Here is a 72,089-nt window from a genome sequence, read left to right on the forward strand (position 1 = left end):
GATGTGCTGGCAGCTATCACCTTGGAATGAAGTGGAGATGGAGGGGCTAGAGCCAGAGCCAGGTGTGAGCTGCCGTTTCTCCTCTGCTCAATGGAAGTCACTGCCCTATTGGGGGTAGAGGCAGGGCCCAAGGGGATGGAGCATATGCCCTGGGGGAGCTGGGTTTCTCAAGGGTGTGAAAGCAGTCTCTGCCTTGGTTGGGGGTTTGGCTAGGATCCAAGGGCTTGGTGTTGCACTTCATGCTGCTTTTGCTTTTTCCTCCATGTGCGTGCCTTGGTTAGAGGTTTGGCTGGGGCTGGAGGGGTTGAAGCTGCACCACTGAGCTAGTTTTGTTCTCTCCCAAGTGTATGCATGCATTGGCAATGGTTGCCTCCACCCTGGTCAGGGGCAGGGCTGGGGTCTGAGTTGGCTCAGTTTCCTCCAAGTGTGCACCCTCTTGTTGGCAATAGCAGCCTCCGCCGTGGTGGAGAGCAGCATTAGAGCAAGAGGGGCTGGCGGGGGACCCCAGTGTGGGCTGAGGTGTGTGTGCTGGGGTGATCCTGGCAAGCCAGCTAGAGCCCCAGCCAGTTTGCACTCTGCTTCCTCAGCGCTGGGACTGAGAGTGAACAAGCATGTGCCTACAGTCTTCATGAGTGGAATCTTAGTTTCCTACAGCCCTCTGGTAAGCCTCACTGGTTTTCAAAACAGCCAAGGGGGCTCGTCTTCCTGGTTTTGGACCCCAGATCTGGGGTTCCTAATATGTGGCTCGAACACCTCACTTCCCAGGGAGGATCCCTGAGCCTGTGACATCCCCCTCCTGCTAGGGGTGCAGGTTCTGCCCAAATCACTTCTCTTCCCCTCCTACCAGACTCTGTGAGGATCTTTCTTTACAGCTTTGGTTGTAGAAGAGCCATCCTGCTAATCTCCAGGTCAATTTCAGAGAGAGTTTTTCTACATGTAGTTGATGTTTTAATGTGTTTATGAGAGGAGGTGATCTCAGCATCCTCCTACTCTGTCATCTTGATCCCACCTCAACTGTCACCATTTTCTAGGCAACAGAAAGGGGAGCAGACAGAGTAAGTATCTGTGAGATGACCCGGAAATGGCCTGACTCAGATTCTTTCCTATCCCATTGGCTTGAACACAGTCAGACAGCCTCACATGACTGTAAAACTGCCTGGGAGAATACAATAAGTCCCCTACATGTGAACGAGTTTCATTCCAAAAGTGTGTTGGTAAGTCCAATTTGTTCGTAAGTCCAACAAAGTTAGCCTAGGTACTCAACTAACACAGTCGGCTATACAGTACTGTACTGTAATAGGTTTATAATACTTTTCACACAAATAATACATAAAAAACAAACAAACACAAAAAATAGAAAACATTTTTAATCTTACAGTACAGTACTTTGAAAAGTACAGTAGTGCAGTACAACAGCTGGCATACAGGGGCTGGCATCGAGTGAACAGACAAGAAGAGTTACTGACTGGAGGAGGGAGAGGAGGTGGGAGATGGTAGAGCTGAAGGATTGTCAGCAATAGGAGACGGAGGGCAAGCTGCCATTTCACTCATGCCTGACGCTGACAGCACAGGTTCTGGTTCCTTGCTGGATTCAGTTCTATCTACCCTCTTGAAAAAACGATCCAGTGATATCTGGGTAGTACTGTACCAGCTATATCAGTGCTGCTTTTATGCTTGCTTGGACATCCTGGGCTCGAAATAAAGATATTGTACTACTATATTCTATATAGTACTACACAGTAAAGTACACAGAAGCACAACCACTTGTAGAGGATGCACACGTGTGACAATGTACGCCAGACACGTGAACTAACTTATGTGATTGGACATGTGAACGCACGTTTGCATCTCTGAAAGTTCTAAACTTGAAGGTTTGTATGTAGGGAATTTACTGTAGTGTGTATTTTGCAGTTGTGAAGGGATCTGTGTACCCAAGTAAAGACTGGGGGACACTATTATTAAACATAAAAAGGAGAGAAGGCTACTGGGAGACTGGCCGTCAGTCTGCCCCTCTGTAAGTCCCTCCTCCCCTAGATTCCACATACTTTTTTCTTTCTATTAATACAACTCTCCCTCTCCCCACAAAAGACAAGTCAAATCTCATCCTGTTTCTTCATTCAGCTCACAGTTAGGATTTCTGGGTGATATTCTGTCTTCTCCATCAGATCTGGCTATGGCCCGCCTAGTCTGGCAGACATCAAACAGGAAGATAGCAAAACATGCAGATGCTGAGACCCTGGTGGCTCTGGACAGCTCACCTCTGGCTATTATGTGATAGAGGAATAAATGATCTTTTACTTTAACCCACTGTATTTTTCTCCTTCTGTCACAGCAGCTTAGTTTTTACCCAAACCAATAGAGGATCTATTACAAAATCACTTGAATTTCCTATATTTATTTCAGTTTTATACTTCCCAATGACTTCTCAAACAAGACTATGTATTTTAGCAACTTAAGATTCAGTGAAGTGGAATCTATTTTGCTTAATCTCAGTTATCTTGTTCAATGATCCCAGCAGACTCTATCATACAGAGCACAAAGAGAAGAGCAGATGGCCTGGAAAATGAATCAAAGGGAATTTGGCTCTCACTGTCACTGTCATTGCCACTTCTTTTGCTTTTAAATGAGAAAAATCATTACAGTTTTTGAAAACTTCCCTACAGACTCAGTGAAACCTGGGGATGTTCTGAGGTAAGGATTAGAGGGAAATCCTCTCATCCTTGCCCACTTCTTGTCCAATCCAGTGATGAGGTCACCTGAATATTGGGTGTGGAATAATTAGGTGAGGACTGTGTATGCCTCCGTTGACTTCTGCAGCTCCCACTCAACCCCTGACTCTCTAGGGACAGTTCAGACATGGGAAGTACATGATTTGTGTTGAAATAACTTTCTAGGCCCAAGATGCAGCCATCTCCACCCTGGGTGCCTCATTAGCAAACTGAAACTTAGGTGACTTTCATTTCCCTTTAGATGCTCTTCTTGACCAGAAACACAGTACATCCAGTCAGCAAATCCCCGAATGCCAAGCCAACTGTGAGTTCTATAGTTATTTCCTTGTTTCCTGTTCTTTACCCTATAAAAAGCTCCTGTCTTCTGCCCCTGCAGTGATCTGGATGCCTGGGGATGGAGACAGTCTGCTTCATGAAGTGTTAAGTAAAGTTTGTTTGTATCACCTGCCTTGTCTCCTTTAATCATTCTTAGCAAAAGTTATGTTTATTATTTTTTTTTTTTTTTTTGCTGTACGCGGGCCTCTCACTATTGTGGCCTCTCCCGCTGCGGAGAACAGGCTCCGGACGCGCAGGCTCAGCGGCCATGGCTCATAGGCCCAGCCGCTCCGCGGCATGTGGGATCCTCCCAAACCGGGGCACGAACCCGTGTCCCCTGCATTGGCAGGCGGACTCTCAACCACTGCGCCACCAGGGAAGCCCAGTTATGTTTATTTTTTAGAAGAGTTTGTGTTTCTTGTTTCTTTGAAAGCCCTCAAATGTCTATTTTAAAATTCAGAGATCAAAATGATACAGTGAAAATTCAGTTCATCAGATTGCCTGCCTAAGGAATAGTCTTGTAACTAGAGTTTGATAAAATAAAACGTTATTTTTCATTTCAAAAATTGTCACAGAAAAAATGTTTATAAATTTATTAGTGAACCAGCATTTCCATCAGAATCTAGCTCCCATGACCCTCGCATTATGGAGGGAGCGTCTATCCAGAGTCTAGTTAGAAAGCACCAAGATTCCTCTCCACGAGCAAGAAAAATCCCAAGAGAAAAAGGCCATCAAGAGCATGGACCAAAGTCTGAGAAGAATACTGAATACTGTTCTCAGAATCTCCTTTAGTTCAATCTCCATGAACCCACACCTCAGTCCTACATCAAGGGAGTTGCAATAAAAATAGACGAAAAAGAAAAAAAAAAGATCTGGGAAATAAATATCAAGCAAGTGTTTGGGCTTCAAATATGAGATAGGGCCAGTAGCATAGACATTGGCACCCTTCCCACCGGGCAGTGGCACCTGCTGACTGGACATCAGTGGACGTTAGTGACAATGAGGGCTGCCTTAAGATTTCTAGAGGGCCTGAGACTCAAAAGATTATGATAATTCTCCCACATAGACATGAAATAATAATAACTCCGAACTGTTAAGTAAATGTAAGAAAATTTAAATAAATTATGATTTTGCTCTGAAAACTAAATCAATGAATTTTTGAATACCCAATGATTTACAAAAGTTTTCCTGATGCCTATATTTTGTTAGTGCTCTAAGCATGTGCTTGCCCGGCCCATTGGGTAAACCAGGCTGGCTTCAATAGCAGTCTCTCTGGAGGGAGAGGGCTGGACATTAGTACTCTTGGCACAGATACCATGTTGTTCAACACAAAGACCCATAAAACACAGAAGGCATCAGTGGAGACAGAGGCACAGCCAGGGCAAGCTGGGCAAGAGAGGAGAAGCCTGGCAGGTACCTCCGGTGGTCAAGAGTACTAGTTTACCCAGCACACTTGGGAACCTGCCTGAGGTCTCCCAAAACTATTCGGGAGGAATTTGTGAGGAGTCTAGAGTTTCTGCAGAGCAGTTAAAAGAAGAGAGGAAAATGGGTTTATAACAATTGTGATTCTATCTTTTACCTCCAGGTTGATGGGATTTGGGTTGCATTCATATTTATACATACATATATACACACACACACACACACACGATATGTATGTGTGATAGAAGATAAAGTATATTGCAATAATTGAATCTTGGTGATACAAAGTCTTGAGGTACCATAATCAGACATCTTTGAGCATTGCTTGTATTACAAATTAGCACAGATGTATAAAAAGAATACGGAGACAATTAGCTTTAATGTGCAAAGTGCCGTAACATGCCCTGAATGTTATTTTCTGTTATATTCAATTTTCTATCATCTCACTTTTGTTCTTATTGCTCAGGGTAGCCAACAATATTTCTGTTCATTGTTAATCACAATTTTAGGGCATGTGCTAAAATTTCAGTTCAATTCAACAATCATATATTGAGCACTTACCACGTGCCAGGTTCAAGGTGCCAGGATCCAGAGATGACGAACACATAAGTCTCTGTCTTCCTCAGCCTCACACTAAGAAGATACACCAAAAACACACGATGATTAGAGACAGTGTGGTTAAATCTCATCACATATAAATGAGGTAAATAGAAGTGCAGCAGTAAAGTAGCCGCACATGGAGAGAATACTTAATTTAGTTGGGGGATATGGAGTTTTGCTAAGAAAATGTTTCTAAAAGGAGGTAGTAATTGATCTGTTCTGGAGGAAGAACAGAAGTCACCAGGCAGTTAAGCAGGAGCTGGGAACCACAGGGTTATAACAAAATCACAGAACGTTTGGCCTGGTGAGAAACTGAATGTGCTTTGGTGAAATTGAAGCGGAAGCTTCAACGTTTGGACATTTAGGGAGGTAAGCCTGGAAGAGTATCAGACATTTGAACTAATTCTGTAGGTCTGAGGAGCAAGCTAGGAAATGAAGGGAATGAATAGCATAATGGGATCTGCATGTGAGGAACTTCACCTAGAAGCTGTTTGGAAGGTACTAGGAACGGACTAAGATGCTAATCAACACATGGCAAGGTTTCGAGGAAGGCTTTGACACTGAGGTAAGAAGATAGGAAAGACGGGGCTTCCGGGAAGATGGCGGAAGAGTAAGACGCGGAGATCACCTTCCTCCCACAGATACACCAGAAATATATCTACACGTGGAACAACTCCTACAGAACACCTACTGAACGCTGACAGAAGACCTCAGACCTACCAAAAGGCAAGAAAGTCCCCACGTACCTGGGTAGAGCAAAAGAAAAAAGAATAAACAGAGACAAAAGAATAGGGACGGGGCCTGCACCAGTGGGAGGGAGCCGTGAAGGAGGAAAGGTTTCCCACACACTAGGAAGCCCCTTCGCAGGCGGAGACTGCGGGAGGCAGAGCGGGGAAGCTTCGGAGCCGAGGAAGAGACCGCAGCCACAGGGGTGCGGAGGGCAAAGCGGAGAGATTCCCGCATAGAGCATCAGGGCCGACCGGCACTCACCAGCCCAAGAGGCTTGTCTGCTCACCCGCCGGAGCGGGCGGGGCTGGAAGCTGAGGCTCGGGCTTCGGTCGGAGCGCAGGGAGAGGACTGGGGTTGGCGGCGTGAACACAGCCTGCAGGGGTTTAGTGCACCACAGCTAGCCAGGAGGGAGTCCGGGGAAAAGTCTGCACCTGCCGAAGAGGCAAGAGACTTTTCCTTCCCTCTTTGTTTCCTGGTGCGAGAGGAGAGGGGATTAAGACCGCCTCTTAAAGGAGCTCCAGAGACGGGTGCGAGCCGCAGCTAAAAGCGCAGACCCCAGAGACGGGCATGAGACGCTAAGGCTGCTGCTGCCGCCACCAAGAAGCCTGTGTGCGAGCACAGGTCACTCTCCACAACCCCCTTCCGGGGAGCCTGTGCAGCCCGCCACTGCCAAGGTCCCGGGATCCAGGGACAACTTTTCCGGGAGAACACACGGCGCGCCTCAGGCTGCGGCAACGAAACGCCGGCCTCTGCCGCCGCAGCCCCGCCCCACACGCCGTGCCCCTCCCTCCTCCCGGCCTGAGTGAGCCAGAGCCCCCGCCTCAGCGGCTCCTTTAACCCCGTCCTGTCTGAGCGAAGAACAGACGCCCTCAGGCGACCTACACGCAGAGGCGGAGCCCAATCCAAAGCTGAGCCCTGGGAGCTGTGCAAACAAAGAAGAGAAAGGGAAATCTCTCCCAGCAGCCTCAGGAGCAGCGGATTAAATCTCCACAATCAACTTGATGCACCTGCATCTGTGGAATACCTGAGTAGACAACGAATCAAATCAAATTGAGGAGGTGGACTTTGAGACCAAGATTTATGATTTTTTCCCCTTTCCCTCTTTTTGTGAGTGTGTATGTGTATGCTTCTGTGTGAGATTTTGTCTGTATAGCTTTGCTTCCACCATTTGTCCTAGGGTTCTATCCGTCCGTTTTTGTTTTTTCTTAATAATTCTTTTTATATTTTAATAACTTTATTATATTTTATCTTATTTTATCTTATCTTCTTTCTTTCTTCTTTTCCTTCCTTCCCTCCTTCCTTCCTTTCTTCCTACTTCCCTCCCTCCCTCCCCCCTTTCTTTCTTTCTACTTCTACTAATTCTTTCTTTCTACTTTTTCTCCCTTTTATTCTGAGCCGTGTGGATGAACGGCTCTTGGTGCTGCAGTCAGGAGTCAGTGCTGTGCCTCTGAGGTGGGAGAGCCAACTTCAGGACACTGGTCCACAAGAGTCCTCCCAGCTCCACATAATATCAAATGGCGAAAATCTCCCAGAGATCTCCATCTCAACACCAGCACCCAGCTTCACTCAACGACCAGCAAGCTACATTGCTGGACACCCTATGCCAAACAACTAGCAAGACAGGAACACAACCCCACCCATTAGCAGAGAGGCTGCCTAAAATCATAATAAGTCCACAGACACCCCAAAACACACCACCAGACGTGGACCTGCCCACCAGAAAGACAAGATCCAGCCTCATCCACCAGAACACAGGCACTAGTCCCCTCCACCAAGAAGCCTACACAACACACTGAACCAACATTAGCCACTGGGGAAAGACACCAAAAACAACAGAACTATGAACCTGCAGCCTGCAAAAAGGAGACCCCAAACACAGTAAGATAAGCAAAATGAGAAGACAGAAAAACACACAGCAGATGAAGGAGCAGGATAAAAACCCACCAGACCTAATAAATGAAGGGGAAATAGGCAGTCTACCTGAAAAAGAATTCAGAATAATGATAGTAAAGATGATCCAAAATCTTGGAAATAGAATGGACAAAATGCAAGAAACATTTAACAAGGACCTAGAAGAACTAAAGATGAAACAAACAACGATGAACAACACAATAAATGAAATGAAAAATACTCTAGATGGGATCAATAGCAGAATAACTGAGGCAGAGGAATGGATAAGTGACCTGGAAGATAAAATAGTGGAAATAACTACTGCAGAGCAGAATAAAGAAAAAAGAATGAAAAGGACTGAGGACAGTCTCAGAGACCTCTGGGACAACATTAAACGCACCAACATTCGAATTATAGGGGTTCCAGAAGAAGAAGAGAAAAAGAAAGGGACTGAGAAAATATTTGAAGAGATTATAGTTGAAAACTTCCCTAATATGGGAAAGGAAATAGTTAATCAAGTCCAGGAAGCACAGAGAGTCCCATACAGGATAAATCCAAGGAGAAATACGCCAAGACACATATTAATCAAACTGTCAAAAATTAAATACAAAGAAAACATATTAAAAGCAGCAAGGGAAAAACAACAAATAACACACAGGGAATCCCCATAAGGTTAACAGCTGATCTTTCAGCAGAAACTCTGCAAGCCAGAAGGGACTGGCAGGACATATTTAAAGTGATGAAGGAGAAAAACCTGCAACCAAGATTACTCTACCCAGCCAGGATCTCATTTAGATTTGATGGAGAAATTAAAACCTTTACAGACAAGCAAAAGCTGAGAGAGTTCAGCACCACCAAACCAGCTCTACAACAACTGCTAAAGGAACTTCTCTAGGCAAGAAACACAAGAGAAGGAAAAGACCTACAATAACGAACCCAAAACAATTAAGAAAATGGGAATAGGAACATACATATCGATAATTACCTTAAATGTAAATGGACTAAAGGCTCCCACTAAAAGACACAGATTGGCTGAATGGATGCAACAACAAGACCCATATATTTGCTGTCTACAAGAGACCCATTCAGACCTACAGACACATACAGACTGAAAGTAAGGGGATGGAAAAAGATATTTCATGCAAATGGAAACCAAAAGAAAGCTGGAGTAGCAATTCTCATATCAGACAAAGTAGACTTTAAAATAAAGACTATTAGAAGAGACAAAGAAGGACACTACATAATGATCAAGGGATCGATCCAAGAAGAAGATATAACAATTGTAAATATTTATGCACCCAACATAGGAGCACCTCAATATATAAGGCAAATACTAACAGCCATATAAGGGGAAATGAACAGTAACACATTCATAGTAGGGGACTTTAACACCCCACTTTCACCCATGGACAGATCATCCAAAATGAAAATAAATAAGGAAACACAAGCTTTAAATGATACATTAAACAAGATGGACTTAGTTGATATTTATAGGACATTCCATCCAAAAACAACAGAATACACATTTTTTTCAAGTGCTCATGGAACATTCTCCAGGATAGATCATATCTTGGGTCACAAGTCAAGCCTTGGTAAATTTAAGAAAATTGAAATTGTTTCAAGTATCTTTTCCGACCACAATGCTATGAGACTAGATATCAATTACAGGAAAAGATCTGTTAGAAATACAAACACATGGAGGCTAAACAATACACTACTTAATAACGAACTGATCACTGAAGAAATCAAAGAGGAAATCAAAAAATACCTAGAAACAAATGACAATGGAGACATGATGACCCAAAATATATGGGATTCAGCAAAAGCAGTTCTAAGAGGGAAGTTTATAGCAATACAATCCTACCTTACGAAACAGGAAACATCTCGAATAAACAACCTAACCTTGCACCTAAAGCAATTAGAGAAAGAAGAACAAAAAAACCCCAAAGTTAGCAGAAGGAAAGAAATCATAATGATCAGATCAGAAATAAAAAGAAATGAAGGAAACAATAGCAAAGAGCAATAAAACTAAAAGCTGGTTCTTTGAGAAGATAAACAAAATTGATAAACCATTAGCCAGACTCATCAAGAAAAAAAGGGAGAAGACTCAAATCAATAGAATTAGAAATGAAAAGGAGAAGTAACAACTGACACTGCAGAAATACAAAAGATCATGAGAGATTACTACAAGCAACTCTATGCCAATAAAATGGACAACCTGGAAGAAATGGACAAATTCTTAGAAATGCACAACCTGCCAAGACTGAATCAGGAAGAAATAGAAAATATGAACAGACCAATCACAAGCACTGAAATTGAAACTGTGATTAAAAATCTTCCAACAAACAAAAGCCCAGGATCAGATGGCTTCACAGGCGAATTCTATCAAACATTTAGAGTAGAGCTAACACCTATCTTTCTCAAACTCTTCCAAAATATAGCAGAGGGAGGAACACTCCCAAACTCATTCTACAAGGCCACCATCACCTTGATACCAAAACCAGACAAGGATGTCACAAAGAAAGAAAACTACAGGCCAATATCACTGTTGAACATAGATGCAAAAATCCTCAACAAAATACTAGCAAACAGAATCCAACAGCACATTAAAAGAATCATACACCATGATCAAGTGGGGTTTATTCCAGGAATGCAAGGATTCTTCAATATACGCAAATGAATCAATGTGATACACCATATTAACAAATTGAAGGAGAAAAACCATATGATCATCTCAATAGATGCAGAGAAAGCTTTAGACAAAAGTCAACACCCATTTATGATAAAAACCCTGCAGAAAGTAGGCATAGAGGGAACTTTCCTCAACATAATAAAGGCCATAAATAAAGGCCACAGCCAACATCGTCCTCGATGGTGAAAAACTGAAAGCATTTCCACTAAGATCAGGAACAAGACAAGGTTGCCCACTCTCACCATTCTTATTCAACATAGTTTTGGAAGTTTTAGCCACAGCAATCAGAGAAGAAAAGGAAATAAAAGGAATCCAAATTGGAAAAGAAGAAGTAAAGCTGTCACTGTTTGCAGGTGACATGATACTATACATAGAGAATCCTAAAGATGCTACCAGAAAACTACTAGAGCTAATCAATGAATTTGGTAAAGTAGCAGGATACAAAATGAATGCAGAGAAATCTCTGGTATTCCTATACACTAATGATGAAAAATCTGAAAGTGAAATCATGAAAACACTCCCATTTACCATTGTAACAAGAAGAATAAAATATCTAGGAATAAACCTACCTAAGGAGACAAAAGACCTGTATGCAGAAAATTATAAGACACTGATGAAAGAAATTAAAGGTGATACAAATAGATGAGAGATATACCATGTTCTTGGATTGGAAGAATCAACATTGAGAAAATGACTCTACTACCCAAAGCAATCTACAGATTCAATGCAATCCCTATCAAACTACCACTGGTTTTTTTCACAGGACTAGGGCAACAAATTTCACAATTTGTATGGAAACACAAAAGACCCTGAATAGCCAAAGCAATCTTGAGAATGATAAACGGAGCTGGAGGAATCAGGCACCCTGATTTCAGACTATACTACAAAGCTACAGTAATGAAGACAGTATGGTACTGGCACAAAAACAGAAATATAGCTCAATGGAACAGGATAGAAAGCCCAGAGATAAACCCACACACATATGGTCACCTTATCTTTGATAAAGGAGGCAGGAATGTACAGTGGAGAAAGGACAGCCTCTTCAATAAATGGTGCTGGGAAAACTGGACAAGTACATGTTAAAGTATGAGATTAGATCACTCCCTAACACCATACACAAAAATAAGCTCAAAATGGATTAAAGACCTAAATGTAAGGCCAGAAACTATCACACTCTTAGAGGAAAACATAGGCAGAACACTCAATGACATAAATCACAGCATGATCCTTTCTGACCCACCTCCCAGAGTAATGGAAATAAAAACAAAAATAAACAAATGGGACCTAATGAAACTTCAAAGCTTTTGCACAGCAAAGGAAACCATAAACAAGACCAAAAGACTAACCTCAGAATGGGAGAAAATATTTGCAAATGAAGCAACTGACAAAGGATTAATCTCCAAAATTTATAAGCAGCATATGCAGCTCAATAACGAAAAGACAAACAACCCAATCCAAAAATGGGCAGAAGACCTAAATAGACATTTCTCCAAAGAAAGACTGCCAATACAGACTGCCAACAAACATATGAAAGAATGCTCAACTTCATTAATCATTAGAGAAATACAAATCAAAACTACAATGAGATATCATCTCACACCAGTCAGAATGGCCGTCATCAAAAAAATCTAGAAACAATAAATGCTGGAGAGGGTGTGGAGAAAAGGGAACCCTCTTGCACTGTTGGTGGGAATGTAAATTGATACAGCCACTGTGGAGAACAGTATGGAGGTTCCTTAAAAAACTAGAAATAGAACTACCATATGACCCAGCAATCCCACTACTGGGCATATACCCTGAGAAAACCATAATTCAAAAAGGGTCATGTGCCAAAATGTTCATTGCAGCTCTATTTCCAGTAGCCCGGAGATGGAAACAACCTAAGTGTCCATCATCGGATGAATGGATAAAGAAGATGTGGCACATATATACAATGGAATATTACTCAGCCATAAAAAGAAACGAAATTGAGCTATTTGTAGTGAGGTGGATAGACCTAGAGTCTGTCATACAGAGTGAAGTAAGTCAGAAAGAGAAAGACAAATACCGTATGCTAACACATATATACGGAATTTTAGAAAAAAAAAGTCATGAAGAACCTAGGGGTAAGACAGGAATAAAGACAGACCTACTAGAGAATGGACTTGAGGTTATGGGGAGAGGGAAGGGTAAGCTGTGACAAAGGGAGAGGGAGGCATGGACATACATACACTACAAAACGTAAGGTAGATAGATAGTGGGAAGCAGCCGCATAGCACAGGGAGATCAGCTCGGTGCTTTGTGACCGCCTGGAGGGGTGGGATAGGGAGGGTGGGAGGGAGGGAGACGTAAGAGGGAAGAGATATGGGAACATATGTATATGTATAACTGATTCACTTTGTTATAAAGCAGAAACTAACACACCATTGTAAAGCAATTATACTCCAATAAAGATGCAAGAAAAAAAAAAGAAGATAGGAAAGACATCTTTCAGAGGTAATCTTTGGGGGAAAGGGGCAAATTAAGATAATGCTCATTTTTTTTAGTAACTGGTGGTTCCACTTCCTGATACAAGGAAAACTCAAAGAAAAAGATTTGGATTTGTGTTCAAGGCGAATGCAGGGGTAGCTGTCATGGAATGTGGAATTGCAATGATGTGAGAGGCCCATGCTGAGGTGCCGTGAGGCTCTTACAAAGGGGTCTAAAGAGAAGAAGTCCAGGATGGAGAGAGAGATGTTATAACTGACCTTGTTGTATTTCACATAGATTATCTTACACGAAACACCTTATCATGCTTTTATAACACGTAATGTAAGTAAGTTACATGTAAGCAAGGACCATGTAAATGGGTTCATGATAAAAGAGACAGTTTTATCTAACTCAAAAAGAAACATGTGCCCCAATGTTTATAGCAGCACTAGTTACAATATCCAAGACATGGAAGCAACCTAAATGTCCATTGACAGAGGAATGGATAAAGCAGATGTGGTCCATATACAAAATGGAATACTACTGTGCCATAAAAAATGAAATAATGCCATTTGCAGAACATGGATGGACCTAGAGATTATCATATTAAGCAAAGTAAGTCAGACACAGAAAGACAAATATCATATGATATCACATGTGGAATCTAAAAAAATGATACAAATGAACTTATTTACGAAACAGGAATAGACTCACAGACATACAAAACAAAGTTATGGTTACCAAAGGGAATAGTAGGAGGAGGGGAAAGAGATAAATTAGGAGTTGGGGATTAATATATACACACTATTATATATAAAATAGATAAAAAACAAGGACCTTCTGCATAGCACAAGGAACTATACTCAATATCTTATAATAACCCACAGTGGAAAACAATCTAAAAAAGAATATGTACATGTGCATATATGTGTATATACATATATATATACACACATATATAACCAAATCACTTTGCTGTACACTTGAAAATAACACATTGTAAATTAACTATACTTCAATTTTAAAAAATGAGAAAAGTACAGACACAAAGAGATCAAAAAAAAAAGGAGTCAGTTTTAGAAGTTAAAAATGCAAAGGCAGGGCTTCCCTGGTGGCGCAGTGGTTGAGAGTCCGCCTGCCGATGCAGGGGACACGGGTTCGTGCCCCGGTCCAGGAAGATCCCACATGCTGCGGAGCAGCTGGGCCCGTGAGCCATGGCCGCCGAGCCTGCGCGTCCAGAGCCTGTGCTCCGCAACGGGAGAGGCCACAACAGTGAGAGGCCCGCCTACCGCAAAAAAAAAAAAAAATAATAATAATAATAAAAAAAAATGCAAAGGTGATGGCTGAGAATGAATCCTCCAATATACGTATAAATATATATAATCCTCCATGTGTAAATACAATATTTTCTTTAAAAAATAGTTTGAATTTTTCTATGCATTTCTCACATTGTTGAAAGGCAGTGTGGGATTGAGGCTAAGGGCATATTTTCTGGAATGAACTGTGTGTTTAACTCCTAGTTCTGCCTCTCCTGAGCTGTGTGATCTTGAATACTTCACCTAAGCTCTCTGGGCTTCTGCAATCTCATATAGAATGAAGGTGATAACTTGGAGATAACATACTACACAGGATTTTTGTAAGAACTAAATGGGTTATTACAGGGAAATGGGTTATTACAGAGGAAAGGATGCAGGAAGAAACCTGCAGCATCAGACGGAAGGGAAATTTCAGGAAAAGAGAGGATTCAAAAATAAAGTATGTCAAATCAGAAGTTTCAAATCAAAACCAGAGAAAGAATACCCTTGCCCCTTCTCCCCCACCAAAAAAAAATCCCATTTGTGTATCTTCTGTTAAAGGAAAGAAATAAGACCTGTGCAGAGATGATTAAGAAGCTGTGTCACCCCCTGTTATGTGATGCTCAGTTCAGCTTCTGGACTGTAAAAATGACCTAATTCTTTCTCTTAACTTTCTAGATATTTATACGCCTTCTTCTGAATAGTCAACAATTCTTTCTTCAAGTTTATGTCTTAGATTATAATTTTCTTGATATAGACACTTTGTTGAATATTATGTATAACAAGTGCAACAAAGCAGCCTCTGACAGTTTTTCTTCCTTCATACATAGATAGTATGCATTTGGTAATTCATTCCTGAGGAAGCTTTACTAAAAATAGTATGAAAGATAAAAGTGACAAGTTACAATGTGGAGGATATGGAAGGGTGAAAACCTAAGAGGACACTAAAAGCATATTTCAATCTATTTACTATAGCTTCCTATATAAGACACAACAATTAGATACATCTTTTGCAGAAAACAGAAAAAAAAAAAATTCCACCATGTAGTACACTTAGCTCCCAGAAAACCACCCACAGTTCTCAATTTGGAAATTTATCCTTAGGGTTTTTTGCCAGAAATAATTTATCCTTTTCCATGGTCATGTTTTCAAAGAAATCTTTCTCTTTTTTTCCCTCTACTTTAGAGGCAGTTTAATGCTTATGAGCCCTAGCCCTGACCTAGCCTATGTTCTGATGCATTTTTCCAATGGCAAAATTCAAACTCGGCATTCACTATCTTTGGCCTCACAGAAAATTGGTCCAAGTGGATTCCAGGAATGTTGGCTGAAGAAGACTTTGACACGGAGACAGCCTCTCTGCCAGGTGTATGCCCTCAGGATGACAGACACGGTCTAATTCAGATTCCAAACTTGCAGGAGAGACAAGAGATTAAGAAGAGCTGAGGTCACACATCCATCTCTGGTCCATCCAACTGTGGCCAGGCTTGGGGCTGGAGGGAGAACAGGGTCACATACTAAAAACACAGTAGCTTTCAGGGAAGCATGGCAGTGGGCTGAGGGGAAACTCCAGCATTATCCACTCCAGGTTCTAATCAGGGCCTATTCACCAACAGGATTAAAAGCAATCAGGGCAAGAAATTGTTTGGAAGAGATATCCATGGGATATGATCTTAAAAAAAAAAAAAAAAAAAGAGTAGTCGAGTTGATCTCCAGGCTGGAGGGTTTAGTATTGTGACAATGACAAAAGAGAAAACCCAAAGATATCTTGGCTACAACTAGAAAGCTTAATCTTTTTTTTAAAAAAAACATCTTTATTGCAGTATAATTGCTTTACAATGTTGTGTTCATTTCTGCAGTATAACAAAGTTAATCAGCTATATGTATACATATAACCCGATATACCCTCTCTCTTGCGGTCTCCCTCCCACCCTCCCTATCCCACCCCTCTAGGTGGTCACAAAGCACGGAGCTGATCTCCCTGTGCTATGTGGCTGCTTCCCACTAGCTATCTATTTTACATTTGGTAGTGTGTATATATGTCAGTGCTACTCTCTCACTTCGTCGCAGCTTAGCCTTCTCCCTCCCCGTGTCCTCAAGTCCATTCTCTATGTCTGTGTCCTTATTCCTGTCCTGCCCCTAGGTTCATCAGAACCCTTTTATTTTTTTTAGCTTCCGTATATATGTGTTAGCATATGGTATTTGTTTTTCTCTTTCTGACTTACTTCACTCTGTATGAGAGTCTCTAGATCCATCCACAGCTCTACAAATGACCCAATTTCATTCCTTTTTATGGCTGAGTAATATTCCATTGTATATATGTACCACATCTTCTTTATCCATTCATCTGTTGATGGGCATTTAGGTTACTTCCATGTCCTGGCTATTGTAAATAGTGCTGCAATGAACATTGGGGTGCATGTGTCTTTTTGAATTATGGTTTGCCCTGCGTATATGCCCAGTAGTGGGATTGCTGGGTCATATAGTAATTCTATTTTTAGTTTTTTAAGGAACCTCCATACTGTTCTCCATAGTAGCTGTATCAATTTACATTCCCACCAACAGTGCAAGAGGGTTCCCTTTTCTCCACACCCTCACCAGCACTTGTTGTTTATAGATTTTCTGATGATGCCCTTTCTAACTGGTGTTAGATGATACCTCAGGTTATCCATTTTTTTGGCATATAGTTACTGGTAGTCATCTCTCATGGTCCTTGTATTTCTGCAGTGTCAGTTGTTACTTCTTTTTCACTTCTCATTCTGTTGATTTGACTCTTCTCCCTTTTTTTTCTTGATGAGTCTGGCTACTGGTTTACCAATTTTGTTTATCTTCTCAAAGAACCAGCTTTCAGTTTTATTGATCTTGCTATCGTTTCCTTCATTTCTTTTTCATTTATTTCTTATCTGATCTTTATGACTTCTTTCCTTCTGCTAACTTTCGGGGGTTTTTTGTTCTTCTTTCTCTAATTGCTTTAGCTGTAAGGTTAGGTTGTTCATTTGAGATGTTTCTTGTTTCTTGACTTAGGACTGTATTGCTATAAACTTCCCTCTTAGAACTGCTTTTGCTAAATCCCATAGGTTTTGGGTCATTGTGTTTTCATTGTCATTTGTTTCTAGGTATTTTTTGATTTCCTCCTTGATTTCTTCAGTGATCTCTTGGTTATTTAGTAGTGTATTGTTTAGCCTCCATGTGTCTCTATTTTTTACAGATTTTTTTCCTGTAATTGATATCTAGTCTCATAGCATTGTGGTAGGAAAAGATACTGATACAATTTCAGTTTTCTTATATTTACCAAGGCTTGATTTGTGACCCAAGATATGATCTATCCTGGAGAATGTTCCATGAGCACTTGAGAAGAAAGTGTATTCTGTTGTTTTTGGATGGAATGCCCTATAAGTATCAATTAAGTCCATCTTGTTTAATGTGTCATTTAAAGCTTGTGTTTCCTTATTTATTTTCATTTTTGTTGATCTGTCCATTGGTGAAAGTGTGGTGTTAAAGTCCCCTACTCTTATTGTGTTACTGTCAATTTCCCCTTTTATGGCTGTTAGCATTTGCCTTATGTATTGAGGTCCTCTTATGTTGGGTGCATAAATGTTTACAATTGTTATATCTTCTTCTTGGATTGATCCCATGATTATTATGTAGTGTCCTTCTTTGTCTCTCATTATAGTCTTTATTTTAAAGTCTGTTTTGTCTGATATGAGAATTGCTACTCCAGCTTTCTTTTGATTTCCATTTGTACGGAATATGTTTTTCCATGCCTTCACTTTTAGTCTGTATGTGTCCCTAGGTCTGAAGTGGGTCTCTTGTAGACAGCATATATATGGGTCTTGTTTTTTTTATCCATTCAGCCAGTCTATGCCTTTTGGTTGGAGCATTTATTCCATTTACATTTAAGGTAGCTATTGATATGTGTGTTCCTATTACCATTTTCTTAATTGATTAGATCAATACAACATTTCTAAAATATGTCTTCTGTGAGTGAGAAAGCAGGCTTCATGGCTAATATCCACACCTAGGAAAACCAAGGGAAGATTTGGTTTTACTAATTCAAATCCCCTTAGTGGAAAATAAACAATTCCTGAAAACCTACAAGAGCTAAATACACTTCAGAATGGAAATCTGAAGCACTGCACTTCTTTGTTTGTAAACCTGCTATTTGGATCCATTGATCTAGGTATTAGAAAAATAACCTGGGCATATGAGTGGAGAACAGGCATTTGTATATGCCCTTTAAGAAGCAGTTTATGTTAAAGGTATGCAACAAAATTTATAGATCTCAATAAGGTCAAAGGGAGGTTGGTTTAAAAGGGTGAGGGGTTATATTTAATCCACTGAATGTGAATGCTTAGCCTTAGATTCAAAAGCTAGGATCAGTGAGAAGGAGAAAAATACTCCCTTCTGAATGGAAAAGAATGCATATAAATGATACACCCTGGCACTGCATTCATTGAATGTCCTTTTTTAACTGTAGCTAATTTGGGTTGAATGTCTTACTCTACCAAATGATTCAGACAAAGCAGCAAAGACAAATGAAAGCCGTGGATAAGTATTTCCAAGTTGTCCCAGAAAAGAAAACTAGGGTAAGCCAGCCTCCTTAAAATTTTCATATTCAAGACTCCGTTGAGATTTCTGATAAGAGCTATGGACTCTCTTTCTTGAAAATTGTGCTGCACTAAAATATTTACATATGAGGGGCCAGGGGCTTCTAAATCCCTGGAGATATTTCTGTGGACTTTACCATTTCAAGACCAGCTTGAAACTTCTAGTCATCCATTATTTTCCATTCCCAGTGTCACCATCCTAATTCAAGCCAATTTTATAACACTCCTGTTCTATGTTATTCTCTCCCCTGTGGAGTTCACACTTCCTGTTGAATATATCACTATCCAAAATAAAATTGCAAAGAGTTTTGCCTCAAGTGCAACCCCCTCAGTGTTTTGATCAGAGTTTACCTTATCTCCCTATAAATCCTACTGTTCTACCTGCTTTATTTCTTGTATATACCTAATAGAATTCCATGTTTTTACTTTGAAAGTTATTTTTTGCTTTTAAATGCCTTCATCTGTTTCTCAGCCTATCAAGCTTAAGATTTAACACAAACATCAAACAGTCTTTAAAAAATGTTGCCCTCATAGCTTTCCATATTCTGTTTATAGTCCCATGACATTTAGTTTATGTCCTTCATATGGTATTCGGTACTTATTTATTTATACTACAATCATTTATATATATATGATTTCTCTCCTTTTAAGATAGTCAATATTGGAAACTCAGATCAAGATGGTGGAGTAGGAGGCCATGGAACTCACCTCCCCCCCGCAACACATCAAAAATACATCTACATGTGGAACAATTCTCACTGAAAACTAACTGGAGACTGGCAGGAAGTCTTCTGTACAACCAAGGCTATAAGCAAGACACACACATAATCATGTAGGAAGGGAAGAGAAGAGATCAGGTCGGGACCCGTGCCGCTGGGAAGGGACTCAGAGGAAAAGGGAGATCACATGGGCAGAGAGCCTCCCTGGGGAGAGAGTGGTTCAAGCCACACATTGGGTGTCACAGCCCTGGGGTCTGACACAAGGAAGATGAGCCCCCTTGGCTGGTGGGACTAACAGGAGGGCTGTGGGAAGCCTGGACTCTGCACGTGAGGAGCACAGGCTTGCTTGCTTGCTGCTGAGGGAGGGCAAAGAGGGCAGGCTGAAACCACATGTGGGTGGCTGGCTGGTTTCCCACAACTGCCCCAGCGTGTGCCCCAGCCTGAGCTGAGGGAACGCTCCAGCCCTGCTCGCCCCGCATCACAGCGCCACACTGGAGCGAGGGCTGCCGAGGACAGAACCCCGCTGCAAGACAGAGGTGGCTCAAACCCAAGTGGAGGCTGAGCAGGGGGGGTGACAGCCACTATTGGCGCTTACACAGGCGGCACATCCAGGGCAGACTGCCACACCTCACACCCCAGCCCTTGCCAAACACCCACACCAGTCCCTCGTGTTGCAGTACTGCTCCCCTCTAGGGATGAGGCTGGGGGTCCTGGGAGAGGGGAGAACACACACCTAAAGGGAATGGGCCAGCTTGGACCTGAACCTCAGGGCTTCTGCTTCAACAACTTCGGACCCACCCTCACCCCTGTTAGTGTGGTGATGAGCACTGAGCAGAGGAGAAGCCCTGCCTCACAGCTGGCTCCAGCCCCAACCTCTCCATCTCCAGCCTCACCTCCTACCAAGGCGATAGCTGTCAGCACACCCCGGGAAAAGCTGTGACTTGTGTTCACGTCAGATCCAGCTCTCCCACCAAAACCACTGGGCACATGCAGTCTGTACAGGGATGCTCCTACAGAAGGACACCCATTTAAGACCACCATGGGAAACTATTTTACCTAATTTCACAGAGACAGAGAAAGATAAACAAAATGAGAAGACAGAGGAATTTGTCTCAATTGAAAGAGCAAGAGAAAACTAAAAAAAAAAAAAACTAATGAAATAAAAATAAGCAGTTTATCAGATAAAGAATTCAAAGCATTAGCAATAAGAGTAATAACTAAATCAGGGAAAAGAAGAGATGAATGTAGAATTTTAACAAAGAACTAGAAAATATAAAAAAGAACAAGTCAGAACTGAAGAATGTAATAACTGAAATGAAAAACACACTAGAAGGAATTAATAGCACACTAAGCAATACAGAGGAACACATAAGTGGAAGATAGAATAATGGTGATACTCAATCAGAACAATAAAAAGAAAAACAAATTTAAAAATGAGAATAGTAAAAGTGACCCCTGGGATAACATCAAGCATACCAACATTCACATTGGAGGGGGTCGCAGAAGAAGAGAGAGAGAAAGGGGTTGAAAATATATTTAATGAAATTATTGCTGCCAGTCAATGCTTTGGGTTTGGTATGTGTCTTCTATATCTTTTTTACACACATTTACTTATTTAATAAAACTTTATTAATACTAATCTTGTGCTTGGTAGCAAAACATACATGGTACTTGCTATCATAGAACATACAGGTAAACAAACAAAACACATACAATAAGCTAACAAAGAAATAACTAATCACAAAATGTAAAATTCTATGAAAGAAAGAAATAACTTGGTCAAAACTTAACAGAAAGGGACCAATTTAGAATGACCAGGAAAGGCCTCTCCAGGTAAGAGACATTGAATAGAGAGCTGTGGATGAGCAGGGAGCTGGTCTAACCACAGCCTGGGGAAGAACATTTCAGAAGGAAGGAACAGCATGAGCAGAAACCCTAAGATGAGAAAAAGAAAACCTTTGGAATGTTCTAGAAACTGATAGGGTTCATGTGAATAAAGCATAGTGAGAGAGAGGAGGAATTGCACCACATGTCCAGATGTAGTTGTAGAGAAGCAGGGGCTAAGTGTGAGCTTTTTATGTAAAAATGCACACAAGCTCTTATGTGGAGAATAAATTGAAGGTGCCAGAGCAGCAAAGAATCAGGGAAACTCAGAAGGCTGTTCTGAGTACATGTGTTTTGAATGAATAATATCAGGCAAAGTAAAAGAAGAACCCAATGTGGAGGTTTAGGTACCTAAATGGTACCAAAAATGGCCTGAATTAATGAAGAAAATATATTTGACATTTATTTAATTCACTTGTTTATGATGCCTCTATTGGAAATGAGCCTACATGGGATTCCAGATAGTGCTAAAAAATAACAATGTAACAGCAGAAGCAAAAGACGAACTGACACTAACATAAGAGCAATTGATTATGATATTAGTAGGTCATGAAATGATGTGTAATGAGTGTACATTAGTTAACTTCCTCAAGAGTTAGTTTTATTTTAACTTTTTATTTGGAAATAATTATAGATTCATAGGAAGTTGCCTTTCACCAAGTTTTCTCCAATGGCTTATATAATTATTATACTATTTCAAAATTAGGAATTTGACGTTGGTAGAACGTGTGTGTATAGTTCTACATCATAAAATTTCATTTTAAACCCTAGAAAAGAATGCCTTTACTTCTTCATAATTAAGATGCCTTTCCACCTATGCTGTTGGCTGAAATTTTCACAGGATAAAGCTTGTTTTTGAATAATGGGCTTACTTAATGCCCTTGTTGTCATATTTCGCACCACTTAAGGTATTTCCAGCATTAGCTAAATTATATCCTCATCTGTCCAACAGACAGATTTTCTCCTATTTATATACATAAAGTTGCTGCAAAGAAAAGAAGCATTTGAGAAGTCCACTAAAACATTTTTTTGGGTGCTCTAAAGAATTTATTCAGACAGTATTCTTATATCGTGTATAATAGTTATCAATGGTAAGTAACAACTATTTATAAGCTCTTAAACTCACTTCTGTGTGTCACAATACAATTAATTATGGTAACAGGCCAGGAAAATAGCAGAACTATTTGTGTCACATTTAGATGGCAGTGCTAATTTGACTTAGAAATTACTATATAATATTATAGCCTAAAGAGTCATTGACATTAATTTCAGATTATACTTCAAATTAAGAATAGAAAAATTAAATAGTTATAAAATAATAATTAGAAAACAGGTTAGCACGTCATTTAAGACACGTTTTTTCCAGTTTTACATATGAAACATTTTTTTAATGGTAAAATTAGTCCTGGAGAATGTTTCTATCTGAAGTCAGAACAGGTGTTTCAAATTCTATACACTATCAATTTAAAATTCCCTTTTCCTCCAGCTGCTCTGAGATCTTATCTGCTGCGGGATTGTTCATAGCACTTTCCTCTGCCACCCCTACTCTTGTGAAAATTCATTTTATTGTAATTGTTGGAAAAAGCAATGCCTGAGTTCCCATCAACACACAGAGGGTTACTGACCCTCAGCCCGCCTCCACAGCCTGGTGTGAAGGAAGAGCCCATGGCAGCCCTAAACCCAACCCAAACCCAACCCAGCCTCCGTTTACCCATCTCTAAAGTGTAAGTTATAAGTACAAGATCTTCCAAGATACTTTCTCTCTTTAATTCAATAATTCTGTGATGTCTCCAATTCAGGTGGCACATGCAAATTCAATTCCATAGCCAGCATCCCCTCGTGTAGGATATTATCAGCAGAAATGCAGTTTCATTTCTTTGAAAGGATACAGTTGATACTCTCGAGGCATCCACGGTAGCTTGGATGATGGGCCAGGGAATCTCTTTGGCTCTGACAGTCTGGCTTGGCCATGGCCTTGACTTTTGTACCCTGTAGCCTTTGAGCTGTGCCAGGACACAAGCAGCAACAAATTGAGATTCCACTGCTCAATTGTTGAAAACCTAGGATAATGGTTGATTTGGAGACAGCCTTTCTATTGAATCCCAGCCCACCTCTCACCAGCTGTGTCTCTAGGCAGAGATGTGGATCAGGAAGGAAGGAGGACCAGGGTACGCCAACCCTGGACAAGCACAGAGATGGTTTTACCCTCTGCCCCATTTCAAACACCTTCTGGACAGAGCTGCTCCTGGACCCAGCAGTGTGATTTCCAGACAGGCAGGGGTCAAAGACCTGAGAGTGGATCCTGCCCTTAAAAGATGAAGTCGAGGGTGGGTAGGAGGACCTCACAGCAGGAGGGCACAAGCTAGGAGTACAAATGAACATGAGAATCATAGAGCTTCAGATTTGGGAAAAGGCTGTAACTAGAACTTAGTCCTTGACCTCCTGCTATCTCCTGACCAGCGGCAGTTGGTATTCTGCTTCAATAGTCCCAGTGGTAGGTAATTCACCACCTAGCAATGTAAATGGTTTACTTTTTGCCTACCTAATTCAATCCTTCCCAATTATGGACTGTCTTTAATTTTATTCTATTTTCTTGCACAGTTGTTTGAATGGGAAGTAAAAGGGAGAATGGAAGGAAAAACAATAGCAGCTCTTGCTGAATCTTGGCCTCGTAGTTTGACAGCATCACAGTTTCACTGGTTTTATTTGCAGGAATAATTGCACCTCACAATCCTTAAATTGCTATGGATACGCAATTCTTGGTGAGCATTTCCTTTGGACTGTTTTTGAATTGTATCACTTTAGAGAAAGCTATTTTGTATTTCTAAAAAATTTCACATTATTGTGACAAATTTTGAAAAAATTCCAGAACAAGTGGTTCCTCTTTTTTTTTTTTGTATCTATTTCAAATACATGGCTTGACGTTTTCCCCAAGGTCTTGCTTGAAGTGTGAAATTGTTCCTCCAGCTCTGGTAATGCTCCTTAAGTTTCTCATTAGCAAAAGATAGAAAGCATATTGTCTAGAAAAAAATTAACTTTAATAAAAATGGTCAGTCTTAAATGGAACCAGACCACAATGTCTGTACCATATTCCAGATGGTTAATGGGAATGATTTTATTCTTTCCTCAACTTGGAGTCTTCTTTGCATTATTCTCTATTTCCTTAGATAAGTGCAGATTGTATTTGAAGACAATCAGAACTGTTAAAAGCTAAGCGACTGCATTTCAGAAGAATAATTTGTGTTTTCTGTCACCCAGTGCCATTGTATTCTGATATCTAATATGCAGTCAGCAAGGATGTGCATTCACCATTCAGCTCTTCAATCTTTGCCCTCCAGAGAGGAGAAGCATTACTCATTTCTCTCCCCATGCACTTCTGGAGCAGGGTTACAAGGTTGAAGGGTCTAACTCTTAAGGAATCATCCATCCAGGAAATTAAAGATATTTCAGGAGGCATTTTTATAAATACTAACCTACGCAGTGAAGATTAGCATAAAGTCATATAAAAAAGAGAGCCGACCAGTTAAACGTGACTTTTTCTAATAAAAGTTATTCATTTTAAGACACGAAAACAGGGCAGTGCAGAGTTTGAGAGGGAAGGCTCCAGAATCAGACAGTCCTGAGTTTGAATTCTGGTTTCACCGTTACTAACTATATGACCCTGAGCAAGTTCCTCATAGTTAAACCTAAGCCTATAATTTTATGCTTAAAGATAAAGCTAACGTGAGACGTCCACCCCATTGAATTCTGTGAGGAGTAAATGAGATAACACACAAGAACATCTCCTGTAGCACCTGCCTACCACACAGTAGTGCCTAGTAAGTACAAGCACTGTTACTATATTATTGCTTAATCCAGGTTCTAGAAATATTTATCATGTCTGCTATATTCCAGATCCTGGGCCAGGTACTGAGGACACAAGAATTTGAAGTTTGTTCTTTAATTGTTTTCAAGATCTAGTAGAGACAAGCAAAAGGTAAACAAATGACAGGATAACGTAAGAAGTGCAGTGACGAGGGACATGGGAACACAGCTGGGGGCCGGGGGGTGTCAACTGATAAGACAGCATGAAGCTTTTGACAGGTTTACAGATGAAAGTCTTTCTGTTGGTGCAGAAATGTCTCTGGTTCTTTATCACCCATGCTAGACTCTCCATGGATAAAATTTCTGGGAGTAAATTATGTGCTTCTAAAATCTGCCATCATTACTTGAGGCTGTTAAGGATGCTGTCCGGGCACCATCCTAGCGACTGTCTTCAAGGTGCAGCCTCTGGAATCTTTAAGGTGTGGCCTCTGGAATCAGGCTCCTGGGATTAACTTCCGACTTCCCTGAGCCCTGGTTTGCTGTGTGCAAAATTCTCGATCTCTCTAAGTCTCAGTTTCTTCCCCTGTAGAGTGGGAGCGTAATGTTGCTTACTTTACGAAATTTTGTGAGGATTAAAGGAAATAATATATATAAGGCACTTGACAGATGCCAAGTGACAAGTGGATGTTGACTGCTGCACTTGGTTAAATAAGAGCTAAAAACTGCTCTCATTTCAGAAAAGTCATCATTTTCTGGTTGGTTTGTTAGGACCATGACCCATGAGTCAGAATTAAAAAGGGAGTAGTACATCTCTTGGCCAAAAGGAAAAATCTAGACATGATGGAAAAAACACCCCTATTTGTCTGTAATTTAGTTCTTTTCTATTTCCCTGGATGGTGAAGGGTGAAGGATCCTGGAAGTGTCAAATTAGATAAGGGCTGGTTTCCATTTACATTGCCGTGCTAAGCTCTATTTTCTGTGTGCGTGTTCATAATGTTCTCATTTAATGTGTAAATATGTTTTAGTCCTGACACCGTGTGCTCCTGGTTTTATGACCAAATCTGTTGCCATGCTGCCCATAGTTTTATTTTTTATATTTTAATAAAAATCCATTGTTTGATCCTTTTTATCAGACTCTTGTGAAAAGATTCATGTGAGAATCACCCAGTGGTAAATCACAGCCCTTTCCTAAATACCCAGGACAACAAAAAAGAAAGGAAAGGCCTTGGAAGGAAGATATGTTACCCACAGAAGTATTAATAATACACTCTGGACACAGGAAGTAGTGGGAGTATCATTCATACCAAGGTAAACATGCTGATTAAAATCTCCCTCACCGTGCCTCGCCTACAGGAGCCTCATTGTTACTTTCACCAGCAGCAACGCTGTACTGTCACTTTCTGATTTCTAGAGATTATTGTCTAAAATGTGTATTTTAGCTGAAAAAGCAGCCCCAGAATCCCCAACCACTCCCTACCACATGGCAATACAAAGGCAACCCAGTTGATGGGTGCTAATAATTATACATATATATAATATTTCACCAGTAAACCAGGCATAAGATTTATCCTTACCCCAAATTCTAATTATACTCAGATTTGACGGTATTTATGTGAGGTTTTTCTGCTTAAGCAGTCTTTTGAAAGCCATTTCAAAATTGCGAAACAGAACACACATACAGCATAATTGCTCATATAAGGTGTGATTGAATAATTATAAAGAGAACACCCAGAATGAGAACTGAAATAAGCTGCCCTCCAAGGAGTCCTCTGCCCCACTGTGTGCCTCTGCCGGATCCCGTTCCTTTCCTGCCGTTTGAGGTAACAATTGCCCTGATTTGACAGTAACACTTTAGCTATAGTTTTCCCAAATATGTGTGCATCCCTAAAAATGAGGTTTAGTTTTGTGTTTTTTTGAAATTCATATGAGTGAAATCATACAAAAGGTATGATTTCTTGTCTAGTTTCAGTTATTAAATATTATCTGTGGAAGATTTGGAAAGGAAACAGGGTTTATTTAGTTTTCTTGCTAGAAGATATCCTGATCTATGAATATATTATGATTATCCATTCTAATTGGACATTCGGACTGCTTCTAGTTTGGATAATTAAGGGCAGTGATGCTACAGAGAGTTTTTACATCAAATGTATTCTGTTCCACATGGGCAAGAGATTTTACAAGTTCTATCCTAGGGTTAAAACTGTAGGATGATCAGATATGCATTTTTTCAACTTTGCTAGCTAACCCCAAATTGTTTTCCAAAGTGGTTGTACCCACTTACACTCCCGCCAGCAGTGTAAGCAACTCATACCATTCCCATTTTGGCCAACTTTATGGGTGTGCGATGGTATTTTATTGTAGTTTTAATTCACCTTTTCCTGACTACTAATGATGTTAAACACTTTTTATATGTTTAGCAACAAACTGAATTCCCTTTTTTGTGAAGTTCAAATATTTTGTCAATTTTTCTAGAGTTTTTCCTTTTTCTTAACAGTATTTTAAATGAAATATGGATATCAGTACATTGTTGTCCCCCCAGCTTTATTGCGGTATAATTGAAAAATAAAATTGTAAGATATTTAAAGTGTACAGGATGATGATTTGATACATGTACACATTGTGAAAGGATTCCCCATAGAATTAATTCACACATCCATCACCTCACATATTTGCCTTTCTTCTTTTTTTCTTGTCAGAACATTGAAGTTCTCCTTTCTCAGTAAATTTCAGTTATTCGCTACAGTGTTATCAACTATAGTCATTAGATCCTCAGACTTAATTCACCTTAGAACTGGAAGTTTGTGTCCCGTTACTGACCTCTTCCTGAATTTCCTCATGTGAGAACTACACTGAAAGACCTCACTCCCTGCTCTTCTGTCAACAACAGAAACACTTCTGTCAACTTCTGTCAACAACAACAATAATGATCCTGAATTGGGTACTCATTTTATATACCCAAATATATACTCATTTAGTTAAAAACGTGGACGTGTCCATTGGTGTATTGTCTATGTGTTTTACTGATTTATTTCTGTACCAATATTGTCTTAACTGTTAAATTTTGTGCTTAAGATGTTTTAAGTCATTATAATACAAAAACATATCTAGGGTATTACAGGCTAGTAAAAACCTGGATATCTTTCAGTCAAGTTTCATAATGATTAATGATCAAATTGATGATCAGAATTCCATGTAAGATGTTTAAATGTAGTTAAATTAAGAAGTCATTTTTCAAAGATGATTAATGATTCTTGATGATCTAAGTCTAGTTTGAGAAGATAATTTATAATAAAGAAGCAAATGGGGAAGCAGTGGGTCATAACCAGTGGAGCACATGAGAATAAATTGCAGAAGCTTTCAAAATTCACATATGATTGCTTAGTCCCAAGGAAGTCTGGGATATAAGCCAGACACATGAATTTTAATTTAAAAATATGTGATTCCAATCATCTATCATGTTGATAATTACTCCAGAGTCAAAAAGTTGATTTCAAGTGCCAGGTCCACCATTTACCAGCTTTGTGACCTTAAATATGTTAACTTAAATTTCCAGTTTTTTCACCTATAAAATGAGGGACGGGTGTCCCCCTAAAACCTAAAAAGGCTTTTAAAGACTGGTAGGCATAAATACAACTTATTTCTCTTCCTCTTTTAATCTCGGTTTCCTCATCTGTAAAGTGGAGCTAATAATTATCTAGTGTGAAGAGTTGAAAATATCTAAATAAAGCAAACTATGTAGAAATGGTGTATGAACTGCAAAACATTATTTAAATATGAAGTATTTTCATCTAAAAAGTTAACAGGTCAAGGAAGAGCTAGGGAACAAGGGGTAGTGGATTTACTTAATACAAGGTATGAATGCAAATTTTAAGGGATTTAGTGTCAGGCTTTAAGCAACACTGAAAATGGCCTTTCGTGCGTCTTCTGAGGCTTCATCTTCTTTTGTGTGTGGCCGTTTGTCGGTTAATATAACAGCAGTGACAGCAGTGGGCAATGCTCCTTCTTTAGCCCTAATATCAAGACAGCCATACTACTGGGTCTCCCTGGTGCAACTCACCTACAGGCTATGCCCCTTGATCTCCACTTAGTTTACTTGGCTATTATAAAGAGACTTGGACAGCAAATTGGAATGAAATACCTTTGTCACATAAGTCAAGATAATTAGAAATAATAATAGCTGCATAGCCACAGAGAACCCCAAGGTTACCCTAACTAGGAAAATTGCTTCTGTTCCCAAAACTGATTGTTTGAATAAAAAAGAATTTCCACTTAAAGCAAGGAACTTCCCTGGCGGTCCAGTCCGGTGGTTAAGACTCTGCCCTTCCACTGCAGAGGGTATGGGTTCGAAGGTTAAAAAAAAAAAAAAAGAAAGAAGCAAATGAACGTGCCCTGAGGGTCACATGTACCTATCCCTTTTGAATTTCCAACTTATACCACAGATGCCCAGATAATACCACATCTTCCTCAATCAACCTAAATGTATTTTATCACCTCCTGATCCCATCAATGACTGGACTTGGAACTAACATGTTCAAAAGAAGCAGGATTCTTGGATGTGTTAATTATTTTTCCAGTACTATGAACATCAGCTGACGCTTCATTTACCTTTGTCTTTTGATTAATGTTAGCTCCTTTCTCCACTAAAATAATTCTTGTTCTTATTAAATGTTTAAAGATAACCTTTGTTTTGAATGCATAAATTTGTATAACATAGGAAAAGCAAAAGAATTCTGATAATTTTGTTGTATGCTCTATTATCTGGCCAAGTGAAGATCCTCCGTAATTCTTGTCACACAGTAGACAGACTCGTGCTGCTAATACTCTTACTCACGTCCAAGGCTTGATTCAGGTGCCTTCAAGAAACTTCCTTCAGTTTTGAGTTAAGTACCTCCCAGAAAACTGTGACTATACATCTGGGGTTACGCTCACCATCTGCTACATGTTAAAAAGATGCATTTCTGTGTAGGTTTCCCATGGAACTTAATGCCTGTCAAGAGGGAGGACTGTCTTGTTTTACTGCCAGCATCTTCCACAGAACTTGGCTGGTACAATTTGGGCTACTCATTAAGTGTTAGTTGAATGGAACTGAACGGCTACTACCTTTTGCTGAGATCCATTCTTCTACTTCTCAGATAAACTGATAGTGAGATGAGCATATTCTGCTAAACAAAGGTTGAATAAAAATTCTTCACTTTATAGTCTGCTGTTTCTTCCTCACCCAGTCTCCAGCCAAGACCACTGTGTCAAATTGTTCAGACAAAGCTAGCTGGAAAGGGAATATGATGTCCAAACTACAGGAAGCATGAAAAATAAACAAAAGAAGTGTTAAGATGACTTAGAAACTGGGAGCAATTGAAATATTTCCAAAGTGCCAACTTTGTGATTTCCTCAAAAAGAAAATGTGTGAATAAAGCTCTTAACTGAACCCTAGTATACAGCTTCTAGCATTTTAGCTTACTTTATTTTCCCCCTATTTTTCTTATTTGGGTGACTTTTTTCTAATACACTCTAGTAATACTGAGGTTTTTAGAGTCTTAATCATGGCTATTTAATTATAAATTCTCACTTTATTTGAAATGTGATTTTTAAAGTTTTAACACGTTATTTAATTATATTCAGGTGCAATTTTCCCTAACGAGACGCTTAAATGGGAAGATGATATTTCCTTGAAAGAATTTGCACTTTTTTTTCAAAATTGTCTTGTGTTCTTTTTTTTTTAATTTATTTTATTGAAGTTTAGTTGATTTACAATGTTGTGTTAGTTTCTGGTGCATATAGCAAAGTCAATCCGTTGTACATATGTATATATTCTTCTTCATATTCTTTTCCATTCTGGTTTATTATGGGGTATTGAATATATTTTCCTGTGCTATACAGTAGGACAATATTGTTTATCCATTCCATATATAATAGTTCACATCTGCTAATCCCACACTCCCAGTCCATCCCTCCCCCACCTCCCATCCCACTTGGCAACCACAAGTCTTTTCTCTATGTCTGTGAGTCTGTTTCTGTTTTGTAGATAAGTTCATTTGTGTCATATTTTAGATTCCACATATAAGTGATATCATATGGTATTTGTCTTTCTCTTTCTGAATTGTCTTTTGTTCTTATTTAGCATTAAATATAGACTAACCATAATATCTTGAGATTGAAAAAAATAAGACTTATTGTATGCAGGTGCTCAAGCTGAAAGTCAAGTATACAACTTTAAAGACTTCCATTTGGCTTTGAGTGGGAAGTATAGTAATTCAGTGTTTAGGTAGGCATGCTGTGGAGTCGCCCAGAGGTAGGATTAAATTTGCCTTTTGCAAGTTGCTGTGACTTTGGGGGAATGTTCTATAGTCTCTGTGAGCTGCAGCTTTCTCATCTGTAAAATAATAACATTATCCAACTTATAGCTTATTGTGAGGCACTAAATGCTCAATCGGTAACTATTGGTGTAGCCTCTACGAAACAATTAGTCAATTGATAACCCCTTTACTCCATTCAGAATGAGATGGTTTTATTGCATTTGTTATTTGTTGTCATTTTGCATCAGTACTTTCTAACCGAATGTTTTCAAATTCCAAGCCTTTGATTGGAAGACAGATCACAGTCTTCCTTTTAATACTCACTGCAGGTGTTCTCGATTTCCCTGAGCCATACCACAAGCCCTGGCCTCTATGACCCTATGCTTAGTATAACCCACATCAATTCTGAATTCCATTTTGTGTATAGTCTGTTAGTTTGGTCCATTTGCTTTCCTCTCCACAACCTCATTCATACCCAAATATATTTCTAAATATTTTGTTCTGTTCCAAGTTGCAAAATATCCTTTATATGACCTTTAAAAATACTGTCTATTTTGAAAACTAGGTGCATTTTCCTCATCAGCTCCCCCACACCCTCCTGCAGTCTACCTCAGCCTTATGTTGGCATCTTCCCTGGTCTGCTCATGTACGGCACAGCCGTCTCTCTTACTTTGCTAAACCATGTCTCTATTTTACATGACACCTCCTCTTAAAGGATTTGTTATCAGTAGAATATTGTATAGCAAACAGTCCCTAACTAGGTCTCCCCTTTCTATTAACTCATTCCTAGATTTAATTAAATGGGATCACATAATTTGGGCACTTATATCTATCTTAGATATTATTTAGTCTAATCTCCTCATTTTGCAAATGAGAGCACTGAGGCCCACAGAGATCAGTGCACAGAAAAGTATTGCCTGTCTTTTCTTTCAATTAAATTAAATTTCATTTAAAATTACCCCTTGAAAGCAAAGATTACATTTTATGCATATCCCATGTGTCTATACAATCTAAGTTGCTTTGGTGCTAATAAAACAATTCAACACTATGAAAGATTTTGATGTAATTTTCATGCTTAATTATCAAAACAGTGTGCCTATAACAGGTGATGCTTGTTTCAATGGATAATGGCAACAGCAGAAGGTTACCTGGAACTTTTCCTGAGCCATATTTCTATGGTTGTCCCCTGCTCTCTGTTAGGCCTTTGGATAAACTCTATGCCCATAAAGGGCAGTGTGTTATGTGATAGAACAGAGTTCATGTGCTTTGAAGCTGGACCTATATGAATCAGAATTTACCACTTGCTACCTCACGGCCTCGGTTAAGTCATAGTACCTCTATGAGCCTTAATGGGAACAATAATACAAACCTGAAGTGGGAATTAGAGATGAATTATAATAAGCCCCCAACAGATAAGTGTTCCATACCTGGCAACTCTTATTATTAAAGTTTATTTGCTATTACCTAGGGGGAATGCATGCAAAGGAGAGATACAGCAGTCTTCAGAATAGTCTTCCAAAAGGAAGGAAGAGAGAAAACAAAACTGATGGGACTAGAGAAAATGTCTGATACGGATGCTCACTCATTTCATTAATTTTTTTAAAAGCCATAAAATATTAAGGCTCAAGATGAATACATATCTACATACATAAAGGAGTGGGGACCACAACAACCTGTAAAATATAGTTTAGAAATAAAAACAGAAACAAGAAAAATCAGTCAGTCACACCTTTTTTTTTTCCCCTTGTTATTTGGGAAAAGCACAATATCTTGCTTGATTGCTTTTACTACTCACTTTTCAACAAGTCATATGGATTATACGGACCATAGGCAAAATAAGGCAACTGTATTATGTTTTTTAAAAACAATATTTCTTTATTTATTTTGGCTGTGCTTAATAGCTGGGGGTGATGGGTGAAAGGAACTGTGTTCAATAGGTCTTTAGGGACGCGGTGGTACAGTGTGGGCGGAGAGCGGGCATTCTACAGTCCTAAGGTTAGGTCTCAGTCCTTGAGTGAGTCTCTGAACTGTGAACTTTACAAGTGCTTCTCAGTTTGTTCTCCCCCCTTGGGAGGGGTAGGGTGCTTACATTCGGCTGGAGTTGGGTATTTCCCTTCTCTTATTGGAAGGCTAGAGGTAGCTGCAGTCGGGTGTTTTCCTTCCCCCAGGCCAGTGACTCTGATAAAAATCCGGCAGGTGAGGCTCTGATAAAATAATTCCCCTCAAGGGCAGGCCTTGTTATGAAGCACAGAATGTTCTGGCATATTTTAAAATGGCTCCTTTTCCCCTCGTGCTGCCAGAAGCACAAGACGATTTTTTTCCAATATTCACGGTGGAAATGCGGTCCTGAAGGGAAAAAACGCGAAGTGTGCTCTGCCCCCAACCCAGGACTGGTTCCCTTGGAGTTTTTAACTCTCCCATTTGTCCACTCTAAGCCTCTGCCACTTCACGTATCAGAGTTCAAGGTTTTCTGCCCCAGCACTTATTCCCCTGGAAGCTTCTGATCCAGTAAGTTGTGAGTCTCTGTATCTGCTTGTCTTTCCAATTTGGGGCCAGCGTTAGTTGAAAACACGTCTAAAAAGTGAATTTTGGGCTTCCCCGGTGGCGCAGTGGTTGAGAGTCCGCCTGCCGATGCAGGGGACACGGGTTCGTGCCCCGGTCTGGGAAGATCCCACATGCCGCGGAGCGGCTGGGCCTTTGAGCCATGGCCGCTGAGCCTGTGCGTCTGGAGCCTGGGCTCTGCACCGGGAGAGGCCACAACAGTGAGAGGCCCGCGTACCGCAAACAAACAAACAACTACAACAAAAATATATATGTATTCACATCCATACAATGTGTTGCATGTACACACACACAAATACATTAATAAAGGAATCATTAAATGAAAGAAATTTGAGAAATCTTACTCATTTGCCCTAGAAAGCTATGCTCTCCTCATAGGCTCCAACTCTTAAGTCTGACATTGTTGTTTGATGGCCCACAGGGATAAGTAGACAAAGAAAAGAGGGAGACGATGAAAGAATTCATGCTCACTGAGAAACTACATTCCAGAAGAATCCCTGATTGCTGAGAAAGCAATCCCAGCTGTGAGGAAAGACCTAGTAGTGCCCAGGAACTCTCTGAACAAGGCTAGCATTATCCCTGGAGCTTCAGCTTAACTTGGCCTCTTTCCACCACTTTCACTGTTGTGGAGGAATACTTTGTCAAAATACACATTTCCTTGGCTGTCAAATTTTGAAGATATAGTATAATGTGCATGTGTATATCCTTGGAAATTTGTGGACGAGAATATCCAGTTAACAGGAAAGAAATAAAGGTGGTATGAATAATCAAATACTATTTTAAGTGGAATTATCTGAAAAGGGAATTCTTGTAATCATCATGGCCATTTTCCCTCCACTCTTCCACTTCAGTCTTTTCTGCAGCTGAAATCAGAATGAAGGTGAATGGTATTACATCCTAATAATGTCCCTTGTAGAGAAAGAAAGAGAAATGATCTCCTAAAACTCTATCACAAGTTCAGCACACTGATGGGCTTGGTGTCACTGGCCAGACCTTAGTTTTGTTCCTGCTGCACCTGCTACGCAGGGAGGGGCTCAAATTTTTCAACTTGAGCTTCGGTTGTCACTTCTGTAATGTGGTCACATCAGTCATGCATCCTCCCAGGTACTTAAGCCCTTGACATAGTACATGCACAGGTAAGTGTTTTAAAATGCTGGCTATTATCTTCTTCTAAATTTGTATAAGCTACATTATAACTATGCTCTTGTACTAAGCCAACAATTGAGTTTTATTCTAAAGAAAACCCAATGGTTTGTTTGTATTTATTTATTTTTTAAATAAATTTATTTATTTCTTTATTTTTGGCTGCGTTGGGTCTTCATTGCTGCGCGTGGGCTTTCTCTAGTTGCGGTGAGCGGGGGCTACTCTTCCTTGCAGTGCGTGGGCTTTTCATTGCAGTAGTTGTGGCTCGCGGGCTCTAGAGCGCAGGCTCAGTAGTTGTGCAGGAGCTTAGCTGCTCTGCGCCGTGTGGGATCTTCCCTGACCAGGGATCAAACCCGTGTTCCCTGCATTGGCAGGTGGATTCTTAACCACTGCGCCACCAGGGAAGTTCTGGTTTGTTTGTATTTAACATGCATGTTTATTTCTTCTTGAATCACAGTGGATCTGTGGTCGACCCTAGACTTTACCACTAGTTCATCGACGTCTTTGGATAAAAGAGAAGAATTTGGTATTCAGGTCATTATTTATGAAAAGCTAAGGAATCAGCAGCCTACATGGCTAAATGAAGATTTTAGAAATGGTATCTCAGCAAATGTGCTATCAAGAATGCACCTGCATTTTCAGGCTGTTCTCAAGCAGCAGTTTGTTTCCATAGCACCTAAGTAGAGAAAGACAAAATCTCCCATTCATCCCCCAAAGCAGAAAACACCAGGTAGTTTCAAATTCCAGGTTTTGGTAAGGAAAGATGATGATATTTTCCAATACACATTAAAGGTTGGTTTTAGAATTCTTTTTCCTTTGTTAACTAAAAGTCATTCTTAGGCTATAATTTGAACTCATATTAACATTCAATGCAAAAGACTAATACTTGTCTTACAAGACAAATCGTGCAAGTTTCTAAAATCTGAAATGTCATTTTGCTTAGTTTAGAAAGTGACATAATAAAAGAGAAAACACCTCCTTGCTAAAGATGAACCTAGGAGGAGGAGTCCAAGAAAATTTCAGAATGTAAAGTCAGTACGATCAATAATAAGAGGGAAGGATTTGTGTCATTATTTATTCATTCAATTGTTTAAAAAATTAAAAAAAAAAAAAACCTTCTAGGTACTTGGCACTTTGCTAAATGCACTGAGACACAGAATCATGTAAAACAGTCTCTGCCTTCATGAAGCTTCAGGAAGCCAAGGAGAGAGGCTGGACCATCAAGGGTTATACCATAGGGTAGAAAATGCTTCATCAGCAAGCAGACAGAGGATGCTGCAGAACTTCATGGGAGGGAAGACAAGGGGCTAAAAAAGGAAAAGAAAAAAAAAAGAAGAAGCTAAAGAGAGTCACAAAAGAGACTATTCAGAAAAAGCAGAAACAATTTTAATAAAGAAAATGCCTGCCCTTCTAAAATCAAACACATTTAATACTATGTCTGTATAATACATCAAAGATATGTCTTGTTCTTTAAAATATCTTCCCTCCAAATGATTCTGAGGCTCAATCATGATTACAGGGTACATGAAATGAAGTATATTAACATGACACAACCCCTCAGTACATAGTGCATGATTGGTAAGATTCCACAGGCACACAGTTCACACAAGTTAAGATGAGCTACGTGAGGTGTCCTCAGTTTTCCTGTATTTACCCCTGCTACCCAGGGTGGGCATTCTTTCAACACTGTACCTTGGTGTCCTTTGAAAGATGGACATTGAAAGTTAAAAATGAGTTAGTATATAGGCACTGATGTATAGAAAATACACTTTGTGGTTATATATATTGTAAGCTGGAAATAAATGCCTCTGAATTACGTGTGTATTTATGCTAGGAAGCTTGACAAACACCGAACAGTCTGTGAAGAATGGAAAGCCTCTTGACCATCAATTCAAATAAATATAATCCAACGATATGCAGCAATACTAATTTACTTGTTAAACGAACTGCTCTGAAATCATTTGGTTGTCAGGTACCAAAATAGTTTTAAAGTTAGGGAACTGCTGTCCCACTTAATCCTTGTGGGTGGCCCAATTCCCCAAGATATTCACAGCTGAGAAGTATTTTTAAATGTATTTTTTATCTTACGTGATAATCAATTAGGAGCAAATGAAATCCTGTCTTAAACTTTCAAAAAAATGCAAATCACTTTTGAATGACTTCCGACTAGGCATAGAGGACACAGACTCTCTTTTAGCTCACACCCTGAATGCTGCTTTTGCATGCCATCACCTCTGTAACAGGCTGAAGCTTGACGCCTAGCCTTACACAGGACTGCCCAATCTACTGACGATCTCATCGAACAAGGATGGCCCAATCAAGCGAGAGCATCAGGTGTAGTGCTTCTGAAATCAGTGAACAGTAATACTTTAAAGAAATTTCCTTCTAATAAATACAATATAAAAGCCTTTCTATTCTATGCATAAGTTTACAAAAAAAGCACTTCAAAGATGTCTGGTCAAAACCATCACCAGAAGATTCCAAAGCCCACACGTTTTGTTCCAAATATAATTATGACAGCTACTACAAAAGCAGTAAAAAGCAAGACAAGAAAATCTTGATCTTTCTTCAATGATTTCAACCCTATTCCTTGGGAGAACAGGGAATTAAAGTCTTTGCGGGTTGTGCTTGGTTTTAAGCAGATGTCACCTGGGACCAAATGCTATGGCAGGTTCAGATTTTTTCATTATCATCACTGTGGATCTTTTTAAGCATGACTGGGCTTGGTTGCTTCAGAGACGTCTTAGAAACATCCGTGTGAATGGTGGACATGGCGATGGTCTCGTAGTCGTCATCCTGAGACCGGAAATCACAAAAGTTAAAGAAGAACTGCAGGTCTCTCTGGAAGTTTTTGTTCAGGAAGCCATAAAATATGGGGTTGACACAGGTGGAGATCATGGCTGTGAGGTGGCAGAGCAGGAATAACAGATTATGGTTGCACGTAGCAATGATCTGATGATTCCAGTCGAACACAGTGTTGAAGATGGTGAGCGGCAGCCAGCAGACCGCAAACGCCACCACGATGGACAGCAGCATGACGTTGATTCTTTTGGTTTCGCTGGACCTGTACTTACTGTCTCTCATCTTGTCCATCATGTTGTTTCTTCTTTTTAAGCGTATATATATCTACAGGAGGGAAAAAATAAAGAGTTCAAATAGAATCACTCATTGAATGAGGACTCTTGGAGAAAGAAGGTAAAAATGGAAATGGTGGCGGGGGGGGGTGGGAGTTTTCTTACCTTGAAGTAGCAAATAAATATAAAACAGAGTGGGCCAAAATACTGCAGCACCAAGAGAAGAGTGGTGTAAGACAACCGGTGAGAGTCTGATGGAAATTTATCAAAGCAGACGTACTTGTCCTTGAACGCATCAAGGGTCACATTCTGGAACGGTTCATCCGTCAATACTTGGTAGATCAGGAAGGGCAGAGAAGAAGCCACAGCAAGGACCCAGATGACAGCAATGCCTACGTAAGCATGTCTATTACTTGGTCTCCAGCCCCGTGGATTGATGATCAGCTGATGCCGTTCCACGGCAATGAGGACCAGAGAGAAGATAGACACAGTGATGGAAACACACTGTACGAAAGGGTTCAACTTGCACATTGCCTCACCAAAAACCCAGTGGTCCATCAACGTGTAGACAAACGTGAAGGGGAGACACATGATAGCAACAAGCAAGTCTGAGAAGGAAAGGTTCACAATCAGGATGTTGGTGACATTTCTCAACTCCTTTTGTTTCAAGATGATGATGATCAAGGCCAGGTTTCCAGAGACCCCAAGAATGATCACAGCTCCATAGGCAAGAGCTAACGTGAATATCATGGCCAAGGGCAGATGACAATCGTCATTTTCGAAAGCCAAAAACTGGGAATTCTTCTCTGAAAAATTATAATAGATTGAATGATTTTCTACCTGGGAAAATAACGTTGAATTCATTTTGACTGGTTTGGCTATTACAGATGACTTTAGACAAATGGACAATATGTTTCCTCAAAGCAGGTCAAAGACTCAACTTATTTTTATTCTCCATATTGGAATCCATTTCTCAAAATTATTCTGAATTCTTCATTCCCTTGAACTGAACAACCTGTAAAGAGAAAATGACCAATTGCATTACTAATTCTATTGACGGCAGTCAAAACGAATTCTGATTCATAGTACTGTTTAAAGGGAAGACACTGAAATAAACAAAATGTATTCTATATATACATCTTCTTTTAAATAGTAGAAACAGTGCAAACAATTTGAAAAAACAACTTTAGTAATACTTTTAACTTGATGTTGCTTTCACATTGAGTTTCAGCAAAATGCAGTGGTCTGTACATTAGTAAGGTGTGAATAAATCTCATGCCCAAAGTCTTACATAAACGACCATCAGCACATTCCTAAACACTGTAGGAATATGAAGGTATAAAAAAAAAAAGGACAGATTAAAACATATGAAAAAGATATGACACCAACAAAGGAAAACAAAAAAAAAATTTACCTAATTCTTCCTCTTACGATAAAAAAAAGAAAGAATTTATCACGTTGTAGTAACAGCCCCACCAACACTGAACTGCTCTTTAAGGAGATGATCGATACAGTGAAACATCAAGAAACTTTGTCCTGTGAAGGACTGCTGATGGAAAAGAAGACGTTTAATCCAGAAAAGACTCACTAGGAAGGGTACAAACATCTTCTCACATTGGAATGGGTAGCATGTGGTCCCTGGCTTGTGGCTCAGAATCTTATGTCCTCTCAAGTTAGAAGTAGGACCAAGGGAAGTGGATTACATTAAAAATATTTCACGTCATTATGAAGAACAAAAGTTTAATCAAATGGAATGAACTGCCTGTAAACCAGAAAGTTCTCCACAAGCAACAGTTTGTAAGTACTACTCGAAAGGCTTGGGGAAGTTCTCACATTGTGTGGGAGATTCAACTGGGTAACTCTGAAGCTCTTTCTGACTTGAAGATTCTATAATATTACTAACATGTCAGAAGCTTTCAAAGGATTTCTAAGGTTTTCTTCATGGAAATATCCTCCCTCCCCACTAGACTGCATACAGATACAATGCAGGGATCTAAATTTTAGTCGTACTTTTGATCTTTCACAGCATTTTGTGATAGGAATACTCTTTTCTTACCAACAAAACAAATCACAGACAACAGTCCTGTAGAGCTTAAAAGCTCCTTTAAAAAAAAATCTCTGGGCTTCCCTGGTGGCGCAGTGGTTGAGAGTCTGCCTGCCGATGTAGGGGACACGGGTTCGTGCCCCGGTTTGAGAAGATCCCACATGCCGCGGAGCGGCTGGGCCCGTGAGCCATGGCCGCTGAGCCTGCGCGTCCGGAGCCTGTGCTCCGCAACGGGAGAGGCCACAACAGTGAGAGGCCCGCGTACCGCAAAAAAAAAAAAAAAAAAAAAAAAAAAAAAAATCTCTGATTTCCTTTACGTTATTAAGTAAATATATGAGATGGGGTTTCTTATGTTAATTAACAGGCCATTGTGCTTGCGTTAAGAAACAGAATCGCACTTCTTTCTTCTGTGAGAACAATAAAGAAAATCATGCAGAATTACTTCCATTGAAAAGGAGACAAGAACTTTAATGAACAAAATATGCTTTTGCCTTTTAAGTGATGCCACTATTGAACCTTTCCTTTTTGCTTTTGCTTTCTAGAATACGGGTACTTTTGCTCTCTAGAATATGGGGTGTTTTTATTATAAAACTACAACTTATAAAACTGAAGAATAAAAAGAAAGGTTGCTACCACTTAGTGAGAATGAAAGCATCTGGACTAGGAAAGGTATCAAGTGTGAACGTTATAGAAACGTTCTCCCCTCTTCTTGTCAACAGCCTGGAAAGACTCCTGAACCTCCCTGGTAACACACTTTTCTCTCAAGAATACCAAGGAGAGAGAATATCTGTGTCTCTCAGTGTCTGAGAACAAACCTGGAGCAAGCAAGCGCTAATCTAAAAATTCTTTGGAAATTTCGCACTAAAGAATTCAAGAAAATTTCGCATCATACGTCCTAGTCAGGTTGCTGGCAAGATAGTTAACGTCACTGCACAGGTATCTGAGTTTTTCTTCATTAGTAGAACTAGCATGACAGGAAAAATGCATCCTCTAACGCCCTACCCACGGCTCCCCCTCTGCACACAGTGCCAGGTGAGACACACAAGGTAGGGACCACTGAGCCTCCTGGACCTGACACTTGAGGACCGCTACTCTGCCTTACACTCCCAGTCTAACAACCCCACGGGGCATGTTCTGTACCAGGTGGGCAGGTCCCTTCACAGTCACCAAGTGCCCTGGCCCGTTTTAGCTTCTGCATCTTCGCCTCTGCAACGCCTCATCACGCATCCAAATTCTACCCATCTTTCAAAGCACCATTTAGTCCCTTAGATCCTTAATTGGCTCTTCACAACTGTAATATTGCCTCTTGAAGGTAGGTACTACGTATATTTCATACTACTTTGCGAATATTAGATTTAGAATAAAAGTGTGTTGATGACACAATAGGTGCACAGATGGAATAATAGGTTCTTGTGTGATTGCTATTAACATCAATAGCTGAATTCTATTGTCGACTGAAAAAAATCCACAATCTAAAAGCTGAGAGTTATGTTTTATTCGGCGGACTCGCTGAGGACTCAAGCCCGGGAGGCAGCCTCTCAGATGCTCTGAGGGACGGCTCAGAAGAGGTCAGGGCGCAGCCAGGATATATAGGAGTTTTTGCAAGAAAAGGCAGGTAGCTGGAACTTCACAAGATTGCTGTTAATTAAAGCAAACCAGACATCTCAAGTTAATGAATTTAGCACTTTTCTATGTATGGGAAGATACAAGAGTCTGGGCTCCACTGAAATATTATCTGGAGCCAGTATCCTGTTCTCTCCTATCCAGAATCCCCTCAGGTACACCGTCCAGGGTGACTGCAGGGGCTGATGGCTTGATGCCCACAACATCCTTTGTTTACTGATACGGCAGGCGGCAGGGGACATTCTTGTCCACACTATCATAGTCCTTTGACATGCCAAATGGATGTTAATTATAAGAGCCATTTTACTAGGTCAGGTACATGGTGTGTGGGGAGGGGAATGTTCCACTCTGTGCAAAAAAAAAAAAAAAAGGAATTGTTTCTGGAAGAGAATTCATTCATCCAATAAATATTTATTGAACACTATTTTGTGTCAGGCAGGGTTTTAGTGGAGACAACAGTGAGGTTCCCACTGAGTTTCTAGTCTTGTGTGCAGAAGCAGACAAGAAAAAAGAAATCAGTAAAAGAGACAGGACACAAGACGGTAGTAAGTACCATGGAGAAAAATAAAGCAAGGAAGGGGACCTGGGACTGTTGGGGGGGCGGGCGGGAAGGCCTCTGACTGCCGGAGAAGATGGCGTGTGAGTTAAGACCCGACAGTGAGGAAGGAAGCCAGGCAGATGCCGCAGGGATGCATCCCCTGTGGAAATAGCAAACATGAAATCTTTACGACTGGAGTGTGCTTCGTGTGCTGAACAGATGAGAAGCGAAATAAATGAGGGAGAGACTATAGGGAAGTAGCAGGGAGGGTAAGCAGCGGAGAAACAGACGCTGCAGGGCCTTACTCCGTGGGACAGTCTTCGACTTTTTCTCTGAGAAAGACGAGGACTCCCTGGAGAGTCTTTCGTAAAGGCATGAATTTCTATGACTTGTTTTAAAATTATTGCTCTAGCTGTTGTTTGCAAGGACTTAAGACAGGAGAGAGAAGTAGGGAGATTCATTTAGAGGCTAGTGGAATAATCCAGGTGAGAGATAATGGAGGCACAGACCAAGGTGTTTGCAGTGAAAAGGAAGAAAGAAAGTTTATATCTACCAACGGACTTTGACAAAATTCACTGCATATGGGACTTAACGCAAACACTTATTAAATTATTACAATGTATGGGCTACAAAGTTTTCTTGCAGGTGAATTTAGGTTAAATATACTGAAACTCTACTCTGATCCCTTTGAAATTATATTTGCTAGACATATCCTGTGAGAAATAGCAGTTTTCTTACTAAGTAGAAGTTAACTTAGCTATACAGAAAATGCAAACTTCACATTTTCTTAATGTATTTGAAATCAGACTCCTTTGCTAAGTGCATGTCATTCCAGTTGGGTAAAACAGTTCTGCATTGGATAAAATGTGTATTTCCAGCCTACCTTAGTATAATCTCAAGGATGAATAATTGTCACAAAATAATATTGAGAAAGAATTTACATACATCGTCTTTGACAAGGAAAATGATTTGATATTTACTATTCCAATATATATTTCTAAAGTAAGGTATGCAACTACAGGCACTGCAAAAATAAAAGGTTGTTGCATCTCACTATAGCTGCCATGTGCTTTTAGAGACAAAACAGAGACACTACATACACCCAGTTGGCAAATTAGCCCCCTTCCAAAGGGAAATTTGCTTCTCCGTTCCAATTTGAACGCTGGCCTTTACTGCCTGCTGTTCTTAGAGCTGTTACTGCCTGAGAATACAGCTCTCTGGTCATAACGTGCTGCAGATAAATTTTGTCATATACTCAGAACCGGCTGCTTAACTCCCTTGTTTTTGGAAAAGAAATCAGCCTTGCTACATGCATCCTCCCAAAGTTGCTGCTAGTTTATTCACATGAGTTACATAATTCTCTGTTCCTTTCCCTTCCAGGAGGGCTTGCTCAACTGACAGCTGCCTTAAAACAATAAGGAAAGACTAATAAAGCAGTAGTCACCCACCGAAAAGCGCTCAGTCTTTGGTCATGGGTGAGGAACCCGGCCGACAGCTTTCTGCTCTCACCGGGGAAGCAGCCTGCAGTCCAGGGACTGACAGCCGCTGTTGCTGGGACTCCCCTTCAGGCAGAGCCAGGCAAGCCTCGTGCTCCCCGGCCCCCGCCTGTGTGCCACCCGACAAGTTATGCTTTCCCATAGGGTCCTGGTGGGCACGGCAAATCTGAGAACTCTTTAAAAAAAAAAAAAAAGGAATGTCAAGACACACTTGCTCACTCTCCCCTCCCCTCCCCTAGGTTTTTCCTGAGTTACCAAACTCAGGAAATGGGATGTGTTAAATCAAAATTCCTGTCGGCACGCTTATGCGCCCACCCTTTTCATATCGTGTAACTAGATGAATTGCCCCAAACTGTCCTCATTCCTAACACTCCCTCCCTCCCCGCCCCCCCCATACACACACATTTGCCACCCATTTGTCAGATGTCTCTACCCATGATGATGAGACTGGCAAAGCAGAAAACATCTACAACAACCAGAACCAAACGAGCATAGCCCAAACTTAGTTGACTCTGGCCCAGCATCAGTCCTTAGAACATTCGCCTCTCTCCAATCTACCTGGAGACCACCGGGCCACTCTTAGGCCACTTCCCTCTCCAGTCCATCCACAATCTCCTACCCAGCCGCGCTCCACCACCACCGGTGTAAAGGAGCTGAAGAGCTGGACGATGGAAACTCGGAAGTAGGGGTCAGTACGATGTCTCCTGGGGACGCAGAGCCAGGCTGGAGAGGCCAGCACCGGGGGGCAGGGCTCGACGCAGCCCGCGCGCGGGGCGCCCACGGGGGCCCCGGGCCGCTCCCCGCGCACAAGTGCGGCGCGCAGGGCGAAGGCCGACCCGTGAGCCCTCCTCCCCCGGCCGTCCCAGCCGCGCGTTCCTCCGCAAAAGCTCAGCGCGGCCGCGCCGCAGAGGCTCGGGAAAGATGCCAAAGGTAGCGAAGGAGGGAAGACGACGTCTCACCAGAGCCAGAGGAGGGGGACTCGGACCCCGTAGGGAACCCCCGTAGAGAGGCGTCGGCCCCGCACCGCAGGCGGTCCTGGGTGGCCGGTGGTTTGGAGCACCTCGCGACCCGCCCGCGCGGGGACCGAACCGAAGGCTGCCTGCGCCCCCGCCGCTCCCCAGAGCTCGTTTCGGGACTCGCGTGCCCTTTCTTCCTCTCTCATCCTTCACCCCATCGGTGACAGATTCCTCTAAAGTCAGTCCTTTCAAAGGTGTACTCTTGGAACTTACCCTCTCTGCCGGATCCGTCTTTTAGCCCGATGATTAAAGCGGGAAGGGCGGTCGTGGAAGGGAGCGGAGCGGGAAGGAAAGCTCGCGGGTATTTCTCCGGCTTAAAGCCTAAAGGTTGGTGGGGAGGGGAAGAGCCGCCCTTGAAGCGGAGCTCCACCTCGTCTCGGCCACGTGACAACCCCCGGGCGGCGCCGCAGACCCCCGCACTCCTTCCCGGGAATTCGGTGGGCAGCGCGGGAGCCGCGCGCGCTGTCGGACCGCGCGCCCGGGGCGGTGGTGCGCGCTCTGCGCTCGGCGGGGCCAGGAGGGAGGCGCTGCGCCGGGCTAAGGTCGCGCCCGCGCGCCGTCGCTGGCTGTCGGTGCCACCTCGCGGCGGAGGCTGAGCCGGCGGTGCGGGCAGCGGCGCGAAACCCAGCTCCGGGGAAGGGGACGCGAAGCCCACCGCGACTGCGCCGCTCGTGCGTGCCTAGCCTCTCCTGTGACGTCCGGAGGTTTCTCACGCCGGAGCCAGAAGTTTTTCCTTTTTAGCAGTGAACAAAGAGAAGACCTTAAAGAAGCAAAAGTAGCGAATCTCCGATAAGATGGAAGGGGCTTTTTTTTTTTTAAGTCCTTCTTTCTCTCCGCTAGAAAAATGCGTTGAGGCAGATTTTTTCCCGGCACCGAGCTGCTCCTTTCAGGAAAGCACGAGAAGAGGAACATTTTCTTGCGGGTCAGGAAGAGTCAGTGCCATTTCCTCGGTACTTAATCTACTACCGTACAGAGCAATATGAAGGAATAAAAGAACAGAATGTACACAGAGCACGTTGACGGTGCAAAGCCATCCTGGTGCCTGATGGTTCAAGCTAATTGCTGATACACTGCCCTCAGGTGTTTTACATACTTCTACTCTACTTCGAAAAGCCAAAGTTGTGTAACACACACACACACACACACACACACACACACACACACAGAGTGATTACTGATGTAGATGAATACAGCTTCTTCCAAATCAAACTTTCAAGTAATAAAGAGTCTTCCTAATAAAGATACAGGACACTGCCTGCGAGATGCATACAAGTTTCATTACATAACAACCATGATGGCAATCTGTCTTCAAACTAAAAGCAGAACAAAATTCTGAGACAAATGGAATTACTTGAACTTCGTTGAAAAATGTTTTATTTTTCTAGTTATTAGACTGAATAAATACTATTTAAAGCTCAGTAGAAACTCTAACTCATTCATTTATATAAATTATGATGTACACAATCTCTGTTGTTCCCCGCCCCCCCCCCCCGCCGGGAAAGGTTTCTAAAATATTTGTAATTAGGTATATTTTTGTAAAGTTGGAAAGGGATTATGACCAAGAATCGATATATCACAGTCAGGTAATAAATGCACTCTAACAATATATATGAGCATATATTTTTTAAAAGCCCACTAGTGATTAAGGAATAGTAAAATGGCACATATATTTTTTCTTTTTCTTTTTTTAACCAAGGATGAAAATATAAAACATAATTTAGGAATTTCAGTTATTTAAAGAGCAATAACTCATTTAGGTTTCTATTCACTCTCTGTTTATCCCTTAAGTCACATTCTGTTCATAGAAGCAAATTTAGCCCAAGGTCTTCATCATCTAATTGGCTCTTTTTAGTCTGCTGCAAGAATTACAAATGAAATAATTTAATTCTCTGAAAAGAATACATTTTTAGGTAAACGTTTTTGCTATATCAGCAAATATTTTGGACTTAAGAATATAATTTGGACTCATTAAAAGACACTTTCCTTTCTGTGTTTTCCAAAAATACTAATAAAAGCATGTCTGCAAGAATACCTGAATTACTGTGGCCATTGTATTTTGTCATCTTATTAATTTTTATAAAGTACCCCCCAAGTCCAATTTACAAAGCTGTATTCTTTTTTTTTTTAATTAATTAATTTATTTTTGGCTGCGTTGGGTCTTCCTTGCTGTGCGTGGCCTTTCTCTAGTTGCGGCGAGCGGGGGCTACTTTTCCTTGTGGTGCGCGGGCTTTTCATTGTGGTGGCTTCTCTTGTTGAGGAGCACGGGCTCTAGGCGCACGGGCTTCAGTAGCTGTGGCACACGGGCTCAGAGGTTGTGGCTTGCAGACTCTAGAGCGCAGGCTCAGTAGTTGTGGTGCACGAGCTTAGTTGCTCTGCGGCATGTGGGATCTTCCCGGACCAGGGATCGAACCCCTGTCCCCTGCATTGGCAGATGGATTCTTAACCACTGTACCACCAGGGAAGTCCCTAAAGCTGTATTCCTGAGACATTAATAACAAATACCAATCTTTGAAAGATCATTGCTCTCAAAGACTTTTTTTCTGTGTCAAATTTTGTGATATAAAGGGAAGTTTTGAAATGCTGAACAAAAACAGCGAATTTATACAATTCTCTAGGACTATCATTTACTAAAGACTCTTTCCAATGTGTAAACTAGAAAACTTAAGCATAGTATAATAACCAAATACAACATAAGATCCTTGTATAATGTAATCTAATGGAAGATTTGAAATAAACAAAGTAACATGAGTTGCTCAGAAAATATGTGTTAAAGAATAATCTGAATTCCTCAGAAGATGTGTTTAAAAGAATATGTGTGTTAAAGATCTTTTTTTTTCTACTCTTAAGTGAACAGTCAGTTGCATACTTTCCTATTTGGGATTCAAGCTAGATAAAACCTCACCTTTGCTAGAGAGAGAGAATTTTTCTGCATCTTGTGTATTTCCTTCTGAAATTTCACAGCAGCCAGAGAATTAAACTAAAGACTTATTCTCATGTTCTGATGGGCAATAGGTTTGTTCTGTCATTTAAACAAAGGAATAGGATCTACTCCTTAAATCTCTGTAGATCTTAGTTTTATCATATAAAAAATGGGACAACTTTATGGTCTGGCCCTTTAAATTCCATGCTTCAATAATTGGCTAGATAAAATTATTTATCACTATATTTACTGCTGGAATTTATCAGCTGTAATTAACTTACTGGTCTCCTGATGAATTTCTGCTGCAAGGGTTAAAGTTCCTGAAATGCTGTTAGGCCTTGATTCATGAAAATTACCACAAATTATCATTCAGAAAAACCCTGATAGTCATTAACACATGTGAAAACTAAAATGTAGCTGATATTGATTAGGAGGAAATTCCATCAAGGTAGAACTTACTACGAAGTATGTTATTCTAGGAATTAATGAAGTGTCAATTTTTCCCTCTTTCAGTGACTTACCTACGGCATTTCTTTGAATCTACGATGCCATAGAATGTAAGCCTCAATGTTATTTTATGGACCACCAACAAAGAGAAAATCCTTCCAGTAAAGCAATGACATACAGTCAATTGTAAATGAATCTTAAAGTTAAAGAATTTAAATGTTTTTAAAAGCCCTCATCTTAGGACCAATAAAATACAGTAGGTAAAGAGCTTTGACTAAATTGGTTAGTACAATCAGATAGTCAATACGATCACTTTATTCAACTGTCTTTTTGAGAGAATTAAGTTAGCAGAAAAAAGTGACAATTAATTTAGTTAAAATGTTAGTATACAAGTATATAGACAATTCAATTATCTTCCTTGTGTAGAAGACACCAAATACTATTTATGGATTCGCTCTTGATTTAAAATGGGAATGCACTTCAAGAAAGTTCTCATTTGGTTACATAGGCTACAAATTTAGAGCTTTTGTTATACAACTCTGTCAGAACAGATTCCATACGACCAGGATCTTAAAATTACTTAGTAAATATTCAAACATTTTCCTGCAGATTTCATCCTGTTTGACACCCTTTAGACATTCAACAAATGTATAATGTTATGTATTTCTTGCATGGTATAATGGAAAGACCTTTGCTATTATTATTTTTGACTATAATTATTATCACTCCCTTCTTAGGTGTAGGCATAGCTAGCTGGTGAGAAGGGCAAGTATGAATGCCATCACTGACCTTCCTTCATCCATGACAAACATACTGCCCACCTCCACCCACCTCCACCCCAGCCCTGAAATCTCAGGGTTGACATTAGACCCCATCTCAACATCAGCAGATCAGACTTGGCCCCATGATGTAAAGCTATTTCCCATCCTGAGATGGGACAATATTTCCCAAAGACAGGAGAAAGATTCCTTATGTGCACCTAAATAATATGACAGATGGGCACAGAGGTGGTGAGAAGTGTTGCCGGGTATCATTTTGCTTAGGTAACTATCCTTTATTCATCCCTTTATTTAAGGTCTAGCTGTTGCTTTTCTTTCTCCAGATACATATAAATCTAGAAAGAGGTTATATAGCCAAATATGGTCTGTGGTATAACCCGATCCTTCTCATCCTAAGAGACTGCTTAGCTGCAGTATGTTGGTGGAAATTACTCAACTGTGCAGATTATTGCAACTACAAATTCAAGCCCTCAGTTGAGCCTTCAATGTCACTCAGAAATTCTCAGGCTTGGATGACTCCCAATTCCTTTCCTCTTAGAAGATATTTCAAATAGCCACCCCTCTCCCCAGCCCTCCACCTCATACCCTCAGCCTCAGTGGACTCCTCCTTCCTTCTGAAGGGAGTAAAAACCATAGGGTATTTTTTTTTTTTTTACTGAAATATAGTTGATTTACAATGTTATGTTAGTTTCAGGTATACAGTAAAGTGATTCAGAGAGATATATATATGTTTTCAGAATACTTTCCCTTACAGGTTATTACAAAATGTTGAGCATCATTCCCTGTGCTACATAGTAGGTCCTTGTTGATTATCTGTTTTATCTATTTTATATACAGTAGTATGCATGTGTTAACCCCAAACTCCTAATTTATCCCTAACCCCCTTTCCCCTTTGGGAAATTTGTTTTCTATGTCTGTGGGCCAATTTCTGTTGTGTAAATAAGTTCAGTTGTATCATTCTTTTTTTTAGATTCCACATATAAGTGATATCATATGATATTTGTCTTTCTCTGTGTGGCTTACTTCACTTAGTGTGATAATCTCTAGGTCCATCTGCATTGCAAAAATAGAGCTACCATATGATCCTGCAATCCCACTCCTGGGCATATAACCAGAGAAAACCATAATTTCAAAAGATACATGCATCCCAGTGTGATAGCAGCACTATTTACAATAACCAAGACATGGAAGCAACCTAAATGTTCACAGACAGATATAAGGATAAAGAAGATGTGGTACATATATGCGGTGGAATACTACTCAGCCGTAAAAAAGAATGAAATAATGCCATTAGCCATAGGGTATTTGTTCCCTTTCATGTCCCTCAGTTTGGCAACGGATCCTCCAGCCCAGCTGACCCAGTCTCCAGGCACTGAGTTGCACCAGCCCACTGAGTTTTCCCAGCTGATGCCCCAAATGTCATGTGACAGAGACAAGCCATCGTCGTCGTGCTCTCCTGAGGTGCTGACCCACTCAATCCATGAGCATAGAGTCCATGAGTTTTTGGTTTTCCATTAAGTTCTGGGAAGTTTTTTACACAACGATACCATAACAAAAATACCTGTTTATTTGACAATTCATTTTTCTTGGCCCAACACTGAAAACAAAAACAGCAAGACAAAATTGCTCACTCTTCCTCACTGTAACTCCCTCACCCTTGTCACAGCTTCTCTAGCTGCCTTCTCTGTCCTGGTCGCTGCTCCAAGAATAAGGCACATTCCCTGTCCTCTCATTGCTTCTCATATGGCCCACTGGAACCTGCTTCTGCCGGGGAAAACAATGACTAAACCGGTGGATACAATTCAGACTTTAATTCTTCATGTTGCATTTGACTCTCTTGACCATCCTCTCCTGGAACCTTCTTTTCCTTTGACCTCACTAACTACATTTCAGATGGTTTTCTTTCCTTACTGGCTGTTTCTGTCTTCTTCCCAAGGATCTGCTGTCTCCATCTCCTCCTTAGGTGATTTGCTTCCTAGGATACTGTTAAAATCAATCGGCCAGAGGTGGCCCCTGTGTATTAGCCTCAAATGGTCCCCATATTGTTTACCTCTTCACAGTTGGCAGGACACAAATGCCAGACTGCATCAACCTCAAATTCTCACAAATCTAATTGCTTTATATGCAGTCCAAATAAATATAGTTTTAGTTATTTAGAGCCTACCTACTTTATACACTCTGAGAAACTGCGCCAAACATCTGCTAACCATGGATAAGACAAATCCTGTAGCCATAAAAGACACCTACCTGACGCTGCCCTTCAGAGCTCTCTGACCCAAGTCTCCCCACCTTGCCACTGAGTGGTGTCCCCTAGACGCTAAGACTCCCTCTGTTTTCTCCTCCCCGGGGATTCCCTTGTCCCATCCCCCTTCTGAATGGTAGCTCATACTACTGTCTCTGGAAGGTCTCTTTCTGGGAGAAACTTCCCTGTCATGCAAGCCTGTCCAGGACCACCCAAATAAAACTTGTGTGTCCTGCCTTTCGTGATCCTGTCTCTTCCCTGATCAGCCCTGAAATTCCCAAGTTTACCAGAGACCTCATTCTTAATCTTCTCCTTTTTTTCACTTTCAAACATAATCATACCCTCTGCCATCACTGACACGCTTGTACATTTGTAACCTTAAATCTCCATGTAGAGTGCGGACCTCTCCTAGGTTTCCTTGGCAAAGGTGCTTCACAGCTGGTGGAACCGATACAAACCAGTGTCGTCATCTCTACCCCTCAAGCCGGAACCTGAGAATCATCCCAGTATTTCCCTCTCTCACACTCTAAAATTCAACTGGTCTCAAATTCATTGGGTCAGTTGGGAATCGGTCACACATTCCCACTGAATTCACAGCATAATATCTCTCAAATGTGTTCTTTTATATCCATCAAGCTCTAGCTAATTCTCTACTCAATGGTCTCTCTGCCACCAACTGCTGTCACGGTCATCCAGTGATGTCACCGCCCAGCTTAAATCATCTAGTTGCTCTCCAGATCCTTCAGGAAAAGTGCAAACAATGTCCTTGTGAACCAACTTTTCAGTAGCATCCTCTACCCATTTCCACATGGACTTCATTCAAACTGAACTACCTGCAGGTCTCTGAATATTACTCTCTATCACCTTCATGTTTCCCCCCACTTCTTACTTGCCCATCCCCTCCATCTGCTGGTTTAACTTTCACCAATTCTTCAAACTTCAGTTCAAGTATCTTCTCAACTACAAAGCCCTCTCTAATGTCTATCTGTCCATCTCCCCAGATCACCCCACAGGCTGAGTTTGTATTTATATTCCTATTTTTATTCCTACTGGTCTCTGAGTTTATTTCTAACACAGAATTTATCACACTATATTGCAGTCAGTTATGTATTTGCACAGCTACACTGGGATCTCTGGAAGGCAGTGATTTTTTTTTTCACCTCTTAAAGCTTAGAGCCTAGAATAATATCTGGCATATCATAAGATACTGAAAACAGTTTTGTTGAGGGATTGAAGAAAAAGAAATAGGATAGGACTATATAAATTATAAACATCACAAATCAAGCCCATTTGTTCATCTCAAACATTAAAAAATATCTTTAGCACTTGTAGCTATGATGGATTATTGTTATTTTTATACATATGCATAACACATGTACATATTTATACATATTACTATTATACTTCTCTTGATTCTTATATTTTTGGATTTTCTTATGTGTTGAATTCTCTTTCCCCATTCAGTGTAAGCTTGAGTAATGGACTTCACTGCCTATGAAAATGCATGTAATGTCTAGTAGAGAATATGTCTCATATATTTTTCTACCTGCTGAATAACATACTTTTAAAACGTGAATTACCTATGAGCATAAGAGTAAGAATATGGTAACAGATGCAGTTTTAAGGAGTATATTATTCAACCATATCCGCTTTTGATTCTGAACTTATGCTTTGAACAGTTCTCTAAACATCCTTTTTAAAGACTATTAAAAACAAACTGACATACCAAAAATAAATAAACTGTTTCCCTTTCATTTCCACTTAAATATAGCAAAGCTATATTTAGCTTTATAACTAGATTTAATTTTTTAACCTTGAAAAATTAGCTAAGAAATGGAAATTTATCTTAAGATGATATTGAGGTGATATTTATCAACTACACTTTTTGTGTGGAGTTTTAACCTACAGAAGGGAAGAATAGATGACCTATGTATGAAATTGTATGATAGAATATTGTGTCTCCAAAGGAATCCATGTTCTCTTCCTTTATATATTTTGTAATAAAAATTTAAAATAATGTAATTAGATATAGAATGATTTGCTTTAAGACACCCACAACTTTTAAAAAGAATGAATTAAATATCATTATATAGTTACTACTAGCTTCAGGGAAAAGAATGTACACTAATGGTGGGAAACTTTGTCAACAATATTTCTTTCTTCTTTTTTTCCCCTAATATGGAGGGGAAACAAACAATGTTTGTCACCATCAAATTTTTCTGAAGATCCAAAAAAGTTATTTTTCTACCCATATATCTGTAATATGTGCTTGTTAATGGCATAAGGTCATAGGTTTTCAGAGCTAAAAGGGGGCTCCAGATCTGCTAGTCAAAATATTTTGTTTTACAGACAAAGAAAGTAAGGACTAAAAAGATCAAGTGCTTTGTCTAAAGACACACCATTAATTTGGGATAAAACCTGGCTGCAATCCAGGTGTTCTGACAAACGACCATTATACAAATACGTATGTGATATGTGATTATATAACTATATACGTGGGTATCACACATAAGTGTGTATATATTTTTAACGTGAAAAATTACTTTAGAAAAAGAACTGGAATCAGTCACTGCTTTATAATGAATGCTTTAATCATTAGGGCATCAAAGAGAAAGATAAAGTTTTGCTCAAGTACCACAGTGTTGGTCAGAAGAAGACAATGAAATGTTTATAGTTCTCCCTTAGCACTTCAAAATTATGATTGAATTCCCTGGAAAAAATGACTCTATGCACGCAAATACTTTAGGTTAACTTATTTTTTAAAAATATCTTCTGTTACTTAAAAAACTGCTTGTATTTCACAATTATAAGTTAGTTCCTTGTTTTAAGTCCCGAATATTGATTATATAACAAATTATTATGATTCCAAAGAAATCAATGCAGCAATGAGTATCATAAAAATATTTGTAACACACAGAGATGGCCCTCTCCATATCTTTTAAGAATTAAAGATTCAAATCTATCACGGTAGAAACAACGGACAAAGAAATGTTTACTCTTCGTGAATATAACAAAAATCTTCAGAGGAAAAGAATGCAACAACTAAAGTAATATTTTCTTTAGTTTATTCACTCCCACTATAACTAATATTCGAGATCACATATCATTTGAGATTACATCAAAGCACTTTAGTAACTGGCCTCCACAAATGGTAGCTGTTATTAAAATGCAGTAATAACTTTGATAAAAACAACAGACATTCCTCAGAGAAATGTTACCCCAGGCAGTGTCTGGAGAGTGTTTTATTAGTCGATAATTTGTCTTAGGAGTTACCTATCGATTTTAAGTTTTACCTTTATAGATATGCTTCCTTCCATAATTGATAAAGAACTACGAGAACTGGAAAATAGCCAGTTTAATTTTGTAACACACATAAAACCCAACTTAATTTCCCAAATGAGCATTTTGCAAATAGTGAGAGGAAAAAATACATAGAGCAGAGGTGGACGTTCCTATTTTTGTTCCCGTGGTGGTACTTCCTCTGTTTGAATGTCACTCCATCAACTAGAAACGAAATTATTATGTTCTATAAAGAGTAATGATGAGTCTTGAATCCCTCCTGGGAAATTTGAAGATAAAAGCACAGTTATCTTCTTATTTTCTTCTTTACGTAGCATATTGTTGGAATTTTTCAACTTGACAATTTTTTCAAAAAAAAAAAATCCTAACAATGTGTTCACTCCACGTATAGCAAGCGTGTATTTAAAGAAGAAATCCGGACTGCCCTTTTGAGGCTTGCGTGGTTGTGTGTGTGCTGAGAAGAGAAATGGTGGGTTAACCAAAATCTTCATCTCAAAAACATGCTGGCCTTTTACTTTTACTCTAATAATGATAGTTACTTCAAACCTAAATGCATATCATCGAAAGAAAAAACCCAAATTGGCAGAAAAGAAAAAAATACAATTCATCTTGTATTTTTAATATACAAAAGCTTGTAGCATAGCCTAGTTGTATTTGTTTTTAGAAGCTAGTGTTAGGGCTCAGAGTGGGCCACCCCAAAATATGCCATTGGCTACTTCGAATTAAAGCTACTTAAGAAATAGGGGCTTCCCTGGTGGCGCAGTGGTTGAGAGTCTGCCTGCCGATGCTGGGGACACGGGTTCGTGCTCTGGTCTGGGAAGATCCCACATGCCGCGGAGCGGCTGGGCCCGTGAGCCATGGCCACTGAGCCTGCGCGTCCAGAGCCTGTGCTCCGCAACGGGAGAGGCCACAACAGTGAGAGGCCCGCGTCCAGAGCCTGTGCTCCGCAACGGGAGAGGCCACAACAGTGAGAGGCCCGCGTACCGCAAAAAAGAAAAAAAAAAAAAAAGAAAGAAATGACCAGTGCAATAGGGACACTCTGACCCTCCGTTCTGTCTCTCTGAAGGCAGCAAAGAAATATCCCATGTGAAAGGGGCTGTCCGTGCATCTGGAGGTGGAAGGACACCCTCACTACCAGAGATCTGGAATTTGGCAGAGAGAGAAGCCTGTATAAACAAAGCGTGTTACTTCTTTACTTTACTACCCCAAGCCCAAACTCTGTTGAGATTCCTTACTAATTAAGCACCCAAAGCCTAAATTCCCTTGTCCTGTCAATTCCTCACAAATTTATTGTTTCTTTGTCTAAAAACTGTAAAAGCTGCTTGCTTTGGCCACTTCTGAGGTCTCATTTCTATCAGACCTCCATGCATATGAATTAAAATTTGTTTATTTTTCTCCTGTTAATCTGTCTTGTGTCCATTTTATTATTAGTCCAGCCACAAGAACTCCGGGAGGGGACAGGGGGAAATTTCCCCCTCCCAAACAATAGTCACAATGGGGTTCATTTGAAAGTTTTTTAAAGCCAATATGTCCTAGAAGTAGGCGTGTATTGTAACTGTACAGGGTATGGGAGGGTAGAAATTTATGTGGTAGGTGTGGTGCTTTACTGTACAGATGCTGGAGTTAAGAAAGTCTAAGAACCAAGCTTTCTTTTCTCCCCAGGCACTGCTTCTTGACACTTCCATCTTTCCCTTCACCCACTGCAGAATCCCAGGGCCTTCTCAAAATGCCTATTGTGCTAAAACAGGAATGAATGAAATAGGAAGTTTATATACTTGGGTATTTAAAGCTCTTGGATGACTCTGGCTGATACAACAACAATCTATCCAGGTCCCCTGAGTATCAAATACTAAAATTCAGCAGAAAAGGGCCACAGGAATTTTTTCTCTGGCTTCTGGGGTAACAGCTAGCATTTACTGCCCCCAGAAATTAGATTTACAAGTAGTATCACTTCCAAGGGATACAGTCTTCTGTAGTTTAGAGTGGGCTAGTCTCACAGGAGTGCACTCATCACCACACACACGATGCTGTGACTGTCACATAGCCGTCTTTAGTTTTAAAGTGTACAATAAACACACCCCTTCTCAGTCTCGGCTATAAGCCAATCTACTGACACTGGGCTGTGGTGAAGGAAACCGCAGCGTTTACTGCAGGCGCCAAGCAAGGGGACCGGGCAGTTCATGCTCAGAAGACCCCAACTCCCCGATGGCTTTCGGGGAAGGGGTTTCAACGCAGTGTGAAGGAGGGGGCGGCAGGGTGTATGCTCAGCTCATGCACAGTTCTTGGATTGGTTAGCATCAAGGTGAGGTTTCAAGCATCATCAACCTTCTGGTTTCAACCGGTCTAGGGTCTAAGGGCTTGTGCTCAGCAGTTTTCATCTGGGGATCTGCTTCCTGTAAAAACAACTGAGGAATATGTGCGGAGCCTTTATCTGTATCTTTCAGGAAACTGGGAGTTCGGTGATTTTGCTGTGGCTGGTTTATGGTCTAAATTGTCACCAGTTTCTCCACCCAACAGCTGTTCTTTGTTTCTGCATGTTCACGTTCCCAATCATTAACTCTGGAGCAGCCTTTAGAGATTCAAGGGAGGCTCCAGAGACTAAAGCAAAAGCCTTTTACTTCAAAAGACAGGGACCCAGGGGCTTGTACACGGTTTCATCCCAATCTCTCTGGCCTCTTCTCTCTCCCTGCCTCCCTCTCTCACGCGCACGCGCGCACGCAAACACACACACACACACACACACACACACACACACACACACACACACACACATTCACACACACAGAAAAGCATTAAGCACCTGACAACTAATAACTAAAAATAAGGCAAACCTGCGCGATACAGATTTGGACGCCCTGGAGATGGAAATCACGTTGAGCAGAAAAGGAGGACAAGTTCTCTTTGCTTGGGACTTTTTTAACCTATGATAACTCTTTTCATCCCAGCCTTCTTTAGCTGACACGCGCAGCCTGGGAAGCGTGGGCTCGCTCCAGCCTCCCGGGCCCCGGGCCCCACGCCCACGCCTGGTCCCCGCGGCTCCCGCAGAACCCCGTGCCTACTGCGCCCGAGCGCCTCCGCCACTCCGCGTCCCAGCGTCCCCGCAGGTCAGGCGGCCCCCCGCCGCCCTCCGGAAGGTGCGAGAAAGACCAGCGCGCTGCTTTGGTTTGGTTTTTATTATTATTTTTCGAACAAAGAGAAAACCTGGGCCTTGCGGCGTTCCCCGGGCGCCCACGCCGGCCGCGGACCCCGACTTCCCTGCGCGGCCTCGGCGGGCCCGGCCCGGGAGACGGGGTGCTGGGGGCTGCCGCCTCTCCCCGGCCCACGCGAAGGTAGGGGGAGCCCTGGGCGGGCTCGGGGAGCAGTCGTGTGCCCGGGCGCAGCCTGCCCCCGTCCCCGCCGCCACCGGGCGCAGGAGCGGCCGCGATCCCGGGAGCCGGGGCGCCCCGAGGTACGGGAAGGGCCGGGGCTGGAAGCGGGGGTCCGGGCGACTTCGCGGCGCGGAGGGAGAGCGGAGGGACCCGGCGGGGCTCCCTGCGGCGCAGGAGCTCCCCGGGTGGGCGCGCGGAGCTGAGCCGGAGGAGAGTGTCGGGGGTCGTGTCGGGGGTCCCGCCGGAGCCGGGGCGGGGAGGACGCAGCCTCCGGGGAGGGCGAGCCCGCGGCGGCCCGGCGGCGTCCGAGGCTGGGGTCCCGGGGCGTCGAGCACCTGCCCCGCCGCCCGCTGATGCCCGGGACCCCGAGGCAGCGCGCCCCGGTCTGCGCTCCGGGGACACATCCCTGCGCCTCGACTTCCGACCCCGGGAATTCATCCCCGAGCTTGCGGACCTTTCGGTTACCTTTTAAAGGGACCGAACGACCGCGTTGGATCGAAGCCCAGAGACTTTATGACAGACCGTGGAAATTGCCTAAGGCGCTCTCAGCGGAATTTGCAGCCCGAATGAAATTTTAAATTTCAGATTTCTCAAGGGAAGAGAAACTAGTGTTAGAAATGGGAAGAGAGGGTGGCTGTGCCTGCGTGTTTATCAGCTGAGCGGAGCAGTATTTCTTTCCGATTTGAATTTTGCCAGATTCTGGCTTTAAAAATAAATCGTGGGAATATTTTCGAACGTGGAATCTCGCCATTGTTCCAGGATCACAGCAAAGTAGGCAATAGTTGATATGTTATCATTGCCGGAGGGGAAAAAAATTACATGGATTTTATTCTTTTGTGTGATTGGCATCTTTTTTGAGATGAAAGATGTGCATTTACATTAAGGCAGGTAAAGAGCCTAACAAAGGGACCTTACTTAAATGTATACGCGCAATCCTTCATAGTCCTCTGAGTTCATGCAGTTCTTTTTGAAGAACTATCTAGTCAACATACTTAAAGTCTATTCACGAGATTTCATTTCTGTTGGTGTCACATATAGATCAATTTTTATAAACAATTACAGTATAGCAAAGTTGCAATGTCTTTACAAGACATTGCTTTTTTAAAAACAGTCACCACAGTTTAACCAGGAAATTTTTTTTTTCACTTTTACTCTGAGGATTAAAGTTTGGTGTTTCAGCCTAGGAATTCTGAGGGTAGAGGGGTTAAAACTAGATATAAAAGGGAAAAATGAAATCTCGTAATCAGGCACCACAAAGGTTTCACACAGTCAGTATCAGATTTCTTCTAAAATAATATTTCATTTTAAAAACATTCTCTATTTCATAATTTCTCTGGTGAGCTGAGCTGAAGTTCACATTTAACATTATTTTTTATTATGTATAAAATATGTTGCATAAAATTGTACAACGTTCATTATGACACTTGTTGCAAAACAGATCATTATTAAAGAGATTTTACATTTCCATTATAGGCTTCCTTATTGTACTTTTCAGGAAAAAAAGACGTGAAGCCCTAAGTTGAAGGAAAGAAATCCTCTGTGCTTTTTCTCCTTTTCTTAAACCTCTGTTGTCATTTCAGCAATCTTCACAGCATTTCTACCATCTCAAGATGGATCTTCTTGAGAAGATTCCATCTCAAGAAACCACTTTCTAAGTTCATCCATAAGAAGCAACTCCTCACCCGTTAAAATTTTATCATGAGATTGCAGCAGTTCAGTCCCATCTTCAGGCTCCATGTCTAATTCTAGTTCTCTTGCTGTTTCCACCACATCTGCAGTTCCTTCCTCCTCTGAAGTCTTGACCCCTCAAAGTCATCCATGAGGGTTGAAATCAACTTCTTCCAAACCCGTGGTCATGCTGATATGTTGACCTGTTCTCATGAATCACAAATATTCTTAATGGCATCTAGAATGGTGAATCCTTTCCAGAAGTTTTTCAATTGACTCTGCCCAAATCCTTCAGAAGAATCGCTGTCTATGGCAGCTCAAGCCTTACAAAAATGTGTTTCTTAAATATTAAGACTTGAAAGTCGAAATTTCTCCTTGATCTATGGGCTGCAGAATGGATGTTGTGTTAGCGGGCAAGAAAACAACATTAATCTCTTACATCTTCGTCAGAGTTTTTGGTTGACCAGGTGCACTGTCAAGGAGCAGTACTATTTTGAAAGGAATCCTTTTTTCTGAGCAGTAGGTCTCAACAGTGAGCTTAAAATATTCAGTAAACCCTATTGTCAATAGATGTGCTATTATCCAGGCTTTGTTGTTCTATATATAGAGCACAGGTAGAGTAGATTGAGCATAATTCTTAAAGGCCTTAGGATTTTTGGAATAGTAAATGAGCTTTGGCTCAACGTAAAGTCACTGGCTGCATTAGCCCCTAACAACAGGATCAGCCTGTCCTTTGAAGCTTTGAAGCCAGTTATCAACTTCTCCTCTCTAGCTATGAAAGTCCTAGATGGCATCTTCCAATATAAGACTGTTTAGTCTACATTGAAAATCTGTTCTTTTGTGTATCCACCTTCAGAAATACCTTAGCTAGAGTTTCTGGATAACTTAATGTAGCTTGTATATCAGCACTTGCTGCTTCACCTTGCACTTTTCTGTTACGGAAACGGCTTCTTTCCTTAAATCTCATGAACCTCTGCTAGCGTCAGACTTTTCTTCTACAGCTTCCTCACCTCTCTCAGCCTTTACAGAATTGAAGAGAGTTGGGGTCTGGCTCTGGATAAGGCTTTGGATTAAGGGAATGTTGTCACTTTGATCTTTTATCCAGACCACTAAAACTTCCTCCGTATCAGCAATAAGGCTGTTGCTCTTTCTTATCACTCATGTATTCACTGGAGTAGCACTTTTAATTTCCTTCAAGAACTGTTCCTTTGCATTCACAACTTGGCTAACTGTTTGGTGCAAGAGGCTTAGCTTTCAGCCTATCTCGGCTTCTGACGTGCCTTGCTTACTGAGCTAAATCATTTCTAGCTTTTGATTTAAAGTGAGAGATGTGAAACTCTTCCTTTCATTTCAACACTTAGAGGCCATTGTAGGATTAACAACTGGCCTGACTGCAATATTGTTTGTCTCGGTGGGGGGGGTGGGGGGGAACAGGGAGGCTCAAGGAGAGGGAGAGAGATGGGGGCATGGCCAGTCAGTGGAGCAGTCAGAACACACACAACATTTACGGGTTAAGTTGTCATCTTACGTGGGGAAGTTTGTGGTGCCCCAAACATTACAATAGTACTATTACAATAGTACTATTACAATAGTACAATAGTACATCAGAGATCACTGATCACATATCAACATAACAAATAAAATAATAATGAAAAATTTGAAATATCAAGAGAATTACTGAAGTGTGACACAGAGACATGAAGTGAGCAAATGCTGTTAGAAAAATGGTGCTGATATACTTGCTCTACACAGGATTGTCCCAAACCTTCAATTGGTAAAAAACACAATAAGTGAAATAAAGTGAAGAACTATAAAATGAGGCCTGCTTGTAATTTAAAATTGTAAAGTGGTAAATCATCACAGTTGTTTATATAGGTACTCTTCATTTCATTTTGGGAGCATCTGAAAGCTTGTCTACTTTCAGTGGTTCTAGTATATGTATATATGTACAGACATACACACACACACACACATATATATATATATATATACATATATACACATATAGTTATACTTTACCCTGAATTTGCCCATATTCCCAGGATGATTCATTTCTGTTATTTTAAAGCTGGAAAAATTAAACTACTTTTCTAAAATTATTAAGTAACAGATACTTACTTAGCATCCACTATGTGCAACATACTCTATTAAGCATCATTAAAATTATGAACATAATTAAAACATTTTTCCTTCTCTGCATTAGAGTCCAGCAGAGAGAACTGACCATGCATTGGAGGCACTCTGAGTTTTAGACTCAAAACCACATTCTTTCTATTACCATCAATTGTGCTGCATATCCTCTTACTTCAAATTGAGAACAGTGGGCTTCTCTGGTGGCGAAGTGGTTGAGAGTCCACCTGCCGATGCAGGGAACACGGGTTCGTGCCCCGGCCCGGGAAGATCCCACATGCCGCAGAGCAACTAGGCCCGTGAGCCATGGCCGCTGAGCCTGCGCGTCTGGAGCCTGTTCTCCGCAGCGGGAGAGGCCACAACAGTGAGAGACTCGCGTACCGCAAAAACAAAAACAAAACAAAAAATAAACAAATTGGGAACAGTAATATTTTACTCTCAGGAATGTCATCCGATAGTTACATGTCCCAAGAAAGCACAAAACCATTATAGAATCGACTGCCCAGTTTCTACCGTGTCCTTGCCTTGGTCGTAGGGGAGGCAATCAGTAACTACTGAAGTATAACAAAAAAGGATTGTTTCCAAAAAGTGAGTCCAGAGAAGAATAAGATATATATATGTATACAAGGATCATGGTAACAAACAGCTTGTACAGATTATGAGTGTAAAGAGGGTTATGAACAAGCGAGATGGAGCCAGGGGGTTATCGGATCTCAGGAAATGAGACAAGAAAGCCAGTCTGGGCTTCCCTGATTAGGAGCTCACTGAGCTGTCCAGGGGAGCAGCAGGAAGGCCATTGACTGGGAATATGATGAGTGGGATGAATCAGTAACCCTGGTGAGTCAGTTTGGTACCAGTTATCTTTTTCAACTTGAGGCAACATCAATGTAAATTGTTGGTTAGAGCCTAAGAATAAGTCAATAAGATCCTGAGCTTTTGAATTCATTTATCTTTAAAGGAATATATTGATAATTAGCTTTCAGAAATTCAATCAATATAAAATCAGTTATAGAAATTGTGAAAAACTTACACTTCTAAATTTTCTTATAGCACAAAAATGCTTATATCATCCTATTTGAAAATTGCTATATATAAACTTAAAGTTATTTATGATGAATGTGTGTATACAGTAACATTTTCTACTTGGAAATTTATTGGACCAGGACCTATACTTCCCTTATAAATTGAAGATAATAAGGTTTACTATTAATTTAAATATATATGTATTTTTATAGTTTTAAGTATAATTACCCAACTATAGATCTAAAAACAGGTTGATAAACCTACATTGATATGTAGTGAAAATGCCTTTTTAAGATATATATATATATATATCAGGATCTCTATAACAAGGTATACTCATCAGAATTAACAAACTGTTGTTGTCCTGAGTATGCTGTAGGATATTCTTGTTTAAAAAAATGTAAGTGCTGGGTGTCCCTGGTGGCGCAGTGGTTGAGAGTCTGCCTGCCGATGCAGGGGACACGGGTTCGTGCCTCGTTTCGGGAAGATCCCACATGCCGCGGAGCGGCTGGGCCCATGAGCCATGGCCACTGAGCCTGCACGTCCGGAGCCTGTGCTCCGCAACGGGAGAGGCCACAACAGTGAGAGGCCCGCGTACCGCAAAAAAAAAAAACTGGAGGTGCTTGCTTTTTTTAAAGGGGAGAAAGCATTCCTTTTGCCTCTTCTTGATATATTATAGGCAGTTGTGTACTTCATTAGGCAATACTGTCAAATCTCTAATATATACCAGTAAATAAGTAATATCAGCAGAGTCAAGAGAGTGGACTGAGGGGATGCAGAGTTCATGTCTCCGCACAACTAGGGCACCTACCAGGCCCTGGTGGGGGACCACAGACACCTAAGGGGACGGGAGGACCCCCCGAGCGACTGGGTAGGATGAGGTGGGGAGGGAGGGGGGAGGAGAACTTGAGGCAGGATGGGACCGGCACCCTTGAGGGGCAGCTGGGGGAGGGGAGGGGTTCCCACGCCCAGAGGGGAACGGGGGAGACCCTCGGGAGGGCAGAAGATCGGAAGGGCATGCGGCCAGTTCCCCCTGCCCACTTGGGCCCCAGGGAGCTTGCTGAGGTCCCGAGCCTGATCTGCCCACTGGGACCCCTCGAGCCGCGTGGGTCCTGTGGGAGTGGGAGCGAGCGGGGAGGAAAAGTAAAGGCCGGATGGACAGGACTGGTGCCCCTGAGGGGCGGCTAGGGGCGGGAAGGGGTTCCCACGCCCAGAAGGGCCCACCCACAGTCAGGGGATGAACGGGGATGGGGGAGACCCTTGGAAGAGCGGAGGAACAGAAGGGAGTGCCTGGGCCCCAGAAAGCCTGCTGAGGTCCCGGGACTAAACCTCTGCCCTCTGAGGCTCACTCCCGCCACGCTGAGCCTAAGCCCCGCCCCCGCCCCCCCCCACCCAGTGCCTTACCTCGGAACTCTGCAATCCAAAGCACACCTTTCCCAGCAGCCCAGGTCCTGAGCCTGGGCCCTGACCTCCGCCCTAACCCCCCCCCCCCCGCCCCCGCCTAAGCTCCACCCCGAACCTAAGCTCCACCCCACACAGCCCAAGCTTTTTCTGGCCTTTTTTTTTTTTTTAGGTTGTGGTTCTGTTTTACCTTGTTGTTAATTCGTTTATATTTTTATTTTTTCTGATAAGTTTTTTATTTTTCTAATTTTATTTTACTCTTTATAATTTGTTACTGTTCTGCTCCTTTGGGCTTGTTCCCCCCACTTTTTTTTTTTTTTTTCTGTTGTTGTTCTGTTTTACCTTGGTGTAGTTGTTTCACTTATATTTTTATTTTTCCTAATATATTTTTTATTTTTCTAATTTTATTTTATTTTTTATTCTTTGTTATTGTACTGCTTCTTTTTTCTTTTCTTTTCTTTTCTTTTCTTTTGCTATGCTGCACGACTTGTGGTAGCTTGGTTCCCAGGCCGAGGATAGGGCCTGAATTCCTGTGATGGGAGCACTGAGTTCAAACTGCTGGACTAACAGAGAACCTCAGATCCCAGGGAATATTAATCAGACTGAGGTCTCCCAGAGGTCCTCATATCGGCACCAACCCGGCTCTGCCCAACTGCTTGTAAATTATAGTGCTGCATGCTTCAGGCCAAACAACCAGTAAGACAGGTATACAGCCCTACCCATCAAAAAAAAAAAAAAAATGAAACGACAAAAAAATATGTTACAGACGAAGGAGCAAGGTAAAAACCTACAAGAAAAAATAAATGAAGAGGAAATAGGCAACCTACCTGAAAAAGAATTCGGAGTAATGATAGTAAAAATGACACAAAATCTTGGAAATAGAATGGAGGCACGCATTGAGAAAATACAAGAAATGTTTAACAAGGACCTAGAAGAACTAAAGAACAAACAAAAAGTGATGAACAACACAATAACTGAAGTGAAAAATACACTAGAAGGAATCAATAGTAGAATAACTGAGGGAGAAGAGCAAATAAGTGAGCTGGAATGTAGACTGGTGGAAATAACTGCAGAGGAGCAGAATAAAGAAAAAAGAATGGAAAGAATTGAGGACAGTCTCAGAGACCTCTGGGAAAACATTAAATGCACCGACATTCAAATTACTAGGGTCCCAGAAGAAGAAGAGAAAGAGAAAGGGTCTGAGAAAATATTTGAAGAGATTATAGTCGAAACTTCCCTAACATGGGATAGGAAATCGCCACCCAAGTCCAGGAAGTGCAAAGAGTCCCATACAGGATAAACCCTAGAAGAAACACACCAAGACACATATTAATCAAACTAACAAAATTTAAATTCAAAGAAAATATATAAAAAGCACCAAGGGAAAAGCAACAAATAACATACAAGGGAATCCCCATAAGGTTATCAGCTGATTTTTCAGCAAAAACTCTTCAGGCCAGAAGGGAGTGGCAGGATATATTTAAAGTGATGAAAGAGAAAAATCTACAACCAAGATTACTCTACCAGCATGCATCTCATTCAGATTTGATGGAGAAATCAAAAGCTTTACAGACAAGCAAAAGCTAGGAGAATTCAGCACCACCAAACCAGCTTTATAACAAATGCTAAAGGAATTTCTCTAGGCGGGAAACACAAAAGAAGAAAAAGACCCACAAAAACAAACACAAATCAATTAAGAAAACGGTAATAGGGACATACATATCAATAATCATCTTCAATGTAGAACGTTTAATGCTCCAACCAAAAGACATAGACTGGCTGAAAGGGTACAAAAACAAGACCCATATATATGCTGTCTACAAGAGACCCACTTCAGACCTAAGGACACATACAGACTGAAAGTGAGGGGATGGTAAAAAATATTCCATGCAAATGGAAATAACAATAAAGCTGGAGTAGTAATACTCATATCAGATAAAATAGACTTTAAGATAAAGACTGTTACAAGAGATAAGGAAAAACCCAAAATTAGTAGAAGGAAAGAAATCATAAAGATCAGAGCAGAAATAAATGAAATAGAAATGAAGAGACAATAGCAAAGATCAATAAAACTAAAAGTTGGTTCTTCAAGAAGATAACATAATTGATAAACTTTTAGCCAGAATCATCAAGAAAAACAGAGAGAGAAGTCAAATCAATAAAATTAGAAATGAAAAAAGAAAGTTACAACTGACACCACAGAAATACAAAGGGTCATAAGAGCTACTACAAGCAACTACATGCCAATAAAATGGACAGTCTGGAAGAAATGGACAAATTCTTGGAAAGGTACAACTTTCCAAGACTGAACCAGGAAGAATTAGAAAATACAAACAGACTGATCGCAAGTAATGAAAGTGAAACTGTAATTAAAAATCAACAAACAAAAGTCAAGGACCAGATGGCTTCACAGGCAAATTCTATCAAACATTTAGAGAAGAGATAACACCTAACCTACTCAAACTCTTCCAAAAAATTGCAGACTCTCAAACTCATTCTACAAGGCCACCATCACCCTGATACGAAAACCAGACAAAGATATCACACAAAAAAGAAAATTACAGGCCAATATCACTGATGAACATAGATGCAAACTTCCTCAACAAGATACTAGCAAACAGATTCCAACACCACATTAAAAGGATCATACATCATGATCAAGTGGGATTTATCCCAGGGATGCAAGGATTCTTCAATATATAGAAATCAATCAATGTGATACACCACATAAACAAAGAATAAAAACCATATGATCATCTCAATAGATGCAGAAAAAGCTTTTGACAAAAATCAACAAACATTTATGATAAAAACTCTACAGAAAGTGGGCATAGAGGGAACCTACCTCAACATAATAAAAGCCATAAATGACAAACCCACAGCAAACATCATTCTCAACGATGAAAAACTGAAAGTATTTCCTCTAAGATAAGGAACAAGTCAAGGATTTCCACTCTTGCCACTATTATTCAACATACTTTTGGAAGTCTTAGCCACAGCAATCAGAGAAGAAAAAGAAATAAAAGGAATACAAATTGGAAAAAAAGAAGTAAAACTGTCACTATTTGCCGATGACAAGATACTATACATAGAAGATCCTAAAGATGTCACCAGAAAACTACTAGAACTAATCAATGAATTTGGTAAGGTTGCAGGAATACAAAATTAATGCACAGAAATCTCTTGCATTCCTATACACTAACAGTGAAAGATCAAAAAGAGAAATTAAGGAAACACTCCCATTTACCACTGCAACAAAAAGAATAAAATACCTGGGAATAAACCTACTTAAGGAAGCAAAAGACCTATACTCAGAAAACTATAAAACACTGATGACACAAATCAAAGATGACACTAACAGATGGAGATAGATACCATGCTCCTGGATGGAAGAATCAATATTGTGAAAACGACTATACTACCCAAAGCAATCTACAGGTTCAGTGCAATCCCTATCAAATTACCAGTGCCATTTTTCACAGAATTAGAACAAAAAATTTTACAATCTGTGTGGAAACACAAAAGACCCCGAATAGACAAAACAGTGTTGAGAAAGAAAAACAGAGCTGGAGGAATCAGGCTCCCTGGCTTCAGACTATACTACAAAGCTACAGTAATCAAGACAATATGGTACTGGCACAAAAACAGAAATATAGATCAATGGTACAGGATAGAAAGCCCAGAGATAAACCCACACACCTATGGTCACCTAATCTATGACAAAGAAGGCAAGAATATACAACGGAAAAAAGACAGCCTCTTTAATAAATGGTGCTGTAAGTCAGTAAGTCAGAAAGAGAAAAACAAATATTGTGTCTTAACGCATATATGTGGAATCTTGAAAAATAGTACAGATGAACCTATTTGCAGGGCAGGAATCGAAACACAGAGGTAGAGAACAGACATGTGGACACAGAGGGGGAAGGGGAGAGTGGGATGAATTGGGAGATTAGGTTTGACATAAATACACTTCCATGTGTAAACTAGATAGCTAGTGGGAAACTGCTAGCACAGGGAGCTCAGCTCGGTGCTCTGTGATGACCTGGTTGGGTGGGATGGGGGGGGTGGGAGGGAGGTCCAAGAGGGAGGGGATATATGTATACATATATCTGATTCACTTCACTGTACAGCAGAAAGTAAGACAACATTGTAAAGCAATTATACTCCAATTAAAAAAAAGTAAAAATAAAAGTAATATCATTGTGGTATTAATATTACATTATTAATTTCCTTGAGGTGAAAAAACTTATTATGGGATGTTATATTAGTATCACTTCTACATTTAACTTTATGCCGTGTTATCTTCCTTAAAAAATATGAATTTATTTAATCTTTTTAATGCTGAAATCTACTTTCAATTTTTAAATTAAAAAATAAACAGGTAAATTTTGTTTTTAAAAACACCAGTAGCCAGCTGCTTAGTGGTTTAATTCATGGTAATCTGCACCTCTCAGAGGACTGAGAATTAGTCATGAAATGATTTTGCCATCCAATTGTGTTCACATAGTCAACAGTACCATGTGATAAACATTTATTGAGTGCCTACTCTATACATGTAGGTCATGGAATAGTGTTTCTACACTTGAGAAGCTCAAATCTGAAGATTATATGAACTGGATATATTTAGGATATTAGCTTTTTGTTTGAATTTCTCATTTCCCCATAAATATTTATTTTTGTTTGAATTTTTCATTTTCCCACATATATTTATTTAACACTTTCCATGGTGAAGTTACTGTGCCATGTTTTATGGTAGATACCAGAGTGAGTAAAACACAGTTTCACTTTTCCATTGCTTATACATAAATAAGGTATACTGATTTTTATTATAATTGCAGTGCAAAGCAAATTGTGTCATGTAGCATCAGACAGCTATAAACAGAAATACATGGAGGTTCCAAAAGGTTCCAGTTGAACAGATGAAGGAACACTTTAGGGCAGGTGACTTTTAAGTTTGACCTTGATTGATGTAAGAGAGGAAGGAATGTTTAAGGTAAGATTATATGACTACAACATGTATCAGGTACCTTGACTGGAGAACAATATTAATTAGCTATTATAATCTTGAAGTTCTTATCCACATTTGTCTTTTCTGTCCCTTACATTATTTATACATAAATTAAAAAAAAAAAGTTCTGCTATTTTAACACGAGTCAACACACCATAGAAGTGATGATAGATTTACACTTACTGTAATTGTTATTGGTTGACATTTACACTGTACTTGTTGCCAGTTAAAGACTTCCCTAAACTTTTTAGTAAATGAATAAGGTAATGGGAACACATGGTATAATGTTTCCTTCTCAATGGATTAATTTATAGTAGTCATGGAGTTGTTTTTCGAGTTGCTAACTAATGTCTTTTTATTCCAAGCAGGAGAATAATATGGCTTCAGAGCTCAAGGATTATTATAACAAGACACTTGCTGCAGAGAACAATACTTCTGCCACTCGGAATTCTGACTTCCCAGTCTGGGATGACTACAAAAGCAGTGTCGATGACTTGCAGTATTTTCTGATTGGACTCTATACGTTTGTAAGTCTTCTTGGTTTTATGGGGAATCTACTTATTTTAATGGCTCTCATGAGGAAGCGAAATCAGAAGACAACGGTCAACTTCCTCATTGGGAATCTGGCCTTCTCCGATATCTTGGTCGTGCTGTTTTGCTCGCCTTTCACACTGACCTCTGTCTTGCTGGATCAGTGGATGTTTGGCAGGGTCATGTGTCATATTATGCCTTTCCTTCAATGTGTGACAGTTCTGGTTTCCACTTTAATTTTAATATCTATCGCCATCGTCAGGTATCATATGATAAAGCATCCTGTATCTAATCATTTAACAGCAAACCATGGCTATTTCCTGATCGCTACTGTCTGGACACTAGGCTTTGCAATGTGTTCTCCCCTCCCAGTGTTTCACAGCCTTGTGGAACTTCAGGAGACATTTGGTTCAGCGTTGCTCAGCAGCAGGTATTTATGTGTCGAGTCATGGCCATCCGATGCATACCGAATTGCTTTCACTATCTCTTTATTGCTCGTTCAGTATATTCTGCCCTTAGTTTGTCTAACTGTAAGTCATACCAGTGTCTGCAGGAGTATAAGCTGTGGATTGTCCAACCAAGAAAACCAACTAGAAGAAAATGAGATGATCAACTTAACTCTCCATCCTTCCAAAAAGAGTGGGCCTCAGGTGAGGGTCTCCAGCAGCCGGAAATGGAGCTATTCGTTCATCAGAAAGCACAGAAGGAGGTACAGCAAGAAGACGGCATGCGTGCTGCCTGCTCCGGCGAGACCTCCTCCAGAGAACCGCTCAAGAAGGCTTCCAGAACACTCGGGCTCTGGGAAAAGTCAGCCCCCTTCATCCCGTAAGTTTATACCAGGGGTCCCCACTTGCTTTGAGGTGAAACCGGAAGAAAACTCAGATGTTCATGAGATGAGAGTAAACTGTTCTATCATGAGATTAAAAAAAAGATCTCGAAGTGTGTTCTACAGACTGACCATCTTGATACTAGTGTTTGCAGTGAGCTGGATGCCTCTGCACCTTTTCCATGTGGTGACCGATTTTAACGATAGCCTGATTTCAAACAGGCATTTCAAGTTGGTGTATTGCATCTGTCACTTGCTAGGCATGATGTCCTGCTGTCTTAATCCAATTCTATATGGATTTCTTAATAATGGGATCAAAGCCGACTTAAGGTCCCTTATACGCTGTCTTCATATGTCATAATTCTCAATGTTTTCCAAGGAAAGTACAAGTATGGGGATCATCTAAAATATATTCACAGTGACTGTATATGTATAATCAACAAATTTTGTTAACTTACAGAATTTAATTTATGTGTAAGAACTCTGGATTTGGATATCAGTTCCTAATATATGGAAGATAATTTTAACATGTTATAATATGATAAATTCGTTTAGTTGTATAAAGTCATTGTCAATCCAATCTGTAATTTCATTTTAAAGAGTAGTTATATTACCTTCCATTTCAGCTTGTCCTGTAAACCAATGAATTGTAAGTTCTTGTTTAAAATAAAAGTCATATTTAACCATCTCAGTATTTTTTGTTCAAAATTATAAGCAAAACCATTTCTCCTAAGACATTTAATTTTAGGTATGAGGAACATCTAATAATCTTCATTTTTACCTCACAGATTTCTTAATAGTTTCTGACAATACAGAAAACTTTAATATGACCAGCAAACCATAACTAAGTGACAGATATATGCCTAAGTCATAAATTAAATGTCAACATTGGGTACAGTTTTAGAACCTCTAAAGGAAAATTTTTATATCCTATTATTGATGATTGGTCAAATTGTCAATTTATTCCCCACTATCCTAGTAATACACAGTTAATTTATCAAATAAAAATAGATTTTAAATCTTTTCTAGACTTATACCATGACATTAAGCTATCAAAGATTGTTTCATATACATCTTTTATATTCTAAAATTTGAAATATAAATGGTATCTATATTTCCAAGTATTAAATAATTGTAAAGAATACTTGAAGTGTCTACAGGGGGAAAAAAAGTTTAGTTAATTTTTTTGGCCAAGATGTAGAATGATTAATATACTTTATGCCATTTCAGTACTGAGGTCTCATATGCTATCTTACTAGATTGAGGTCAGTCTTTTCAAGTGGAGCTTTTTATTTGTTTTAGTCAGTTTTTTATAGAACTAAGTCCCTGAAAATAATGAATGTTTTCACATGAGGCTCAGATGTGCAAAATAATAATGCTGTCTTCAGTTCCTTTCTCTGATTTAACCGTCTCCTGTATGGATTCCTGTTCATAAGGGAAAACAACTGAGCAAAACAAGAAACCGGTTAAGTTTTCAAACAGTAGGAAACTCTGGTCGTTGTTTAGTCAATTGAAAGTCCAGACTC

General features: G+C 40.5%; 2 protein-coding genes across 3 annotated transcripts; one reads left to right on the forward strand and one right to left on the reverse strand.

Moving 5' to 3' along the window:
- Positions 1-36,256: 36,256 nt before the first annotated feature.
- Positions 36,257-45,411, reverse strand: NPY1R (neuropeptide Y receptor Y1). 2 transcript variants are annotated; one of them, XM_004266151.3, is made up of 4 exons: positions 45,134-45,411; positions 43,857-44,079; positions 38,369-39,218; positions 36,257-38,255 (listed from the first exon to the last, which is right to left on the reverse strand). In XM_004266151.3, exons 3-4 carry the CDS (start codon positions 39,065-39,067, stop codon positions 37,803-37,805), a joined length of 1,152 nt encoding a protein of 383 aa, XP_004266199.1. In that variant the 5' UTR covers positions 39,068-39,218; positions 43,857-44,079; positions 45,134-45,411; the 3' UTR covers positions 36,257-37,802. The 2 variants fall into 2 exon arrangements, with proteins under 2 accessions (XP_004266199.1, XP_049564992.1); XM_049709035.1 differs by lacking the exon at positions 43,857-44,079.
- An 11,995-nt stretch (positions 45,412-57,406) lies between these two features.
- NPY5R (neuropeptide Y receptor Y5) lies at positions 57,407-71,249 on the forward strand. The gene is made up of 2 exons (XM_004266150.4): positions 57,407-57,742; positions 69,575-71,249. The coding sequence occupies exon 2, from the start codon at positions 69,584-69,586 to the stop codon at positions 70,922-70,924; it is 1,341 nt and encodes a 446-aa protein (XP_004266198.2). The 5' UTR covers positions 57,407-57,742; positions 69,575-69,583; the 3' UTR covers positions 70,925-71,249.
- Positions 71,250-72,089: the final 840 nt, after the last annotated feature.

The sequence above is a fragment of the Orcinus orca genome, chromosome 4 (assembly GCF_937001465.1).
Source record: "Orcinus orca chromosome 4, mOrcOrc1.1, whole genome shotgun sequence".
Classification (NCBI taxonomy): Eukaryota; Metazoa; Chordata; class Mammalia; order Artiodactyla; family Delphinidae; genus Orcinus; species Orcinus orca.

What these genes read in the sequence shown, in the direction of transcription:
- NPY1R (XM_049709035.1), bottom strand. Translation starts at nt 39,067, where the DNA reads ATGAATTCAACGTTATTTTCCCAGGTAGAAAATCATTCAATCTATTAT. An exon ending in TATTTATTTGCTACTTCAAG is followed by an intron (nt 38,256 to 38,368) that starts GTAAGAAAACTC and finishes TCCCTCCTGTAG; the next exon opens with ATATATATACGCTTAAAAAG.
- NPY5R (XM_004266150.4), top strand. Translation starts at nt 69,584, where the DNA reads ATGGCTTCAGAGCTCAAGGATTATTATAACAAGACACTTGCTGCAGAG.